The 62,785-nt window shown below is 51.2% G+C and overlaps 2 protein-coding genes across 2 annotated transcripts; both read left to right on the forward strand.

Annotated features, from left to right (window-relative positions):
• Positions 1-28,992: 28,992 nt before the first annotated feature.
• On the forward strand, positions 28,993-49,632 carry LOC126913721 (IgGFc-binding protein-like). Its single transcript, XM_050716809.1, has 19 exons — positions 28,993-29,044; positions 31,130-32,350; positions 32,930-33,273; positions 33,674-34,244; positions 34,672-35,273; positions 35,741-36,305; positions 36,946-37,535; positions 37,996-38,563; positions 39,043-39,242; positions 40,028-40,169; positions 40,712-41,043; positions 41,482-42,055; positions 42,642-43,240; positions 43,656-44,220; positions 44,685-45,286; positions 45,749-46,262; positions 47,176-47,378; positions 47,949-48,323; positions 49,327-49,632. Exons 1-19 carry the CDS (start codon positions 28,993-28,995, stop codon positions 49,630-49,632), a joined length of 8,925 nt encoding a protein of 2,974 aa, XP_050572766.1.
• Positions 49,633-54,497: 4,865 nt separating this feature from the next.
• On the forward strand, positions 54,498-60,685 carry LOC118261411 (sushi, nidogen and EGF-like domain-containing protein 1). Its single transcript, XM_035572241.1, has 5 exons — positions 54,498-54,543; positions 55,191-55,336; positions 56,138-56,425; positions 57,171-57,308; positions 60,410-60,685. Exons 1-5 carry the CDS (start codon positions 54,498-54,500, stop codon positions 60,683-60,685), a joined length of 894 nt encoding a protein of 297 aa, XP_035428134.1.
• The last annotated feature ends 2,100 nt before the right edge of the window (positions 60,686-62,785 follow it).

Consider the following 62,785-nt stretch of genomic DNA (forward strand, 5'->3'; position numbering starts at 1 on the left):
AACCCAACCCCAAGGCCAAGGTCAACCCCAAACCCAATTTCAAGGCCAATCCCAACCTTTCAAGTCTCTCACCCCTCTCCTCCCACCCCGCAGCACCCCATCATGCTCCCAGCACCCCCCAAAACCCCTGAAGGCCCATGTTGGGGCCACAAGGCCTACCCCAATGCCATCCCCAAGGCCAAGGCCAAGGCCAAGGCCTACCCCAACAACAAGGCCAGCCCCAACACCAAGGCCAAGGCCAACCTCAACCCTCCAAGTCCCCCACCCTGCTCCCCACACCCCTCAGCACTCCATAATGCTCTCATCACCCCCCCAAAACCTCCTGAAGGCCCCGTGTTGGGGCCGCCCTCTCCATGGCCTTCCTTCGGAAGTCCTGGCTGAAGGTGAAGTTGTACCCATAGACGATGACCCGCGCCAAGCACGTGAAGGAGACCAGCCCCTGAGCCCCATCCTGCACCAACACCTGGAAGCCCACCAGCTTCCTGCTTACCTCGCACGTCCCAGTGAATTCGTAGAAGCAACTGCTCCCAAAATCACAGCAGTTCCCATCGAAGGTGACATAATGTAGGTCCCCACCATGCAGGTGCCATTGCAGAGGACCAAGCCCTGGGTGTCCTGGCAGGGTGCTGAGCAGTTTTGTGGGGTGCACGGTGCAAGCAGGCAGAGCTGCAGGCATTGTAGTGGCTGCTTTCCAGGCATGGCAGTGCTGTGGGTAGGAGGGGAGAGGTGAGTGCTGAGATGGTGTGTTGTAAACCCCAAATCCCTGTGAAATGTGTGCGTTGCAAATCCCAAATCCCCGTGCAAACCCCAAATCCGTGTGCATTTCAAGCCCCAAATCCCAGTGCAACTTGTGCATGCAACACTGAATTTGCACCACAAGGAGTGTGCAACACTGAATTTGCACCCTGAGGAGCATGCAACACTACCATTGCATCCTCAGCAGCATGCAACACCAAACTGATTCCGGGTGGGCAATAGGAGCTGTAATATTTCTTGATGGGTGCAACCGGCAGCAAGAAGAGCTTGGGGTTGGTGTAAAGGTAGGAGATGGCCACAGTGGCACTTGCAATGATGGTTTGCAGTGGTCGGACAGCGATGGGAAGCATGGAGACAGCTCACAGCATCGCCCAGGTGCTAAAAGAGGACGCAAGAGGTCACTGCAAAAATGCAGTGCAAAAGGAAATGCAAAAGGGAAGCAAGAGGAGGGGTGCAAGAGGAGATGCAAAAAGGAAGCAAGACAAGAGGTGCAAAAGGAGGCATGGAAGAAGCGAGTGCAAAAGGAGATGCAAAAAGGGCTGCAAAAATGCAATGCAAAAGGCAATGTAAAAATGCAATGCACAAGGCGATGCAAAAAGGGAGTGCAAGAAAGGTACAAATGGGATTATTAAAGGCAGTGCAAAAGTGGGTACAAAAATGTGACGCAAACAGAGGGTGCAAGGAGGGGGAGCAAAAGAAAATGCAAAAAATGTGATGCAAGAGGAGGGTGTGAAAAAGGTGATGCAAACGGTGGTGCAAAAGGTGATGCAAGAAGTGGGAGCAAAAATGCAATGCAAAAGGGGGGGGGTGCGGCCAAGTGCAAGAGCGTGCATTAGTGTTCCTTAGCATGGCCTCCCGCAGGCCCGAGGCCGGGCAGTAGATGGCAGCAGCGACACGAGAGTGTGAGCGAGGGGCCCGGGTGTCCCACAGCCACCCCACGGGGACGCCAGCACCCGAGTCCCCGCCCCCAGCACTCACCTCCCAGTAAGACCAGTGCAACGCCCTCATGGGCGTCCCCACCATGGCTGGGAAATAAGGGAGGGGTCAGGGGGGTCCCAGACACTTGGGTCCCCTTGCATGGAGCAATGTCCCCAAATTCGTGGGTCCCTGGAGGGTCTGGGGTCCCCCAAAACCCTTGAGACCCCCTTGGTCACCTTCGTGGAGAGGTGTCCCCAAATTCATGGGTCCCTGGAGGGTTTGGGGTCCCCCAAAACCTTTGGGACCCCCTTGGTCATCTTCATAGAGAGGAGTCCCAAAATTTATGGGTCTTTTTTAGGGTTTGGGCCCAACCTCTCCAGCTTCAGCAGCCTGCAAACCTCCGTCATTTTTTTTTTAAAAAGGCATTTTCTAGGGGAAAAAACAAACAAACAAACAAAAAAACCCCACATTTTTAAATCCCTAATGTTTATCCCTAAGGCAATGATTTCCCCTCCCCACCCCTATCCCCCAATAATTCTCCCCAAAACACCACAGCCCCTCGTGTTTTTATCACACACCGCCATCCCATCATGCCCCACAGATTTGCAACACTGAGAGGTTTTTTTGCAAGATTTTCTCCCTCTCTTTTTTTTTTTTTAATCCGCAATGAGTTAAATTATTTCTCTTTCCGCCCCCCCCCCCTTTTTTTTTTTTTTTGGGGGGGGGGGGTTGCGTTTGCACCAGGTTTAATCCTTGCATTTTTTGCATTTCCTTCTGGCCCAAATAGTTTCTCCTCATTTTCTGCATTTGCACCACGTTAAAGCCTTGCACTGTCCACATTTATGTCAATACTAAATTACTTCTCCTGTTGCTAAATTAATGTACTTTTTGCATTTGCACCTGAGGCACACCATTTCTTTTTCTTTTTGCATTTGCATCGGGTTAAATCATTGCCCTTTCTGCATTCACACCCAGATTATTTCTCCCCGTTTTTGTATTTACACTGGGTTAAATCATTACAGTCTGTGCGTTTGCACCTGAGCTGGACTATTTCTCGCCCTTTTATCACTTGGTACTGTTTGCATTTGCACCCAGGCTAAATTATCTCTCCACCTGTTTGCATTTGCATCAGGTTCTTTTGCTCTTTCTGCATTTGCACCAGGCTGAAGCATTGCTCTGCTTGCATTCGCACCTGACCTGAATTATTTCTCCCTCTTTTTTGCATCTGCATCAAGTTAAATCTTTGCAATTTTTGCATTTGCACCTGACACAAATTGTTTCTGCCCCTTTTTCAGTTTGCTTCAGGTTAGATTACTGCTCTTTTTGCATTTGCTCCCTGTATGGGATTATATCTACTTATTTATTTATTTATTTTTCCTCCGCTTTCTGACCTGCTGCATTACCCTCTCTCCCCACCTCTGCTTTTCTTCCACCTCCACAATCTCACAGAGACGAATTTTAAACAAAACGCTCTGAAACCTCTTGGATCCGGATTCCTTTTTGGGGTGAAAATAAATAAATAAATTTGCTTTTCGCAGGCGGGATTGTGAAATCACTGGTTTACACAGCGGTTACGAGGGGATTAACCCCCAAGGGAAGCGTGTTGCTCCTTGCTAAAGATCCGTTTTGTTTTGCAGAGCAATAATCCGGGTGTTGCACAAGGGAAAGAAAAAAAGCCCCTTGGTGTTTGCATGCTTCCCTCCCCTTTGCCTGAAAACTGCAACCAAAATCTGGTTGGAGTTGGGAGTTTTGTGAAGGGGGTTGCAAAAACAAAACAAAACAAAACAAAATGCAAAGAAACGACAAAAAATAACGTGTGCACTGGGTTCCTTGCTGCTCCTTGCTTGTGAGCACAGAGCGGAGGGCTTGGACAAACACGGCTCAGGTTGCAAAAGCAGCTGGGCGTCCTGCCAGCTCCTCTCCGGTTTCTGGGAAATTTGGGTCTCCTGCTGCCAAAGCCGCCTTCGCCTCCCGCTTGCGTCTTTGCTTTTGCAATGGGATAGCTGAGACAGGGCCCCAGGGGAGGGGGGACACACCTGATATTTCTGCTCCCTGGAGGTAAATAAAGAGCAGTGACGGCCTTGCACAATGGGGGCTGGGAGGGTGCAAAGCATGGTGGCCTGGCAGGCTTTTGATTTCAGTGTCTGTGGCTTTGGGGTTGCCAAGTGCATCATTTTGCATTGCAGTGCCCCTTGTTTTGCATTGCAGTGCCCCTTGCTTTGGGTTGCAATGCCCCTTGCTTTGGGTTGCAAAGTCTCTTGCTGGGGGTTGCAATGCCCCTTACTGGTGGTTGCAGTGCCCCTTGCTTTGGGTTGCAATGCCCCTTGCTTTGGGTTGCAATGCCCCTTGCTTTGGGTTGCAAAGTCTCTTGCTGGGGGTTGCAATGCCCCTTACTGGTGGTTGCAATGCCCCTTGCTTTGGGTTGCAATGCCCCTTGCTTTGGGTTGCAAAGTCTCTTGCTGGGGGTTGCAATGCCCCTTACTGGTGGTTGCAGTGCCCCTTGCTTTGGGTTGCAAAGTCTCTTGCTGGGGGTTGCAATGCCCCTTACTGGTGGTTGCAGTGCCCCTCGCTGAGGGTTGCAATGCCCCTCGCTGAGGGTTGCAATGCCCCTCGCTGAGGGTTGCAATGCCCGTTGCTTTGGATTTCAATGTGTCTTGCTCTGGTTTGCAATCAGCTTTGCTGTGGGGTTGCAATGCATTTTTTGTAGGGTCACTGTACGTTGTTTTGAACCACAACGTGCTTTGCACTGATTGCCATGTGCCCCTTGTTCTGGGGGTTGCACCCTGTTTTGACATTGCATGACCCGGCTTGGAAAGGGTTGATCACATGGGGTCACCTCCATTTATTTATTTTTGTTTTGAGGGGAAAAAAATGCTTTTTTTTCACTGCTGGGTTTTAATTCCCAGGTGAACGCCCTTCGCTAGAATTGACATCCTCCAGTTTATCAACAATACAAGAGAAAACATTTTTCCAGGGAAATTGTCGAGCTCCGACTCCACACAAATATTTGGGCTCAAAAGTAGTAGATTAAGTCCTGTGCCTGGGGAGGACATCCAAAACCAGGCAGTGATTAATCACCTTCAATTTATCACAGGTTTTGCATGATATCTGGTAAATTTGATGTTCTGGGGAAGATCATCACTTGCTAAATTTTTCAAGGGCAGGTTGTGAATGGCCAAAATTGGGTGATTTATGACGGTCTGGGGATGTTTTTAGAATCTCTTTGGGTTTGCTAGAATTCCTCCTTTTGTAATAAATTTTGAGACATTGTTAGAATTGCTTTGGGATTTGATTTAATTGGTTGGGGATGCATTATAAATGCTTTGAGCTAATTTAGAGATACTTGACTTTTTTTTCTTTTTAATAACTTTAGGGTTTGTTACAAATAGTTTGGGGTTTGTTATCATGCTTTGGGATGGTTTTATAATTAATTGCTTGGGAATTTTTTGTCATTAACCGCTTTAGGATAATTCCCCCTCTCTCCAGTTATGAGGGATTGCACAAAACTAGTTATTGTTGTGGGATTCTTGCTTGAAGTGAAAAGCTCCAGAAGTCTAGCAGCTGCTGATGGCAATAATTTCCTGCTGAGCTGATGAAAATAAAGATTTTGGTGGACTTGAAGTGACCTTGCATGGATTTCATAGGAAACAATTTATTTCTCTTTTTTTATCTTTTCAAAATACTGATAGTCAAGTCAAGTATTACATAAAAAAGAACCTCCCAGGGAGAAGATTCATGTCTGTACATGTCTGCTGTCAATTTGAGCAAGCTGCACGCTACAACGAGCCCAATAATTCACTTATTTAGCAGCAAATTCTCTTTAAAAAAAAAAAAATCTTTCTTTGCTTTAATTTTAATTTATCATTAATTTATCATTTCATTTTAATTTATTATTCCTTCTTTGATTTAATTTCTCAGTCTGTTGTGTCTCTAAACACAAGAGCTGAGCTTGTGTTTTTGTCGTTTCCACAATAATTTGGCTGTGCTCTCGAGTGGAAATGTGTCAGGTAGTTTCACGATGGGAAATGAGTTGGATTGATTTCACAGCAGGAAACATGATAGGTTATTTTATGGGGGGAAGCACGTTGTGTTCTTTCAAAATGGAAAATAAATCTGGTTGTTTCCCTTTGAGAGTTACGCCAGGTTATTTCCCTTTGAGAATTATGTTGGGTTGTTTCAACATGGAAAATAAACATGGTTGTTTCCCTTTGGGAAATATGTCGGGTTATTTCCCTTTGAGAAATATGTTGGGTTGTTTCTCTTTGAGAATTACAGTGGTAATTTTTCTTTGAGAATTATGTTGGTTTATTTTTCTTTGAGAATAACATTGGGTTATTTCCCTTTGAGAATTATGCTGGGTTGTTCCAACATGGAAAATAAATCTGGATATTTCCCTTTGAGAAATACGTTGGGTTGTTTCACCGTGAGGAAAACTTTGAGGTGTTTCCCCACTAACAATGGAAGCAGAGAAGACAATTCCCATTTTTCCCCTCACCCCAGGAATTGCAGAGCAAAATAAATGAATAAATAAATAAATAAACACCAAAACCCACCCCAAACAATGAGAAAAAAAAAAAAAAGAAAAACATTGTAAAAATGGTTTATTTTTAACCCAACAGCAGGCAGCATTATACTGAAAACAGTCAACAGGAACAGTGCATTTCTAGGGAAAAATGGCAGGGATTTGGGTCTGCCACCCTCCATTTTGTGCTCATTGTGGATTGGGGTATTTATTGTGCTTTCCTTCAGGCCGCTCCGGTGTGGATAGGTTATCTCGGCATTGGGCTCTACCTGAAGTATATCAGGTCTTTAAAACACCCTTTTTTTTCTCACCAATTTGAGGCCAGATCAAGCTTTTGCCCTTTTTTTGTGTGTGTATTTGAGGCCGAGTGACTTCCTACCGTAGACGTCCGTCATAGCTCAGTGCTGGTTTTCCCTCTGCGCTTGCAGAAACTCAACCCGAGACGTCGCTTGGTGCCTCTATATGCATGAAAACCTCTGCAGGACTATTTACAAGAAGTGCATGAGCTGGTGTGCGTGAAAATTGTCCTCTTGCCTCTGCCCCCTCGTGGTTTCGTCTACTGCACGGGGTAGACAGGGGCTTCCACTTCCATCCGCACGATGTTGGAGGCGCGGCTGGAAGAGACGAAACATGGGCAGTCATCAGGGTCCCCCTTGGAAGAGGAACCACTAGACCTTCCTCTTCCTCATTGCATCACCACCAGGAGGGAGAAAAGTTGCATCTTCACCTTCCCAAAAGGTGAGTTTTGCTCAATGCAACCTTGTTTTTACAGGGCTAATCCCATCCCAATGCAACCATATTTTTGTGGGGCTAATCCCATCCCAAACCAGGGGATTGGGGAAAAAGCTTCCAAGCGCGGCTACCACCTTCAAGTATTGTTGCCTTCATCCTCCACGTCATGGATGTTGCCCCAAAAAATTGCAGTTCCCTCCCCGTTCACCACCCCCTTGATGCAACCTTGTCTGATGTCCTGCAGGAGCATCCTCGTAGCCCGCAGCGGAGGGAGAGCAGGGGTTAAAACGTTGTGTGAGGACATGTTGGGGTGTCATGCGTTGGTGTGGAGGTGCTGTGCAGGACAAGCAGCGTGGTGGGAGGGCTGGGGAAGGCGGTGGAGTGAGGGCAAGCTAGTGGGCGCACAAGGGCAAGGCATGCGGGCAAGCAAGCGGGAGGTGGAGATGGAACAGCCCTTGGAGGCATCTTCATTGCCCTTCACCAATGACTTCAGGATTGCCCTGGCAAAAGGGCTCTATGTTGGGCAAGACTGCTCATTAACTGGAAAAATCACCCTATATTCAACAAGTTTCCTTTGTATTTTGCAAAATCAATCTGTATTTGTCAAGATCGTAGTATATTTAAGAAGATTGCTCTGTTTGCTAAGCTCGCTCTATATTGGGCAAAACTGCACTATACTTGAAAAAATTGCTCTATATTTAGTGAAAACACTTTATATTCAGCAAGATTGATTACCCTATTTTCCACTGAATTGCTGTACATTTGTCAAATGACAATACTCAGAAAGATTGATCTGTATTTGGCAAGATGGCCCTATATTCAAAAAATCACAGTGTATTCAGCAAGATCACTCTGTATTTGGCAGGATCGCTCTGGCTAAATCGTTCTGTGTTTAGCAAAATCACCCTATTTTTAGCAAGTTTGTTCTTTATTCACTGAAATCGCTATTCAGCCAAATCGCCCCGTATTTGTCTCTTTCCTCTTTGCTTCTCACGGGGAGAAAATGTTGGGCTGAGGAGCATAGTGTAGCAAAAGACATCCCATGAGATGCTGGAGTACCACTTTTCAGCTTCATCTTTGCAGTTTTTTCCTTTTACAAATAAATCTTTACTGATCATCATGATTATGGCCGAAAAAGCATTTCATCCAGGATGTCCTACATCAAAGCTAACGGACTGGGAGTTTACTCTTTGTACGCATGCCTCTAACACCAGTCCATGCCGAGGCACCAGAAAACCCCGATAATTCAAGGAATTCATTAGGGAGTGTCGATCACACTAAGCCTCATCCAATCATGGGGCCGAAGGGGCGTTTGTAGCATGAGACGTGACAGCAAAGGAGCAGAGTCACTTACCAGAATAATTTCCTTGGGTTTGTGTGTCAGTCGCTGTGGATGAAACCAAAGAAGATGGAGAAGTCCTTTCCAGATGCCTCCTTGCCCAACCCTTTGATGCCCCATGGAGGTTGTTCCCTACCCTCTTGCTTGCCCAGGCTTAAAAAATACCAACCCACATTTTGGAAGGGGTCTTTGGGGGTTACTCACCATCCCGCAAAATCCTTGGCTTTCCAGGCATCAATGACATCCGCGATGTTCCTCACGGTGCGGCCGTCGGGCAGCTTCAGGTCATCGCTGGCGTCCCCGTTGAAGTTGCCGCAGGGGGCACAGAGACGGTTGACCAAGGCGGCCCTTGCGGTCAACGTCACCTCCCCGCTGGGGCTGAAGAGCACGTCCAACCCTGATGTGTGGGAGATGGTGATGTTCCCTGCTGCTGTGCTCAAGGAAATGGCTTCAGACACCTCTGCCGGCAGGTGGGTGAAGAGACCGTTCACCTGCAGGGATGAAAAATGCCAGAAATGGATTAGAAATGCCCAACAACCCCATAAAGTGATGCAGCACAAGTCAATGATCTTGGTGTTGAAGGCTCCGTGGACAATAGGACCACATATTGCACCAGAGCAATAATCCCTTTAAAACTTCATGAAGGAGATGAAGTCATTTAGTCATTTAGTCATTGAGTCATTTAGTCATTTAGTCATGCTTAAGACTCTTGGGCAATATTTTGTCCCTAAACTGCAGTTGGTAAATGTCTTTCTTTAGGCAAGACTACCCAGCTCGACATAAATGTCTCAATGTCTATCCCAAAAGGAGACCTTCAACCTCATCCTGAAGTGGTAATTTAAAATGGGCCAAAAATCTCAGGTTTTGCACCCAGAAGATAAACTAAATTTAGTGATCATCTTGAATTTAGGACTGAAAGGAAGAGCAGGTAAACCCCGCCCAAATTCTGCCTCTTAATTTAATTTACCATCTTCTTTGGCTGCAAGGATTGTCCATGGCCCGCTCCAGCTTACCCACACCTCCATGTTGTTGTTCACGGTGATGAAAGCGTCGCGGAAGAAGACAAAGATAGCCACGGCAGCCGGGATGCCGTCATCCCGACACTCGCTGACCTCCACCACTACCTTGAACCAGTTGGGCGACTGCTCATCGCAGAGGGCGGCGATTTTGTAGGTTCCGCTGAAGGGAAGCCTCCCTCCAGTACCGTCGAACGTGGTCAAGGAGGCCCCCGGGGAGATCCTGCACCAGCCTTCCTGCTTGATGCACCTCTGCACCCCTTCCCGCGTGGCACAGACCTTGTCTGGGGGACACCGGATGGCCTCGCAGATGAGTCCCCGGGATGGGTGGCAGTTGCATCTCGTGGAGCAGTTGTTGGAGACGACGGTCTCGCCCGCCTCGAAAGGAAAGGCTCAGAGGTTAGTCCACATGGATGCCACCTCCAAACTACCCCCCAAACCTCCCCGCTTCAAAGAAGGGAGATGTCCCACAAAGAGGCAGAAAAACCGTGAGATCAATTTGGTGAAATTTGTGCAACTCAACAAATTAATCACCCTCCAGTCCAGTGGAGCAAAATAGGCACTTTAAGATGGTATTAACTGCATGATTTTGGACATGTGTCCCTAAAATGAAGTGGCCACCCACTACATTGAAGACTGAATCCCAAAGCAAGTTGTGTTGACTAGATGGGACAACCACCTTCCTCAAAGATTGAGCCCCCACATCCTTTGTATCATCTAGATGGGACAACCCACCTCATTAAAGACTGAGACCCCAAACCAGTTGCATCATCTAGTTGGGACAACCCATCTCATCAAAGATTGAGTCTGCAAACCTGTTGCATTGACACCGTGGGACAATCTACCCCACCGATGATCAAACCCCCAAACCAGTCACGTCAAGTAGATGGGACAACCCACCCCACAATCCTTCCTCAACCTGATTTCCACTAAAAGCACCAAGCCTCAAGGGCCAACCTCACCTTAAAATACCGTCCCTGGTGCACGCAGCCACATTGCTCCAAGGACACGCAGGCTTCTCCGTCGAAGAGGTACCCGTCATCACACTGGCATCCCTCGAAGCATGTCCAGCTGCATGGGGCCGGCACGGAGAGGCTGGCGCAGGTGAAGTCGCAGGTACGGGTGCAAAGCTCATAGTGGCTGTGGGGTGGGCAGGAGAGGGCTGGGAAAAAAGGAAAATACCATTATTGCCTCAAAAAAGTCACTGTTTTTGCTTGAACCAATGGGGGGTGGAAGACCCATGCACAACTGATGGTCTTGGGCATCTCTGGCAGCTCCAAAACATGCTGAAGCCATCAAACCCTGCTTTTAGCTCCCAAATTAAAGCATCTGCATGCCACTAATCACCTCTGAAGCAAATTAGAGGGACTCCTGTTTCAAAATCTTTTGACATAAATATCGAAGTTTTGGAGGTAGTGAGCAGAAATTTCTTTCAGGGTGTTTTGGGTGGAAAACACGCAACTGAAGCCCTCAAATGAGCTTTTTGGGTGAGGTTTGAAAGCATTTCTAGGCTGTCTCATGGATTTGGGGTGGCTTTAAGCAAAAAGCAGCATTGCATGATTTTATGCAGGTCATTCATACATCATCTTGGTCCGGATGGCAAAGGTTTGCCTCAAAAGCAGGGACACAATCACAAAATTGGAGGGTTTTGATGCGGGGAAATGTGGCTCAGAGGGAAAAATAGGGCTTGAAGTGTTTCCATGCGGATAATTTGGAGCACTTACGGCAAAAAGTCACTGTTCTCCATCCTCCAATCTCAGCCCCGGCAGCTTGGCAAGCAGCAGTGTAGGCTTGGAGGCTGTGGCACAGGGCATCCCGGGCACCATCAGCAGCACAGACATCATGGAGGCAGTGGTGGAAATACTCCACCGGGCTCACCCGGTGGTGGCACGTCCCGAAAGGTCCCATTGGGTCCCGAATGAGCCCGCAGGAGTCACTGGCTCCGTAGGGAGCAGTGGCGGAGGCATCGCATATGGGGCAAGCATTGCCATTGCAACCGTCGGTGCATGCTCCGTCTTCTTCCGGCATCTTCCAGGAGGTGACAAATTCCTCGGTGCTCTTCGCCAAGGACCCACCAGGCAGCTGGAAGTCGTCACCGGGGTCCCCGTTGAAGTTGCCACCCAACCCGCAGACGCGGCCCCGGTAGGCGTCGGGGATGGTGATGAGGAGGTAGGTGGCCGCGTTGTAGAGGAGCCGGAGGCCAGCGGCAGTCTGGAGGACAATGTTGTTCCCTTCTTGGCCAATCCGTAGCTTCTTGTCCTCTGTCACCAGCGGCAGCGTGAAGTGCTCCCCGTCCACCTGAGATATGGACAGAGCACAAGGGGCAGGTTTGCATTTGCATGCCCACCAGGTGATTTTGCACACAAATGTGCACCAGAGGATTTTGTATGCATGCAAGCATGCACCTACAAGTTTCTTCCTGCACACGTGCACCATTTTTGGCATGATTTTGCATGCACAAGGGGCTTTTGCATGCCCTTGTGCACCCTGTGCATGAAACAGACTTTGTGTGCACACATGCTCCACAGTGTTTTGGTGTGATTCTGCATGCACATGTGCAGCACTGGATTTTTCATGCATGCATTTAGCAGGGGATTTGGTGTGCATGCATGCACCAGGGTTTTTTTTTTCCATGTGCATGTGCACCAGGGGATATTGCACACACATGTGCACCAAGGGATGGGGACATCCCAGCTTCCCAAGGAGGGGTTTAGCATGCACATGTGCACCGGGGGGTTGGATAAACACATGTGCACTGGCAGACAGGGACATCCCAACTTCCCAGCCAGGGGATTTTGCCTTTACATGTGCACCAGGGCATTTTGCATGCACCAAGATTTTGCACAGACGTGTGCACCAAGAGCTGGGGACATCCTGACACCAGTGGGGAGATTTTGCATGCAGGAAGACTTTGCATGCATGAAGCGATTTTTGCACTCATACACAGAGTGATTTTTGCATGCATGCATGCATGCACCAAGAGGTTTTTGTATGGATCCATGGATGCACTGAGTGGGAGGGTGCATTCATGCATGCACTGAGGGGTTTATTTGCATTCATGCATGTGCTGAGGGTTTTTTTGCATGCATACAAGAATGCACTGAGGGTTTTTTGCATGCATGGATGCACCAAGGGGATTTTGGTGTACATGCATGGATGCACCAAGGTGTTGTTTGTTTTTTTTTCTTTTACATGCATGGATTCATTAAGATGTGTTGTTGCATGCCTGCATGCACCGAGGCACATAGCCCTTCCAACTTACCGTCACCTCCCACTTCCGACCCCTCTCCATGCTGACCGTATACCCGTGGATGGAGACAGCCACTTTCTTCGTCAGGGCCACGTTGCCCCGTCCGCTGACGTCGTGCTCCAGCAGCACCGAGAAGTTGGCCAGTCGCTGATCCGGCTTGCAGACCCGTGCCAGGACGTAGTTGCAGGACCCCTGGAGGTCAAAAGCTCTCCCGTCGAACGTCACGTAATGCGGGTCGCCCGACACTACCAGCCGCCCGTAGCCAGCGGGGTGGCACCCCAGCACCCCTTCCTCCACTCGGCACTCCTCGTGGGCACCGCAGGCGGCTTCCTTGCACTCCACCACCCCGTTGGCTTTGCAGATGCACCTCTCCCGGCACGAGGCGTAGAAATCCTCGCCCTTCTTGTAATAGCGGCCCCGGTGCTCGCAGCCACACTCGCTCGCCGGCACACACTCAGCGCCGCTGAGGACGAAGCCTTCATCGCAGAAGCAGCCTTCGGTGCACGGAGCTGATGCGCAGCCCTCGGGGCTGGCTCGGCCCCGGCACGTGGTCGGGCAGCCATTCCCACACAGCTCATAGTGGGAATGGCGAGGGCAGACAGGGGCTGCAAAAGGAAAGGGAGAAAATTCAAAGCCCCGCTCAGATTTGCAGCCAAAAATGTCAGGGAGAGGATTTCTCTCATTGCACTGAGGCTTGAGGAGCAAATCCAAGCAAGTCTTTGGTGGTGGAGCATCATTACAGCTCCGGAGAGCAATGCAAGCTTATTTTGCATTTCTCTTCCATGCATTGTGTAAGAATTTGGAGGGAAATTGGGATTTATTTTTCATTTTCCTTCCTTGCATGGAAGAACATGGAGGGCAGTATGGATTTATTTTGCAGCAATGCATGAAGGAAGATGAGTTTTGCTTTGGCAATGAGTTTGAAGGACTTTTCCCACATCTGTGATTGCATCTTAACTCATCATCTGGCCTTGGAGACATGGAGGGAGATGATACAGTAGTTGCACTGGAAGATGTTGAGAGTGGGGCAAACAAACCCAATTTTAGAGGCATTTTGTGTTCCCTTTGGCTCTAAGCAAAGCCAAGAGCACGCAGTTGGGCTTGAACTCTTATTTTCTGGCCAAACAGGGCGAGAAACCTCCCTTCATCCCCACTCACCACAGAAGGACGGCGTCCTCCACTGCTCCACGCCAACGCCGTTGCTCTGGCACTCCGTCATGTAGGCAGCGATGGCTTTGCACAAGATGTCCCGGCGTCCTTTGTACTGACAAGCATCAAAGGCACAATCCTCCAGGAAAGTCCCAGGGTTGACGGCCCGGTGACAATTTCGGAAGGGTCCCCCAGCCCTGGCGATCACCCCACAATAGTCATCACCACGGTAGAGTCGTTTCTGCTCTTCGTTGCACACCGGGCAATCCCCCACGCAACCAGCTGAGCAACCAGGGACATCTCCAACCTTCCAGCTGTCGGCCAACTGGATTTCATCCTTGGCACGTTTGCCATCACGAGCGATGAAGTCATCATCGGAGTTGCCGTTGGCGTTGCCGCAGAGGCCGCAGACGGCGCCAGCGTAGGCATCGGGGAGGATGACACGCGCATAGCTGTACCAGTCGAAGCTCACCCGCAAGCCAAATTTAGTGCGGATAAAACCATGGACACCGCTGTGGTAGAGCTCAAACTGGTCCTTCTGGGTGAATGGGAGCTCCACGAAGGCACCGTTGAGCTGGGGAAGGAGGTAAAGAGGGTTATGGTGGTGTTGGGTTCATGTAACGCGCTCAAGATTGGGGTGCTTTTGCAAAACATTTTGCATGGGGAGGATTCCTGGGGCTTTTCTGCAAAAACGGGGTGGATTTCTGGCCAAGTGCAAATCAGCCAAGATCTGAGAGTTCTTGCAAAGCACTTTGCAGAAGAAGGATTGCTGGCAAAGGCAGTGTGGGGGGATTTTTGCAAACCCTTTGCACGGGGAGGGTTTTGTGGCCAAATGCAAATCACTCAAGATTTGGGTGCTTCCACACAATGTTTTGCAAGAGGGAGGATTTTCAGGCAAAGGCAAATTGATCCGGATTTGGGTGTTTCTTCAAACTTGGGATCTGTGGGGCTTTTGTTAATTTATTTGTTCGTGAAACTTTTTGCATGAGGAAGATTTCCTGGAAGATACAAATATGTCAAATATGGGATGTTTGGGGCAAACACCTTGTGTGGGAAGTATAATCAGACAGGTGCAAGTCACTCAAGATTTGCATAAAAAGCATTGCAAGGGGAAGAATTCCCAGGCAAGGACAAATTGCTCACGATGTGGGTGTTTCTTCAAAACCCTTTGAAGAGGGAGGACTTGCAGGGAAAGGGCTCTCTCTTACACTGAAAACGCGATTACTCAGAAAAATAAAGGAATGGTCACAGCACAACCTTTTGTGCAACACTTCAGCAAAAAACAAGGCGGGAATTGAACCTTTCCCAAACTGATTATGTCAGTTTGCAGGTACCAGGGTAGAGAGGAATTTTTAACTCAGAAAGCCACATGGGACCAGAAAAAAGGAAGCCAAAGACGTCAACCAAAGTAGATGCTTTTGAATGTGGAAGTATTTGTCTTATTATTCATGGATATTTGTTACTTCCTCAACTCACCAGAGCAAAACCAGCCCATTTCCAGCACATCAAAACCAAGCTGTGTGGGTTGTGTTTTGTTTTGTTTTGTTTTTCTTTTCCTATTTTTTTAGAAGAACTCTAAGTTTTAAAAATAAAGTGTTGAAATCCAAACTAGCTGCTCAGGGCTCCCTCTGGAGACAGCAGACAGAAATTGACGCTTCCATTGAAGCGTGAATGAATTGAAAAAGAGAATTTGAGGGACAATGTAGTTAATAAGTAGTTTGGATGCAGGTTGCAAGAGGTCCTTGGTGGCCACCTACCTTGACTTTGCGTGGATGCTCCTGGCTCATGCTGATGGTGTTGCCGTAGACCTCCAGCATGACGGTTTTGGTGAAGGACACGGCTTTGCTGCCCCTGTTGTTGTTCTCCACCTTGACAGTGAAGGGGACCAGTGCGGGGTCCTGGGAGCAGAGGGCAGCAAACTGGTAGATGCACGTCCCTTGGAAGTCATATTTCAACCCATCAAAGGTGGTGTAGTGAGGATCTCCTGTCCCGATGCAGGTGAAGTACTTGTTTGCCTGGCAGCTGGGGACGCCGTCAACCATGGTGCATTTCTCATGGGCCTTGCACCCAGACTTCTTGCAAGCCACCTTACCCCCTGCCTCGCATCGACACCGGCTCTGGCAGCTCCCATCCTCCCAAAACTCTTCCTGGACCTTGTAGGAGCGGTTGTTGTAGGAGCAACCACAGGACTCTGCCAGGACGCACGCGTCATCGTGGAGGACGAAGCCCTCATCACACTGGCAGCTCGCCGTGCATGGTTTGCTGCAGGACGTGGGGGCTTTGGGGTGGGTGCAGGTGGCAGGACACGCTGTCCCACAGGTCTCGAAGTGGCTGTTTTTGGGGCATCTCTGAGCTGTGGGGATGATATTTGAGAAGATCTTAAAAAAGGATGAGATGAGCAGTTTCCTGAGACAGAGGGACATTGGGCTCCTGCACTGGAAGCTGTCTCAGTTGATGCCTACAAGCAATTTGGGGTCCCCAAGATACCCCATGAGGACAGCTCTTGAAAAAAACATTATTCTGCATGTTATGGACATCTGAAGTCAGATAAGACAGATTTTGGGGTGGTTTGGCATGAAAAGACCAACACAACCCTTCCCCAGTGCTGGAAATGTTGGCCAAGTTGATGCCTACAAGCATCAACTTAGTGACTTGGGCAGCAATTCCCAGGCACCCAGCACCAGAACCATGCATAGATCCCCCTTTTTTCTCCCCAAAAATGCTTTGGAACCCCCCCATCCAAGCTCACCACAGCCCTCCGTGTCCTGCAGTGTCCCTTGACCTCCACAATCATCCTGGCAGGAGGGATCTCGCCAGCTCTCAGCCCAATCCTCCACGCTGGCAGCCTGAGTGCCATCGGCGAGTTTCATTTCATCCTCTGCATCCTCGTTGAAGTTCCCGCAGAGCCCACAGGTAGCCCCAAAATAGCTGCTGGGTACTGCCACCATTACGGCCCAGTCTTCGTCATAGGTCACCTGCATCCCAAAATCTGTTTGCAGGATGACCCTGCCCTCGTTTTGGGAGATTTGGATTTTCCCATCCTTCAGGGTGGCTGGTAGTCTGGTGAGTTGGTCGTTGACCTTGGAGGGAAGGGGAAGAAGAAGGACTAAATCTCAGTGCACAGTTTATCTTCCAAGAGTTTACCACCCCCAAAATCATATAAGAAAGAGAATTTTCTTTCCAGACGAAGCAATTGTCAGCCTAAACCAGAAATTTTGCCTCTTGCCCTCCAGATACTCAACAGGTTTTAGTGGCTAAAGGTAAAAACTGAAGTGTGTCATGGGAGAACCATCTCCTTTGATTTATGAGCTTAAAATCTGGTTTATCTGACCAGCTCTGTATTCCCAAACTTTATGGGTAGGAGAAACCTCATCTAATCTTGAAAAATAGATATATATCCCACCTAGGCTGCCTTTCTGGGGTAGATTCCCGTGGTTGGTGGATCACCTGGATAAAACTGACTTCACCCTGGAGTAGATGCCCACACTTGGAGGCGTGGATTACATCTTAAAATTGCCCTTGTCTTGATTTGTAATGCAAAATTGCCCAGCTGTGTTTTTGGTGGTTCTCCTCATTTTTTTTTTTGTTTTCAGCTTCACCCACCACACTTCTACTTCCCACAAAAGGCTTTGTCCGGAATAACGCTGCCACGGCCCAGAAAAACCCACCTGGATTTTGCCACCTTCTCCCTTGTGGACGGAGATGTTGTAGCCGTACACGAAGACATTGGTCAGCCACTCCTTGAAATTGCCTTCGCTCTTCTTCTCCTCCACAACGAAAGGCACCAGGGTGGGATCGTTGCCGCAATATTTGGCGACGGTGTAGGTGCAGCCCCCCTGGATGTCCACAGTCATCCCGTCGAAGGTGTGGTATTGCAGGGATTGCGACCCCATGCAGGTTCCCATGTAGTCATGCACGCACACAGCCTCCCCCTTCTCCATTTTGCACGTCTCCTTTGTGCGGCATTTCATGGCCCTGCAAGGATCTAGAAGAAATTGCACACAATTAATCATGGGACCAACTTTTACTGATATATATATGTGGCCTCAGGAGCCACACAAATGTCACTGTCACCGTAGATGGTCAACCAGATTACATTCTATTAAAGCAGGAATTCATCCCGGCTAGGTTTGACCACCCAAAACTTAGACTTGAACATCTGGGGTGATTGCTCAAGGCTCCTTTTATAGGCAATATATTTACTCATAGAAGAAATATCCCCTCCCAAAATGATACAAAGACATGTTGGTTGAATTACCACTTTTCAGAGCTTCCTGTCTTTGTGCTACAAGAGAAAAGACAAGTTTCAGCTCAAAGAGCCAATTTTTAAATACTTTTCTCGACATGAGCTCAGCATCTATTAGCTACAGAGGTTCAAAGGAAACATTAGAAACACCCAACTCAGAGGAATAAATTCAGATGTGGTTTGGCCTTGTATTGCAACCACACTTTTGATACAGTGGAGGAAGGAAGTGAAAAGGGAGCAAGAAGAGGTGAAGGTGGCAAAAGGACACTCACCACTGTCACAAACAGCCACCAACCCATAGGATTTCTGTTCCCGGATCCCCATGCTGAGCAACCCAAAGGGGGACGTCTTGTGCTCCACCGTATGGACAGCAAATTGACCACCCAAGCTCTGCCTGACCCAGGAGTAGTCGGTGCCTGGGACAGGCTTCCATGCAACATTTCCCAGCGGCGTTTTGTTGAACATTATTCCAGCCTTCTCCGAGTTCTTGGCAATCAATACGGCGTAATTATTGTACCCTTCCAGAGCGAAGATGTTGTAGGAGTGGCAGTAGCTGGAGACATCGGGGATGGTCATAAAAAATGGGTCATAAGTGATAGAATCTTTATTACCCCCATCAGCAAAAAAAATGACCTGGATGCCGTTGTTGGCAGAGAGGTACAAAGAATTTGGGGCCTGAAGTCCGTAGAGTGTCGACCGGCCGGGCCGTAGCTCCCGAGAAGTTTTGCTCGCCCCGTGTTGAGACTCCACGCGCGTCACTTGGGAGGTGGAGACATAGACGATGTCGGACTGAGTGTCAAAAGGCAAGGGTGGGATGATGAAGGTGGTGCCCCAGCTGGAAACGGGTTGGAGCTGCTCCACCAAATGGTCGCACTGGGTAAATCTGGCCAGGCAAGTGTGGCCGGTGAAGACGGCCACGGGTTTCTGTGCCACGATACGAGTGCCGGACATATCAGCTGGGCTTTGGAGCTGGGCTGCTTGGAAGGGCTCCAATCTGATGGGGAGCACTGAGCCCCGGGGGTAAGACTGGCCTTGGTAGTTCACCGTGGCTTTGAGGTGCACGTCAACAGTGGTGGGCTCATCCCAGGCAGCCACCACAAACTCTCCGTAGCGGTCCGTGCCTACGTTGGGTGTCACAATTTGGTACTCCGTGCCCCAGCTGTGCACGGGGTACACCACAGTTGAGTCCGCCGAGGTTGGTTTCTCATTGATGGCCACCAAGGAGATGGCATTGTTGGCCCTCACCACCACAGTGTTGTCGAAGATTTTGCTCCCCACCATCTCAGCTTGGGGCGGGATCTTCACCAGGACAGTTTGCCCCGTGGTCACCTGCACTGTCATCCTCAAGCCTGGCTTCTTCATGGAGATGGTTACGGCTGTGAAGGGTGAATAACCCCTGATGAGCAGCTTGAAGTCACTGTTGAGGGTCTGCTGCAAACCATTCTGCATGAAGGCCACCACAAACTCTTTCCCCAGGTGATGAGGAGCTGATGCTGCGATGTTGAGCAGATAAAAAAGACCTAGAAAAGGAAATTTTGCCATTGGTGCCTTCATCACCCCCAAACTCAGATTTGGCAACCCAAGCTGGGGACAAAGAATCAAGCTGGGCTTGTGGTGGCACCTGATTTAATCTCGGTGGTTAAGAAATTAGAGGGACTATCAATGTGAAGGGATATAGTTTTGGATAAATATCAATTTTGAAGGACCAGTGATTAAAACAAATATCGATTTGAAGACAACAATTTGATGGACTTGATTTGATGGACGATCAATTTGAAGGGATATCAAGTGGGAGAACTGCCAATTTGAAGGTTTATCAATTGGAACAAATGTTGATTTAAAGGGATATGGGTTTAGAGGACTCTCATTTGGAAAAAAAAAATCTTTGTAGAAATAACAACTAATTCTTTGGGCAAAAAGTGAAATTTTTGGATGGGTTTCATGTTGGATGGAGGAATTGTGAAGAGTATTTGGGCTTTTTAAAGTATTCCTTTTCCTCTCAGAAAGGCCACAGGGGTGGAAATATGGATGGCCACACATGGAGATGATCTTGGCCAGGGTTGGGTTGCAATGAGAAGGAAAATTGCCCTGTTTTAAACCAGACCACCCCAAAACATGTCTTGGGTGGGGTCTTTGTCCCTTGGTTTCCCTTCTACATATTTTGGAGGGGTAATTCTGTCTCTTCTCAACTGTGGCACAGGATGAGGGTGCAAGATGTGTCACCTTGAATTGAAAAATCATATTTTGAGGTGATTTTGGAGGGGATTTTACAGGTTATGATGCATCCAAACCCACTTGAACTCACCCCATAACACGGCGGTCCAGCCTCGCAGCGGTACATCAGCTTTCCTCCGTCCTGGGCTGCCATCCATGGCACTTCAGCTGCAGAAGGTGAGAAATCATTGAAAATGAGCAAATTCTCTGAATTTTGTTATTGCCCTCATGTTTCTACACAGACCAAAAGTCTGGGCTTTATTGCACTTGTACTTGTCCCAAAATTCAACATTTTATTGCACGTCCATTCAAACATGTCCCAAACAAACAAAACAAACCAAAACAAAAAAAAATTGAGTTTTTCTTTTCACTTGCACACATCCCATAAGTCTCCAAGTTTGTTGCATTCACACCTGTCCCTCAAATCTCCTTTTTTATCACACCCACACCTACACCTGTCCCCAGAATCTGCTTTTTTTTTGGCATTTATATGTGCCTCCCTCATCCAAGATCCCCCCATTGCTTCACATGGACCTGGTTCCCCCCAGATTTTTACAAAATTCAAGCCCTCCTCTGAGCATATTTGCTTTTTCTCCCTTTTTTCTCTTTCCTTTTTCCCTTTTTCATCTTCTTCTCCCCTTTTTCCTTTCCCCCCTTTTTTCCCTTTTCTATCTCTTTTTTCCCTTTTCCCCCTTTTTTCATTTTTCCACCTTTTCCCCCTTTCCCCCTTTTTTCTCCTTTTCCCCTCCTTTTCTCCCATTTCTTCCTCTTTCCTCTTTTTCTTCCTTTCCTTTTTTCCCACAAAATCGTCCTGGAAACAATTGAATTCAATTGCAGCCAGGATCAAACCCAAGGGTGGTAGCAGGGAGTGGGGATATCTGGGGAATTTCCAGCCAAATTTTCACACCTGGGGCTTTTTACAGCAAATATATATATATTCATATATTTAACTATATTGCAGGAGAGCCTTACCTGCCTCTGATTTTTATCCAGCCCCAAAGCGTTCCTTTCTGTCCTCAAATCCTTTCTTGAAGTGAATGATGAGAGTAACCCCAGGGCAGCTCCTCCCTTTATTACTTTTTGCAGAAAAGGGGAAAATATAAGACAAATGCAGACGACGCTGGGGGACCGACCCACCCAGTGCTTTGACATCATTTTTGGCGAGAAAAGAGGTGAAAACAGGAAAGAATGCATGGTTTTGATTAAGGCCAGGCTGATTCTGATTCACTAAGAAGGTCTTGGTTAAAAAAAAAAAAAAAAAAAAGGAGTATTCTTTCTGGTGAAATTGCCTCATAATTGGAACGCAAAGGGTTTTGCAGCACTGGGATGGGGCTAAAATGCAAAAAGAAAGTTCAATCATTGCAAAAACAGGTCAAAAAAAAAAGCTGAAATTAAAAAAGAAAAGGGAGAGAGGTGGGAATTTTTGCAAAAAGGGCTCGTTTTTCTTTTTGCAAGGCATTTGGGGGAGGATGACAAATTAGGGACTCAGGTGTTTTTTGAGGGTGTTTTGTGCACGTTTGCGTGTGTTGTGTGCACACTTAGGGTGTCGCGTGCTTGTGTGTCACGTTGCATGCATGGGTTGTGTTGCATGTTGTGTGCAAACGTGTTTTGCACATCCATGTGCTATGCACGCATCTAGCATGTGCATGTGTTGTGCATTCACAAACGTGTTCACAAATGTGTGTTGTGCACATCAATGTTGTGTGCACACCTAGCGTGTGTTGAGTTTTGTGTTGCGTGTTGCATTGCATGTTCACATTCCCACAACCACCTTTTCTTTAGGGCAAAAAAAAAAAAAAACCACTGTCATTCTGGTGATTTTTTTCCTGTAAAATTAGGATTTTTCCCCTAAATTAGTCATTTGGGCTCTTGGCAGACTTCATGTCCCTGCATGAAAATGCCAAGAAATGGGGAAAATTTGAGGATTATAAAAAAGCATAATGAAATCAGAGCATTTGGAAAAATTGTCTGTGTGTTTAGAGGGTTTTATTTTTGCACCCATTGTTGCTGCTCAGAGATGCCAAATTTGGGGCTTTTCTTTTTCTTTTCTTTTCTTTTCTTTTCTTTTCTTTTCTTTTCTTTTCTTTTCTTTTCTTTTCTTTTCTTTTCTTTTCTTTTCTTTTCTACTTTTTTTTTTTTCCAAATCCACTTGAATTTTCTTTTTTTGCAGGCAGGGAGCGCTGGAGATCATAAATATTCCCTTGATGCTCCCAGAGGGCTAAAATCCTAAATTCGTGCAGAATGGGAGGGTGAGGCTAGAGGGTGGGGGGAATACGTGCATATAATACAAGAAATCATAAATTCATGCACATGGAGTGCAAAAATCATAGATTTGTACACACAAAGTCAAAAAATAAACATTAAATTGTGCACATAGCCAAAAAACCATAAATCTGTTCACAAAAAAAATCATAAATTTGTTAACAAAGGGCAAAAAATACCCATAGATGTGCATATACAGACAAAAAAAAACAAAACAAAACAAAAAAAAAAACACATAAATGCACACACACTGAGGCCAAAATTAATAAATAAATAAATTCATGTACACAGTGAAAAAAAAAAACTAAATGCGTGCACACAAAGAGCATAAATTCATACACACAAATTCCCCAAATCCCTAAAAGAACACAGACACGTGAGAAATGGAGACAACACAGGAGCCACGATGTCTCGACTGCAATTTTATTGCTCTGGCAGAGGCTGTTGCATGGGTTTGACAGGGGGAAAATGGGGACAGGACCAGTGGGGGACAGTCCTTCTGTCCCCGTTGCATTGGTTTATCTGCGGGAAGAAACCAAGATTCATGCAAGCTGGGGTATTGGGGAAGATAATACCAATTTCCAAATCCTTACTTTTGCAATTCTCTTTTTTTTTTTTCCCTAGATTCACACCTCAGAAAAAACCACCTGACTCACAGCCAGCAGTTGTTGGTGTCGGCGACCTTGGGCATCTCGGTGGGGACGCCCGTCACCTTGAAGTCATCCACCTGGAAGACCCAGCGCCCCGGGATATTGACGTTGGAGGTCTTGGTGATGTTTATGACGGCATCAGTGCGGGAGCCGGGGATGTTGTAGTAGTTGGTTTCATCTCCACTGTTGAATCCAGCCTAGAAATAGGACGGAAAGGAGGATTTGGGGCTTAAACACCAGCCCCACAGGGAATTAACCGTATGGGACAACCTTCTACTGTTGGTGCTCTTGACCCCAACCTTCTACTGCTGGTGTTGGTGACCTCAAAATACGTTACGGGCCAACATCCCATCTCGGGTTTTGTCCTCCCCAGAAAGTTATGGAGCTGCCCTCTACTTTTGGCAAACCTGGTGTTGGCCCACCAAAAACGGTGCAGGTCAACCTCCTACCTCTGGTGAACCTGATGTCCTCCCCAAGAATATTATGGGCTATCCACCTGGCGAACCTGGTGGTGTTCATAAATGACGTTACAGGCCAACCTCCTCCCCTCTTCCTTAATTCCCTTCATCCCATTTCCCTCTGCCTTTGATTCAGCCCCACGTACATGGGCTGGGGTCCCTCCAAGGCCTGTTTCGGCGTCACCACCGCTCGCCACCCCTGTGGTCCACTGGATGTCCTTATAGTTGAGGATGATGAAGGATGTCTCGGTGTTGGTGGTCAGGGCGGCTTGGAAGGTGTTCCCCTGAGAAAGAAGGGAGCAAATTACACCATCGGAAGAGGGACAAGAGGGTATGGATGGGACCCTGACGTGTAAATGAGTGCAGACTCCTTGCCTAGACCCATGCAAAGAGGCCATCTTGGTCAAGCCATGGTTATCCAAGCTGTTTTTTTCACATCTACCTCCAGAGAAATACTTTTGGTGCTCTACCAGAACCTCTTTCTCTGCACGGGGTGCCCAAAGGGATGGTGTGGTGGAAAAGCTGACATTCCGCCCAGGAAAAAAAATGTAGATTAATCAGGGAGTAAAGGTTTGGATGTGACACCTGCATGTCAGCACTTTGGGATGGTTGGGGAGCTCTGTGGGGTTTTGTGTGGATGTCCAGGGTTGGCAGGTAGAACAGAGGCACTGGGGGACATGTGTTCACCTCATATGGCACGAAGGCAAATGAGTGGGTGGCAAAGGCCAATGGATGGGTTATAAGGCCAACAGGTGGTTCATGAAGGCCAACAAATGGGTTGTGGAGGCCAATAAAATCATTGTAGGGCAAACAAATGGGTCATGAGGTCCAATGAGTGGGTCATAAAGCCAATGCATGAGCTGTGAAGGCCAAGAAATGGGTCATACAGACAACGAAAGAGTCATAGGGCCAACAAGGGGGGTCTGAAGGCCAATGAATGGACCAACAAATAGGTTGGAAAGGCCAGTGAGTGCACTTTCAGGCCAATGAGTGGATTTTAAGGCTAATGAGTGGATTTTAAGGCCAATGAGTGGATCTTTAGGCCAATATAAGGTCCATGGGGCCAACAAATGGGACATGAAGGCCAACATATGAAGCATGAAGGCCAGCACACAGGTCATAAGACCAATGAATGGGTTGCAAAGGCCAATGGTTTGGGCTTGTCTTTGGTTTAGGATGTCTTTGATCCTGATGACCAGTCTGAAGGCCTAATTCATTCTCCTTCCACAACACTTCTGCCCGTGTCCACGTGTTTCTCTGTATGGAGCTAGGTAGAATAAATTAATTGTTGCATGTGGGACCTCATTTGGCCTTAGCCGTGCACCTTACCTTGTTGGAGGTGGAGCCGTAATAGGCCACGTGGTCCCAGGTGGCCACAAAAGCCCACGTGGCAGTGAAGGGGATGTTGGGGAAATACTGGTTGATCTGCTTGGTGATGAGCCCCAGCAGCGTCGGGTCCGTGGTCTCACGGTAGAAGACGTCCCCTCCCAGCACATTGTCCACATCCCCCCAGTACGGTGCCACAAAGGAACGCCCGTCGGCCAGGGGGAAGGGATCGGGGGTGTATTGGTTGACCCGGCTTCCGAAGGAAATCACACCGTTGTTGTTCACCTGCAAAAGAAACTGGATTAACGCTGGTGGGGCAGCAACGGGAGCCTGCATTGGAGCCCTGATATGGGGTCAACTCCTTGATGTGCTTGCAGGCTTCTTGAGATGGATGCAGGATCTGGATATGCTCTCACCAGCAACTTTTATATCTCTAGGACCATACTGGAGGTAGTTAGGTCACTATTGCCTCTACAGCTCTATCAAAACCAAGGGGAAGATGGGATGTAGCACAAGTCAACTTGGCCATACCCAAGGGTGTAGGGCTCCTCCAAGACCCACTAACCCTATGAGGATGCTTTGATGCACCAGAAAAACTCATATTAAGTCTTCCGTGGGTCACTCCCATGGAAGGGTTGACTTCAGGGTGGGCCCATGACAAAATGGATTGAAAAGGGGAGCGAAAAAAATGAGGGAAAGATGGAAAATGGAGAGACATGCAAGGAGGACACACAATTTTGGCTCACGTACATAAAGGGCTTGGTACTTTTTGCCATAGAAGGTGAAGGGCACGGAGAGGGACAGCTTCTTCGATGAACCGTCATCAAGTTTGGGGGTTTTCTGGTCTTTCTGGTCCGAACCATAGGGGTAGAACAGGGATTCTGCAGGAAGGCAGGGGTAGAGGTATTTCAGGACCAACCCCCTGTCCACCTTTTCCACCCCCACCCCAGCCCCTCCCAGCCTCATGCATTTTGGGGTGAAGCCCACCAGGTTTGGGATTCCTGAAAAAAAAAATTGCATTTCCATATATCCATGAGGAAGCCCCACTTCCTTCCACCTTCCCAAACCAAAGCAGAAACAGCCCCATTTTGGGTGGGAATATCATCTATTAATGTAAATCCCACAGCCCAAAAACCCACCTTCTTGCACTGGTTGGACATTCACCACAGCTTCTGGAAAGGAGAGGGGGAAAATATTAACCACCACGTTTCCATCTAAGAGCATCCCTGGAAGAAATCCCATCTCCTTTTTTCCCCACATACCCAACAGCAGGAGCAGGAAAGTGAAGGAGGACTTCATCCTGGCCCCTGCAAAATTGTAAAAATTCTGTAAATTTTTAATTATAATGATTAAGCAGCCTGATGATGCTCTGTAGGTGAAAGGTTTCTCATTAAAATAACAGCCGGGCTTTTTTCATAGCAATTTTGACCCACAACATGATGAGTTATTTTGGTTGGTTCTCAAAGCATTGCCTGGCCAAGAAGGTTTTTATTTTTATTGTTGAGGCAGTTGAGAAAAAGCAGATTTCACCCGCGCATTTCAACCATATAATTACCCCTTTTTGCCCCAATCTGGGGACTGAACCCATGGGAATCACTCCATGGAGCAAAACTAGCCATAAATTGGTGGGATTTTGGTGAAAATACACACACATATTAAATAATAATAATAATAATAATAAATAGTTGTTTTCTTGGATGGATGGAAAAAGAGAAACTGAGGCAGGGCAGAGGATGTATGATGTCATTAGGATGATTTGATGAGCATTTTGCAAAACAAGCAGAACAGTCCATTTTTGCACCAAAACTGGTGCTTTCTCAGGAGCATTTTGGACTGCTCGACTTATGCAATTTTAAGCAATTTGGAGAGAATTTAAGGGGGAGAAAAAATAATTCTCTTACCTCGATATCTCGTTGTGTCCCAATTTCACAGAGGAAAGGCAAGAAGGGCAGAAAAGAGGCACTGACACGAGCGTGGCCACCAAGAAATGAGTTTTCCAGCAGATCCTGACCCTTCTTTTAACACGCAGCCCTCACGGCCTCCCTCTGCCATAAAAAAAAGCAAAAACACAGTGGAATCTGCCAAATTTCTGCCCATCAAGGCAGCGTGGGGCTGCAATCCCCTGGGATCTCAGGGGAAGATTTCGGGACCTGGGAGACAGTTGGCTCCTCCTGATGTTTTTCTGGATCCTACGTGAGGTTTTGGCAAGGAGGTGGAGCAGATGTGGGGAGGGGTGGTCGTTCCTGAGGATTCCCAGATGGGATTTTTCCAACGAAAGACAGAAAAAACACCATTTCAAAGGGTGCTGGGCTGCAGCTGGGGATGTTGTGCACTCAGCGGGATTTATTGGCCCGAAGGCATTTGCAATAGCCAAAAAACAACTAAATAATGTTAATGGGGTTGGCTGCAGGTCATACAATCAATGTAATGTTCTCCAGGGGTCTTGCACCCATTGCAATGTCCCATGTGGATCCTGCACCCATTGCAAGGTTCCCCATGGATCCTGCACCCGTTGCAAGGTTCCCCGTGGATCCTGCACCCATTGCAAGGTCCTCTGCAGATTCTGCATCTGCTGCAGGGTTCCCCATGGATCCTGCACCCTTTGCAAGGTCACCTGCAGATCTGCACCCTTTGCAAAACCACCCTGAGGATCCTGCACCCATCACAAGGTTCCCCTGCAAACTTTTTTTGCAAGGAAAGCATTGCAGGGCGAGGGAAACCAGCTGCATATCTTCACATCCTGGCTCACCATGTGCCCCAGATATTCTCGTTTTCAGGAAACCCAGGGCTGTTTTGCAACTTGACCTCCTTGAGCCACATGGGAACTCGGCAGCTCCTGCCCTATCCCCCCCCACAAGATTTTCTTGAATCAGCCAAAATTTGTCTTTTTCAGAGCCAATTCCTTCACCCCCCTGGTCCCAAGTGAGTTCTGCAAGGAGATTCTCAGGAAACTACAGATTGGTCCCATCTGATTATAAAAAGGGAGGACTTGGGACCAACCCTGCACTTTTTTCCCCTCCATCCTCACATTTCCATGGGCTCCGGGGAGAGCAAAGAGCTGCGCTGAGCCTATCAGTAAGTGGCTCCATTTTTAAGTGACTTTCTGCTCTTTTTCTTACATTTACGTTTCTCCTCATTCCCATCTTCATCTCCATCCCCATCCCCATTGTTATCTTCATCATCAACCCCATCCCCATTGTTTTCTTCTTCGTCATCCTCATTCTCATCCCCATCCTCATCCCCATACCAGTCTTCATCCCCATCCCCATCTTCATCTCCATCCCCAACCTCATCTTCATCCTCATCCCCATCCCCATCTTCATCCCTATCCCCAACCTCATCTCCATCCTCATCCCCAACCTCATCCTCATCTCCATCCCCATCTTCATCCCCATCCCCATCCCCAACCTCATCTTCATCTTCGTCTCCATCTCCATCTCCATCCTCATCTCCATCCCCATCTTCATCTCGATCATCCTCATCCTCATCTTCATCCCCATCCCCATCCCCATCCCCATCCCCATCCCCATCCCCATCCCCATCCCCATCCCCATCCTGGGTTCTACTGGGAGCCCCTAACACATCCCACATGAGCAAAATAAAGTGTTGGTGATACCTTCACCCAACCAGCAGAGGTCCCAGCTGGGTTAAATCAACCACAGATTAATTAAAAAGGGATATTTTTTCCCCAACCCAAGCCCAGCCAGAGCACCCAGTCCCTGTTCGTGTATCAGTTGGGTGCTAAACCCAGCGGACGTTGGGTGTTGGAGAGGAACCCGCACCTCTGAGAGCATCTGGAGGTGGGCAGGGGGCTTGCCCCTGCACTTTGACCCCTTTTAATCCCAAATTTCAGTGATTTGGGGGTGGATTCATCCATAGGAGGCTTGGTGGAAGGTAATCAGGTGGGAGGAGTGGATGGAAACAAGGGGAAGGACGAGGTTTTGGAGATGGCATCAAGAGGGTCTTCAGGAGTTGGGTTGGATATGGTGGCAATTGGGTGAGGGTGGGGTTCATCCCCCTAAAAAATTAAAAAACAACATCACTTTGGGGTAGTTTTGATGGGACATCGAGGTCCCCACCAGGCTCCTGATCAACCCTAAGCTCAATTTTTTGCATTTTTTTTCACTTTTTCTTGGCATTTTTTTTATCCAGCGATGGCGATGGGCAGGATGTGGTGGCTCCCAGCCTGGCTGTCCCTGATGTGTGGTGAGTGATGATATGACCTTGTTCATCCAAAAAATGTCATTTTTCTGGGGATGGGGCTTGTTTTGGGGGGAAATCGGTGCATTTCTGTGGTAAGAAATCCTTATTCCCCCTTTTTTTGGGAAAAAAAAAACACTGTTTGTTGGTGTTTTTTCTTTTTTTCTTCAGCAAAACTCTTTATTTTGTGTCTTCATCAGCAAAAATCCCTTATCACCTATTTATTCATTTTTTAAAAAACAAAACTACCCTTATTATCTGCTCCTTTTTTCCAAGAATAATCTTTACTCCCTATTTTTTAGGAAAAAAAAAGTCCTTATCACCTGTCTTTCTCTTTTTTTTTCCAAAAAACCCTTATCACCTGTTTTTTTCCACAATAAATAAATAAATAAATAAGCTGTCATCACCTGTGATTTTTTTTTTTAAACTAAGAGCCCTTATAATATGTTTTTTACTAGGAAAAAAAACCTTAACATCCTATTTTTCACTAAACAGCATGATCATATTTTGGGTAAAAAGCCCTTGTTTCCCTAATTTTTATTTTTTTAAGAAATAAGTTTTATTCCCTGTTTTGTGTTTCAGTTGTTGGAAAACACCTATTATTATCGATTTAGTGGTTTGGATTTTGTTTATTTGTTTGTGTGTTTTTCAGAAAAAAAAAGTCTTTGTTACCTGTTTGTCTTCATAAGGAAAAAAAAATCTAATACCTGATTATTTTTTTTAAGGAGAAAAATGCCCTATAAACTCTTTTTTTTTTTTTTTTAACCACAACACCTTATAACCTGCTTTTTTTTTTTTTTCAGAGCATTCCCCTATCACTTGTCCCATTTTTCAGAATGAAAGAAGTTTTTTTTACTATTTGAATTCTTTTTTGTTTAGAAAAATGCCCTAAATTCCTTTCTCCCACCCAACAGCCCTTTTTACTTCTTTGGTTTGCATTAAAAAATAAAAAATCAATAAAAAACTTATTCCCTGGGATTTCTCTTTCTTGGTTTAAAAATGTCCTGTTTACCTCTTTATTCTATTAAAAAAAAGTGTTTTTTCCTCCTTTTCTTTTCCAGAAAAAAAAAATATATAAAATATATATATATATATTACTATTTATTTGGAGGGGGAAAGGTCAGGAAAAAAAACGTGTTACTTTTCACCTAAAAGCCCCTTAAAGCCTGTTTGATTTTCATCAAAAACCATTTTTTTTTTTTTCTCAGCTAAAAGGTCTTTTTGCTGTAAAAAGATCCTTTTCACCTATTTGGGGGGGGAAATAGCTATTACTAACTGTGTTAATAGGAATTTCTATGGCAAGTTTATGCTGACAATTTTTATTTTTGTTTTTCTTGTGCTTCCCCCTTGACTTTTCTGCTGCAATCACTGTATTCAGACAGACCTTATCCTCCTTGCCCTGAACTTTTTACTTCAGTTCTCTTGAGCAAAATGCTGCTATTCTTCATATTTTGGTTCTCAGGACTTTGCGCTATAATTTATGTGGAAAAACCCATTTACTGCATGTTTTAAAAACTATGAGGAAAAATAAAGACAAAAATAAACCTCAAAGCTTTCTACTGCAATTTCTGCATCAAAAGCGTTTGGTTTTTTAGTTTTTCTGAACTTCCTAACTGTATATTTCTGCAACAACAACAACAAAAAACTTAATTTCCTACTTCCCAACTTTTGGAAATTTCATTTGCCCCAAATTTCAGAAATTTCAGTTGCAATTTCTGCAACAACAACAAAAACATTTATTTCCTATTTTTCATTTTTCAGAACTTTCTCCTGCAAGATTCTACTGGGGGAAAAATACTTTTTTTTTTTTCCCCCAGAAATTTCTATTGCAATTTCTGAGGCTGAAAAGCCTTCTTTAGTATTTTTCAGAACCTTCTACCTCAATTTCTGCAGCTGAAAAGACTTCTTTTCCTGGTTTTGGGTGTTTGGGTTCTTTTTGTTGTTTTCTTGGTTGTCTTTTTTTTTTTTCAGAGTTCCTACTGCAAGTTTCTGCAACAACAAAAAAAAAGGTTTAATTCAGGATTTTTTCTGCATAATTCTCTACTATAATTTCTGCAGCCAAACCCACCCTTTTCCCCCGTTTTTTTCCAGGCCTTTCAACCGCAACTTTTCGTGGCAAGGAATTCTTTGTCGCCTTTCCGCAGAACAACCAGGAAGCCACCCGCCCCGACATCAAGCTCCTCTTCACCGCCTACTTCGACTCCACCCAAGTGACGGTGACAACGAACGATGACACCTTCAGCAACACCGTCACCCTCAGGAAAGACCAGACGGTTTCCTTCCACGTCCCCAGTACCCTAGAGCTCGTCAGGAGCCGGATTTCACAAAAAAGCATCTTGATCAAGTCCACCAAGGACATCTCCGTGGTCTTCACCAGCTCCAAGCCCTACAGCATTGGTGCCACCGCTGTTTTGCCCGTCGAAAAGCTGGGCACTGAGTACTACGTGGTGACGCCAGATGACAGCTCAAAAGAGGGCTTGAAAGAATTCGTGGTGGTGGCTGGGAAGACCACGACCTTCGTCTCCATCACCTTCAAGGGCAGTGTTTATTTCAGGGGGACGACTTACTCCACCGGCTCATTTCTCCGCGTCTCCTTGGACCCGTACCAGAGCTTGCAGCTGCAAAGCGACGACGATCTGTCGGGCACCAAGATCACGTCAGACAACGTCGTGGCCGTCCTCAGCGGACACACCTGTGTGAAGATACGCACAGACTGTGACTACGTGGTGGAGCAGCTCCTGCCAGTCACTGCGTGGGGGAACACCTACATCGTCCCCCCCAACCCGCTGCAGAAGGTCTATGATTATGTCTATGTTGTGGCGGCTGAGAGAACCTCCATTTCCTACCACTTGGATCATTCAGCTTCCAGAAAGGACATCTTGGCCGGCGAGGTCTACAAATTTGAGACGAGTCAAAATTCACCATTCTACGTGAGCTCTTCAGCTGCAATTCAGGTGGTTTTCTTCTTCACCGGTGCCAGAAAAGGCTCACTGAGGCAAGACCCTTTCCTACTCAACATCCCACCCATCGTCAGCTATTGCCCGTCCTACTGGGTCAACAGCCTGAATGACTACAAGAACTACGCGCTCATCATCGCCAGGAACACGGACACACACTACATCACCGTCAACCAGCAGACATTGAAGAGCTCGTGGCAAGAAGTTCCCGGCTCGGACTTCTCCTGGACCATGCTCAGCATCAGCAAGACATCTGAGATCCAGAGCGCCGAGCACCACCCTGCAACCTTTGGGCTACTGGTCTTTGGCTTCCGCAGTTACAGAGGCTTTGGCTTCACTGGCCTTTGTGCCGTGTGTAAGTAGGGCTCAACACGTGGTTATGTGGCCGTGAGATGGTGGCTTCTTGCTCTGTGGAACCACAGAGTGGTTGAGGTTGACCTCTGGAGGCCAACTGGTCCAACCCATGCTCAAGCAGGTCACCCAAAATCGCGTCCAGCTGGCTGTTGAAGATCCTCCAAGGAGGAGACTCCACCACCTTACTGGGTCAGAGCCAGTGCTCCATGACCTGCACAATGATGTTCTTCCTGATATTCACCTGGAACCCGTTGTGTTCCTGTGCCTGGGGGATGCTCTGTCCCATCATCCAGGTGTAATGATTCATATCTTCATTAATATGATTAATATCTTCATATTAATATGAAGATATTCATATTATTCATAAATATAATATTCATATTATTCGTATATATCTTCATATGAATATGAAGATATTAAACAGGAGTGGACCTGGTATTAACCCTTGGGGTATTCCACTAATTACTGGCCTCCAACCTACTGACCCTTCCGTGCTTTGTTCCTGCCGTTGTACCTTGCAGACCACTGGCTTTTCTCATGGATGCTTCTGCTTTTCCTTATCATCTATTTTCTTTCTCAGCAACTTATTCCACGCTTTCCTGTGCCGACATCGTCTGCAATGAGCAGGAGAGGTGCAAGATGGTGGAAGGAGTGCCCACGTGCATCCAGGAAACATTCTCAACCTGCTGGGCCACCGGCGATCCCCACTACCTTACCTTTGACGGGAAAACCTTTGATTTCATGGGAACGTGCACCTACACCATGACCAAGAGCTGCGATGAAGACCCGGACCTGCCTGTCTTCAGCGTCGAGGCCAAAAATGAGCACAGGGGTAACCCAAAAGTCTCCTACGTCGGTGTCGTGATCGTCCACGTCTACAACATTACCATTACTGTGGTCAGGTCCGAGGACGGGTTTGTGAGGGTACGTATGGAAAAAATTAAGAAATTCAAAGAAATATCTTGGTGTTTCACTAGAATAACATATTTCCTGTGTGTGAATAGGTGATGCTACCATGCGGGCATTTCTTGCGTGGCAGGAAAATTGCCTTTGCCGCCTTGGCCCCAGGGTGGGTGGAACCAATGTCATTTTCACATCTTTTGAAGGAAAAGGTGTTGCCTTGATCCCACCTGGGTTTTGTTGTCCTTGGCTGATCATCAAATTTCTGCACAAGGAGAGGAGAAAATTGGGGATGGTGAAGTGGAGGGGAAATGCTCTTTTTTCATATTTTTTGCTGAATTTGAGGCTCACAACTTGCAAGAAAACACCTCAAAATTCAACATATCTCATTTCTCACCTTGCATCTGATTTATTTCCCTTCCAGGTGAACAACCACTACTCCCGCCTCCCCATCTCCCTCGCCCAAGGGAAGCTCCAGCTGCAGCAGAAGGGCAGGTCCGTCCTGATTAAAACCGACTTCCTGCTGAAGGTCCTGTATGACTGGGATGACCACTTGGTGGTGAAGATCCCCAGCGTGCTGGCCAACAAAGTGTGCGGGATGTGTGGCAACAGCAACGGCAACCCCCAAGACGATGTTCTCCTGCCCACCGGGGAAGCAGCGCAGAACACCGTGGATCTGGGCCAGGGCTGGAAGGTGTTTGATGAGAGCAGCCTCTGCTTCGACAGCTGCATCGGCGACTGCAAGCAGTGCCCACGGGATGAGGCGAAGAAGTACAAGGTGGAGGGATTGTGCGCGTTGCTCAGCCAAAGCCCGGGGCCCTTCCAGCGCTGCCACGCTGCCATCAACCCCAAGAACTACCTGAACAACTGCGTCTACGACCTCTGTGTCAACGACGGGCTCCATACCATGCTGTGCCAAGCCCTGAAAGCCTATGCAGATGACTGCCGGGAAGAGGGAATCATTGTTGATGACTGGAGGACGCCAGCGCATTGTCGTGAGTAGCTCCTGGTTGGCAGAAAATCCTCCCTTTGGGCGAGCAAGGTGCCATGGTGCTGATTAGGGTGGGCGGAATTAAGGTGAGATGGGGTGGGAATGGGCAGAGAATGGGTATGAAAGGGAAATTGCACCAGTGGGGATGGTTGACCCTCTGAAGTGGCTCACTTTGAATTAGGCTGCACAAAATTGTGCCTGAAAAAGCTGTGAGTTCCATGAAAAGAGGGCTAGAAAAAGTTATTAAGGCAAGTCCCCATAGAGGCTCCCAGAAGACCATGCAGAAAGCCCATAAAGTCCACGGGGGCTCCAGGAAGCCCACGGGAGGCTACCAAAAGTCCATGTAGATACTCTTAGCATTCTGCTTCACTTCCTTACTGCCAAGGAGCAACTCCCCCCATTGCAACCGTGGTGTCCTGTCCCTTCAACAGCTCTGTCCTGCCCGGAGAACAGCAACTACAGGTCTTGCGGCAGCGCCTGCCCTGCTACCTGCAACAATGCTGCAATGCCGGCCGACTGTGGTGCCTCAACCTGCGTGGAGACCTGCGAGTGCCAGGAGGGCTTCGTGTTGGATGCTGGCAAGTGCATCCCCCAGGCCGAGTGTGGCTGCATCTTCGAGGGCCGCCTGCACGGCCTCGGCGAGGAGTTTTGGGGTGACAGCACCTGCACGAAACGTTGCGTTTGCGACGCGGCCACGCGGACGGCCGTATGCCACAAGGCCAGCTGCCATGCCCAGGAAGAGTGCCGGGTGGAGCAGGGCATCCAGGATTGCTACCCCACGAGCTATGGGAACTGCACGGCGTATGGCACCACTCACTACAAGGACTTTGATGGCGGGAGGTTCATCTTCCAGGGCACGTGCGTCTACCAGTTCACCGGGTTGTGCAAGAAGAGCCAAGACCTGGTGGATTTCCAGGTGCTGGTGCAGAACGGCCACCAGGACGGCCAACTTCTGTCCTCCATCGCTCTCGTGAAGATCAAAGTCTATGGGAAAAGCATTGTGATCAGCCAGAAGGACCCCAACAAAATCACTGTGAGTTTAACAAACTTTATCCTATTTCTACATTCACTTCCTGCTCCTCATCCCAGCCTCCTTTTCCCATTTTTACTCTTCCACCTTCATGCCTCATTTTTTCCCCCCATATTGGATAATGCTGAATATTCTTCTCCAACCATGCTGCTGATATCCAGAGCTACCATGTCTGCTTGCCCTGCATTAATCAAGATTTAATTGCCTAAATATTAGGCCTTCATTGAAAGGTCTTCACCTGAATCAGGAGGTCAGTATGCGATAAGCCAAGGCACTGTTTATCTCAGAGATGGTGGGCATCTCTGTTTGGGGCAGATGATTAAATCTGAAAAGTCTTCTAAATTACTTGAGTGCTTTAGATGGAGACCAAATTGCAGGCATCTGAGGTGGCATGAAAACACAATTTGTCTTTACAGATGGATATAGATTTTTTTAAATTTTTTATTTATTTTTTTTGCTTTTGCCCCCAGGTCAACAACCAATTGGCCAACTTACCATACCACCACAAGAGGAAGATCTCGATCTACAGAGGTGGGCAGGATGCGGTGGTGGAGACCGACTTCGGCCTCACTGTCACCTACGACTGGCAGAGCCAAATCACCGTGGTGGTGCCTGGCACTTATGCGGATGCCCTGTGTGGCCTCTGCGGGAACTACAACGGGGACACGAGTGACGACATGATGATGAAGAACGGTCAAACGACACTAAATCCCAATGACCTCGGGCAGAGCTGGAAGGTGACTGATGTCCCAGGTTGCATGGAGCTGTCGCAGGAGCGATGCCCCACCCTGACAGAGGCCATGAGGCAGCAGGAGGTCGCAGAGAAGGGTTGTGGGCTCATCTCGAAAGTGGACGGGCCCTTCACAGCCTGCCATGCTCTGGTGGACCCCTTCAAATATGTCCAAAACTGCGTGCACGATTTTTGCCTCTTCCCAGACCAGGAAGCTGTGGTGTGCCAGCAGATCAGCCACTACGCCGCCACCTGTCAAGCTGCCGGCGTCACCATTGGGAGTTGGAGGACGGACGATTTCTGCAGTAAGCTGTGACAATTGGAGGGTTGTTTTGTTTTTTTTTTTGCTTCACAAAGGGTTGTGAGCATCAAAGGGAGCCCCAGTCCTGGGAAAAAACCTATATGGGGATGAACCAGAGGTCTCACTTGGTGTTTTATCCCACCCAAAGTCTAGCTTGGACCCATTGTCACTGTCTACAGCCAATGCACACCCTCATCCAGCTATGGTGGGCAAATGATTTGGTCCCAATAAGCACCAATTCTTGGCTAAAATGAGAGTCGAGGCTAATTGCCTGGGTTGCTTAGAGGTCAAATCTCTATAAAATGCACCAAAAATCTCTGTATTAAGGGAGAGGGACTGGTGTCGAAACTCAATTAGGAACCTAACGTGGTAGCAATTGTGTTGCTTGAGGGAATAATGGGGGAAAAAATGGACGGTTCAGGGGTTTAAAACACCACCTGAAAGGGTTGAGACCTCCCTTATGGACATCTCTTCCCTCATGTCCACAGCAAGCAAGAGATGAGATTTAACCATTGCAATTGGGTGAAAAAAGTCTGCTTCTGGCAAACCTTATCTCTGGGCCCAACTCTCTCCAGTTAGAGGAAACCTCTTGGATCTGGCCCGTAATTTCCTTGCTCCTAACGATCCCCCTTGTCTTGTGGCAGGTATTTCGTGTCCTGCAAACAGCCACTACGAGCTCTGCTCCCAGATCTGTAGCCAGATCTGCAGCAGCATTTACACCTCGGTGAAGTGCTCCAAGCACTGCAAGGAGGACTGCGTGTGCAACGAAGGCTTCGTGCTCAGTGGCGATGAGTGCGTCCCCATGGCCCAGTGCGGATGCCTCTACCAGGACTTCTACTACAAGCTGGGGGAGACTTTCCACCCCACCAAGCAGGAGAAATGCCAGTGCCAGGACAATGGCTCTGTGCTCTGCGAAGAAGTTCCTGACACCGATGAGACCAAATGCAAAGTTGTCGACGGTGTCACCCAGTGCCAATCTGCCGCCCTTGGGACCTGCGTGGTCACCGGTGACCGCAGCTATGTGTCCTTCGATGGGTTAGCCTTTGAAATCCCTGGCACCTGCTCCTACATCCTCACCGAGACTTGTGCTGGCGACGACAGCGTCAAGTCCTTTGTTGTGAAAATCGAGAAGGATGCCCGGCAGAAAAGGAAGGTCTCCACCATCCAAGCGTTGTCCGTTGAAGTCTACGGGCTCACATTGACCATGGCACAAGGCAAGACAGGAACAGTCATGGTAAGGAGGTAGTTGGTGGCCCAACATGGGTGCAAACATGCTGGTGACAAAGTCTACAGCCTAACATTGACTTTGGCATCAAGATAGAGGGGACACCCTGGTATAGTTGTGCTTCGTGCTCAGCCTCTTCTTGGTTGCAAGCTGGTGTCAAAGTCTACAGGCTGGTGTTGACTTTGCCATGAAGCAAGAACTGAATGGTCCAAGTAAGGCCATATTTTGGGGTACACCAATTTTGGGTGCGAACACAAGAGATTGAAACATTTTTCCTTGATGGAGAGAAGAACTTACATTTATGTCCAACAGAAAGCCATTTTCATCCCCACTTCCCCTTCCAGTTGCAAACTGGGAGCCATAAATTCATAAAAACATTGGTTGGAAGGTGCCTCCCCCAATGTTTTTTGCTCCTACCCCCGTGTCCTCCTCCCTGAGGCTCACCATGGGATTTCTCTCTCTGTCCCAGGTGGACTCAATATTCTACAACCTCCCGGCCATCCTGAGCGAGGGACGGGTCCAGGTGCACCAACATGGGATGGGCGTCCTTCTTCAGACCGACTTTGGCCTCATTGTACACTACGACCTCCTCCACCATGTGGTGGTCACAGCTCCCCAGAGCTACAAGGGCCACCTCTGTGGGCTCTGTGGCAACAACAACGGGCAACAAGATGATGATCATCTCCTCCCCGATGGCCACAACGCCCCCGATGTGACTGCCTTTGGCTCTGCCTGGAAAACACCTGAGGTGGCTTGCAGTGACGACTGCTCCAAAGATGACTGCCCGGTCTGCACAAAGGAGAAGGAGGAGGTCTTCCAGAAACCCAACTACTGTGGCATCCTCGTGGTCCCTGAGGGCCCCTTTTCCTCCTGCTACAATACCATCAGCCCAGCCCCGTATTACCAAGCCTGCATCCGTGACCTCTGCCTCACTGAAGGCAACACCAACGTCCTCTGCCAGAGCATCCAGAGCTACGTATCCACCTGCCAAGGTGCTGGCGTCACCATCGAGGCATGGAGGAAACCTTCCTTCTGCCGTAAGTGGGGGTCACAGGTGGGAAACTTCCTCCATGGTCCAGAATTCATGCCCTGTTGGGATGAACTGAAAAATAAATTCAGAGGGACAGCATCTTGGCCAAGTGTCTTGAGAGCTGAAGCACCATCAAAGCACGGGGTGATGCAAATGGTGGTGTTGGGGTGGAATGATGATAGTGGCATGAAAATACTGGGAAAAAACAATGTGATGGGGCGTGTTTTGAATGGTGCTTTGAGTAAGTGGGAATAGACTTTGCAATGCCAATAAGATGATTTTTAATTGGTATTGAGGGTGAAAGGAAAAAGCCAACACAAGCATCAATGGGGTGGATTTTGGTTCCCCTTGGGAACAAATAGGAAAAGCCAACACAAGCATCAAAGGGGTGGATTTTCACGAATGTTGGGGCTCCACCGTCTCCCTCGGGTGCAATTGTGGGCTGCCCAACCTTCAGTTTGGGGACAATCATCCTTTTCCTTCCAGCCTTGAGTTGCCCGGCCAACAGCAGCTACTCCCTGTGTGCCAACCTCTGCAGCAACAGCTGCGTGGGGCTCGTGGATGCCTCCAAATGCCCCAAAAAATGCACCGAAGGCTGCCGCTGCAACGAAGGGTACACCTTTGACGGGAACGCCTGTGTCCCCAAGGACAAATGTGGATGTTTTGTGGACGGGATATATTACAAGGTAGTCATGTCTTGAGGCTGGGGGACTTTGGGTTTTCTTAATCAATTTTATTTGGGTTTTATTCTTCCCACTTGTGTAGCAACCTAGAGCAAGCAAGGACCTTCAAAGGCAATGCGTGCATGACACAAAGAACCTTCCACAAAGAAAAACACAATCTTCCATCTGCCAAGTAATTCTGCTCTTTGTTATGAAGAAAACTGAGGAATTTTCACGTCTTTTCATCACTTGGCATAAAAGTGCTAGCATAGCTGTGGATGCCTACAGATAGATGCAATGTTTTCCACAGCTGAAGGTGCTAAGTAATACATTTTTCCTTTAGGGAAGGTGAAAGAAGGCAGATAGCTTCTTGCTTTTTTGTCCCAAACTCCTTCCTGGCAACAAAAGCCAGACATCCTTCAGCAATTTTGCCTTCTGCAAGCTGCATATTTGCTCCGGTAGATCTCAATGCAGTTTTCCCCCTTTTTGAGCACATTAAGACCAAAAAAGAGCACACTTCCGTGTCTCAGATGACCTGATTTTTCTCTCTGCAGGAGAACGTGGAAGAAACATTAAGTTCTTGCACTTTCCACATTTTTCTAAATATCTTAATCACCCAAAATCAGCTCCTTTTGGAGCAAAAATAAATGGATAAATAGAACGGAGGTTTTTTTCCAAGACGGAGGCAATTTTTCTAATAATGGGTGGATTAAGGATCTGGTCCCTGGGTTTTATTTCCACATTTTTATGCATTTACACCTAATGGTTTGTGCTTCTCATCACAACATTTGCAACCTCTCGCCCTGCAGCCCCATGAGTCGGTCGTGAAGGAGAACTGCCAGTCGCGTTGCACGTGCATCCCTGGGAAGGGTTTGACCTGTGAGAGCCACGGATGCAGTGATGATGAAACCTGTGAAATTCGGGACGGGGTCTTGGGTTGCATCAACCAAAGTAAGGAAAAACGGAGTTGTATGAGCTGAGGGGAAAGGGATCTCTGAGCCAGAGAAGATCCTGGGGCTGGCTGGGATGTGTGGATGAAGGTGCAGGCTGAGGTGGGAACCCTACAGCAAGGGGAGATGGAGGACACAGATCCCATCTCAACACTGAGATGGTCAGGAAAGTGGTGGGAAGATTCTGGAGAAATAAAGGGCTTCAAGCCACCTCTTTGCTTTGGGTCCACCCAAATGTCCAATTCTAACCATGCTGGCACCTTCTTGAAGGGCAGGAGGGATCTTGGGTAAGGATGAACCCAATCGTGATGCTTTTCCTCATGAAATGGGGGGAGAGACAGCTGAAAAGGGGGGATTTGGGCTCAGGGGTGGATTATTGTGCTCTGATTTGCATCTCAGAGCTGCTGAGCCCCTCTTAAAGCCCAAGGGGGAGCAGAGGACGCTTGGTGGACCTCAAGGCCAGTGAAGACGCTTGGTCTGCGTGATGACATGGGATGTGCTCCTCACCAGAACATCCCCCATGGACATTTCTTCTCCTTCCAGACCCCTGCAAAGCCCTTCAGTGCCGGCCCAAGGAGACGTGCAAATTCGAGGATGGCCAGGCCAAGTGTGTCCCATCCCTGGTGGCCACCTGCTGGGGTTGGGGTGACCCCCACTACCACACCTTCGATGGGCACGATTTTGACTTCCAAGGCACCTGCACCTACACCATGGCTGAATCCTGTGGGAATGACTCCAAGTTGGTGCCCTTCAAGGTGGAGGCCAAGAACAACATCCGAGGCGGGGTGAAATCTGTCTCCTACATCAACTTGGCCAACATTGAGGTCTATGGCCAACAAATCTCCATCCATCAGAAGGAAGTGGGCAAAATTAGGGTGAGTTGGCTTAAAACAGGCAGGATTGGCCTTTCTCCATCTCCTTTCACACCTATCTCATCCCCACCTCTTTTCCCACCCATCTCTTCTTCCATCACGGCTAACATCTCCATGCATTCCATCAAGGCCACCGTCATTTTTGGCTGAATCTGTCAAGCCAAAATGTGAAGTTTTGAAATGTTGGGGTACAAGGGGAATGCGCTGCCTCACATGGGGCAATGTGGGGTGGTTTTCTGCCCCCTGGGAAGCCAAAAGGTGTGCAAGAAACCTCAAAGCACATGGGACACCTCCAGGAGGTTTGCAATAGCAGCTGGTGTGTGTAAATTGGGTAAGGCAAAGCCCAACAAAAGTAATTGCAAGTGGATGCAAAATAATTGCACGCCCCAGGAGCATGCAGATCCTTGCACCACGCTCACATGTAATGCTCCCCATCCCTAGGTGAACGGGGTGCTGACCCTGCTCCCGGTGAGCCTGGAGGACGGCAGGCTGGAGCTCTACCAGAGCGGGCTCACTGCTGTGCTGGAGACCAATTTTGGCCTCCGGGTGACATACGACTGGAACTGGTACCTGGTCGTCGAGCTCCCCAGCAGCTACTACAAGCACACCTGCGGCCTCTGTGGCAACTTCAACCTCAAGCCGGAGGACGACATCCCCCAGCAGAGCAGTGACCTCACCGCCTCCATCGTGGATTGGGCCAAGGGCTGGAAAGTCCCCGACGACGACCCGTTTTGCTGGGATTTCTGTGAAGGCGACTGCCCCGTGTGCGAGGAGGAGAAGAAGGAGCTGTATAGTGGCAACCAGTATTGTGGCCTGATCAAAAAAAGCTTCCAGGGACCCTTCAAGGCTTGCCACGATGTTGTCAAACCCAGAGATTTCTTCCGCAACTGCCTCTATGACGTGTGCATGAGCGATGGGGCAAAAAGCATCCTCTGCAAGGCACTGGAAGCTTATGCATCCACCTGCAAAAAGCAAGGGGCCGTGGTGCACGACTGGAGGACACCATCAGGCTGCTGTGAGCAATGGGCTTCCTCCTTGCCAATGTGGTTTTGCAAAATAGGGGGAATATCTGGCATGGGATGATGCATGCAAAGTGCTTGACGAGTTTGCGGGGGGGGGGGGGGGGGGGAATTATTTAGCTCTGGGGTGGTGTGTGCAAAATAATTGGTGCATTTGCAAAAGTTAGCCATCCAGGGAGGGTTGCATGCGAAGCATGCTCACACAGCAATATCAATCCTCAGGAGACCGCGTGCAAAGTAGTCAAGGTGCTTGCATGCTGCGTGCAGCATCCCTGAATGGGTATTGCACCATGCAAATGCAGTGAGCATTTTGCAATATCCTCAGGACACTGCATGCAAACTGCTCGTTGCATTTGCATGGAGCAATATCCTTCTGCAGGTTGCTGCATGCAGAGTGCTGCATGCATTTACATGGTGCAGTATCTGCAGGATGTTGCATGCAAAATGCTTGGTGCATTCGCAAGGTGCAATGTTCATCCTTGGGACGTTGCATGCAAAATGGTGCGCATAACACTTTGCAATGCATGCAACCCCGCTGCATTCCCACCCACTCCTCAGCTAATTGCCCCCTTCCTCCTGCAGCATTACCCTGCCCGGAAAACAGCCACTACGAAGCTTGTGGCAACGCCTGCCCGGCCACCTGCACCAACCGGGACGCACCCGCCTCTTGCACCCAGCCCTGCGTGGAGACCTGTGCTTGCAACCAGGGCTACGTCCTCAGCGGTGGCCAGTGCGTGGCAGTGGCCGACTGCGGTTGCACCCGCGACGGTCGCTACTACCAACCCGGCGAGGAGTTTTGGGACGACGAGACCTGCCATTCCCAGTGCAGGTGCGACCCAGGTTTGGGCATGGTGGTGTGCAAGGAGGCCAGCTGCAAGGCGGGCGAGCAGTGCACCGTGGTGAAGGGCGTGCGGCGGTGCGTGGCCAAGGGTCGCTCCGTCTGCGTGGCCACCGGGGACCCCCATTACACCACCTTCGACGGGCGCCGCTACGACTTCATGGGCACCTGTGTCTACCAGTTCGCTGCCCTCTGCTCCGAAGACCCCACCCTTGTCCCCTTCATGGTCACGGTGGAGAATAACAACCGGGGCAGCCGTGTGGTCTCTTACACCAAGGAGGTCATCTTGAAGGTCTACAACATGACCCTCAGCCTCAGCCAAGCAGACCCCCAGAAGCTCAAGGTAGGGGGGGGGAAGGCATCCAGTTGTAGCAAGGCATCTGGTTGGGTTGCAAGCTCCTTGCATGGCATCCAGGCAGTTTGCAGGCTCCTTGCGTGGGTTGCAAGGTCATAGAAATCCAACTAGACATCATACAAGCCTGTTGCATGGCATCCAGTTGGGTTGCAAGCTCATTGTATGGCATGTGGGTGAGTTGCGAGGGCGTCGGGAGGCATCCAGTTGGGTGCTGAGGGCGTCGGGAGGCATCCAGTTGGGTGCCGAGGGCGTTGGGAGACAACTGGCCATGGTTGCACAGTGTCCAATTGAATTGCAATGTCATCGTGAGACATCCAGGTGGATCTCAAGCTCGTTGCATGACATCTGGGTGGGCTGCACGCCCATCGCATGGCGTCCTGCTGCCCCTCCGCTCCCCTTCCAGGTCAACGGGATCCTGGTGGATCTGCCCTTCACCCACGGCAACCAGCTCCGCGCCTACATCAGCGGCGTCCACGGCTTCATCAAGACCGACTTCGATGTCATTGTCACCTTTGACTGGCACAGCTACGCCAGGGTCATCCTCCCCAGCACCTACTCGCGGTCCGTCTGCGGCCTCTGTGGCAACGCCGATGGAAACCCCGAGGACGACTTCGCTTTGCCCGACGGCAGCTCGGCCAGCGACGAAATCCAATTTGCCGACTCCTGGAAGGTGGCCGATGTCCCCGGATGCTCTGCCGGTTGCACCAAGGATTGCCAAGTTTGCACCGAAGCGGAGAAGCGCGCCTACCGCGGCGACAAGCACTGCGGGGTCCTGGTGAAGAAGCAAGGACCATTCGCCGCCTGTCACAGCACCATCGACCCGGCCCCCTACTTTGACGATTGCCTCTTTGACACTTGTTTCTACAAGGGGCACCAGGAAGCCATCTGCAGTGCCGTCAGTGCCTACGTCACCGCCTGCCAGAGCCAGGGGATTCGCGTCGAGCAGTGGCGCACGGCCGCCTTCTGCAGTACGTGGGGCTCGGTGCGGGGAGAGCCACTGGGGTTGCATTGGGGGGTTGCAAGGAGGCTTTTGGGGTGTGCATGCATGGAGGGGTTTGGGTTTGCATGGAGCAATTGGGGTGTGCATGCACGGAGGCGGTTGGGTTTGCATGCACAAAGGGATTTGGGGTCTACATGAAAAGCCTGGGGTTTGCATGCATGATTTGGGCTCACGTTTCTGCAGGATTTGGGAATTGCAGGAAGAAATTTGGGCTCACAATTCTGCAGGGTTTTAGAATTGCAGGAAGGGATTTGGGCTTGCATTTCTGGAGTGTTTGGGAATTGCAAGAAGGGATTTGGGCTCACACTTCTGGAGGGTTTTGGAATTGCAGGAAGGGATTTGGGATCGCATTTCTGCAGGGATTTGGAATTGCATGGAGGGATTTGGGCACAGACAGACGTAGGACCCTGCACCCATCTCGCCCCCCTGCAGGCCCCGTCTGCCCCCCGAACCAGCACTACGAGCTCTGCGGCTTGGCCTGCCCGGCCACGTGCCACGGCCAGGTGGAGGTTGAAGGCTGCGACGAATCGGCCCTGTGCACCGAGGGCTGCTTCTGCGACGCCGGCTTCCTGCAGAGTGGCGACCGCTGCGTCCCCCTGGCCCTCTGCGGCTGCTTGCACAACGGCCGCTACTACCAGCGGGGCGAGGAGTTTTTCTCCTGCCCGCGGTGCAGCGAGCGTTGCACCTGCAAAGAGAACGGGGAGGTTGAGTGCAAAGAGGCGAGCTGCGGCGAGGGAGAAACGTGCATGGTGCAGGACGGCGTGCAGGGCTGCTACCCCAGCACCTGCGGGCGCTGCGAGGTGCTGGGCGCCGCTTCTTTCCGCACCTTCGACGGGCACATGCTGCGTTTTGCTGGCTCCTGCACCTACACGCTGGCAGCGGCCGAAGCTGCCGGCCCCGAGGTGGAGCTGGTGCCCTTCATAGTGCGGGTGCAGAAGGACCACAGAGGGCCGGAGCCGCTCACCCAGCAGCTGCTGATCACCGTGCACGGCATCACCATCACCATGAGCCGGGGGAAGCAGTGGGAGGTGAAGGTGAGGGGCCAGGGTTGGTGCAAGGGGTCCTCGGTGTGCACGTGGCATGCGTGCACCCGAGGGTGCTGGTTTGGCTCCTGCACCCTGTCCTGATCGTGCATGCACCCAAAGGTGCTGCTTGGAGGTGGAGAACTCGTGCATCCTGTCCCCACTGTGCGTGCACCCGAGGATGCAGCTTGGGCTTGCAGTGCTCTTGCAGCCCTTTTCTGGGTGCAACCCCATTTCAGGCTGCAGAGCATCCACACCCCATTTTAAATGCAAACTCCCTTTTAAATGCAAACCTATTTTAAATGCAAACCCTATTTTACCTGCAACCCCATTTCAGGTTGCAGAAGACACAACCCCCACTTTATCTGCACCCCACCTTTACCTGCAACCCCATTTCAAGTTGCAGAACCCCCAAACCCCTTCATTCCTCGGGGTGCCCACCCTGACACCCCCTTTTCCCCCCCCCCCCCGCAGGTGGACGGCGAGCGGCACCTCCTGCCCCTGACACTGGTGGGGGGCGCGGTGACGGTGACGCAGGAGGGCGCCCACCAGGTGCTGCGGGCGCATGGGGGCCTCAAGCTGCTCTACGACAGCATCTCCTACGTGCTGCTCACCCTCCCCGCTTCCTACCAGCACCACACCGGTGGCCTCTGCGGCAACTTCGACGGCGACGCTGCCAACGACGCCGCCAGCCCGGAGCAGCTGGGGAACAGCTGGGGCATCCCCGTCAGGGGTTGCACGCACGGCTCGCAGCTGGAGCCCTGTCCCCAAAGCAAACCCGAGCTCTGCGGGTTGCTGGAGGACAAGACAGGGCCTTTCGGGGGGTGCCACAAGGTGGTGGCGCCCTGGGAGCACGCGGCGAGCTGCGCGCAGGAAGGGTGCGGCAAGGCGGAAGGCGCGGAGCTGTGCAGGATCTTGCAGGCCTATGCTGCCGCCTGCCAGGCCGCCGGCGGGGAGCTGCAGGAGTGGAGGGAAGCAGCCAAGTGCCGTGAGTGGGCGGAGGGGAGGCTGCAGGAGGCGGTTCTGCAAGGGGGGAGCCGTTGCATGCAGCAACAGTTTAGTTCCGTGGTTTGCACGTGATTGCATGCACTTTTTCTGCAGAGTTTGCGCGCAGTTGCATGTACCAGTTTTGCAGAGTTTGCACATGGCTGCATGCAGTGGTACTTGCATTTCTGAGTGCCAGCAGTTGCATGCACCAGCAGTTTAGTTCCATGGTTTGCACGCAGCTGTGTGCAACAGTTCTGCAGAGTTTGTGCACAGTTGTTTGCAGACGTGCTTGCATTTTTCTAAGAATGTGAGCAGCTGCATGCAGCAGCAGTTTAGTTCCCTGTTTTGCACATGGTTACATGCACCAGTTCTGCAGAGTTTGCAAGAATGAAATCACTTGCATGCAGCAGTTTAGTACTGCAGAGTTTGCAAGCAGTTGCATGCAGCAGTGACTGCATTTTTGCAAGAGTGGAAGCCGTTGCAGGGGTTCCTGTTTGCATGCAGCAATGTCAAATGTCTGCAGGTGAGAAAGTGTTTGCATGCAGCAATGTAAATTTACTTTTGCTGGTTTTTGCATGGGGAAAGCGGTCACATGCAATTTTAAATCCCTACGAGCGGTTGAGCAGTTGCATGCAGCAGTTCTTTAGGCCTGCAAACTTTTGCAAGGGGGAGGGGGAAGTGGTTGCATCAACATTTGTTGGTATTTAGAAAAATTTGCAAAGAGAAAACGTCTTGCATGGAATTTGGGGGAAGCTTTTGCTAGGGAGAAGCAGTCCACATGCAGCCCCATCTTTTGGACACTATTCTTGCAGCAACTTTTGCAACACACTTGGGTATTTTTGTGAGGAGAGAAGGAGAAAATAAGCGAGAAATAGCAAACTTGGTGCTTTTCTTTCTGTTTTTCCGTCCACCAGCGCTCTCCTGCCCTCCCGACAGCCACTACGAGCTCTGTGCCCGCACTTGTGACCAGACGTGCGCCAGCCTCTCCACCGGCAGCAGCTGCACCACCAACAAGTGCTTCGAGGGCTGCCAGTGCGATGAGGGTTTCGTCTTCAACGGGGGCGAGTGCGTCCCCATGGAGTCCTGCGGGTGCATGCACCGCGGCCGCTTCTTTGAGGTGGGTGCTGCTGGGTGCTTGCACAGGTGGCTTTGCACCATTACACGTGCTGAGGGTGTTTGCATCCTTGCAAAGTGACTGTTGCAGAATTGCATACCCAATGGGTGCTTGCATTTTGCAGGGGCAGCTTTGCACCATTGCACACGCTGTGGGTGTTTGCATCCTTTGCAAGGCAGAACCCTATTACATGCTGTGTTTCTTTCATTTTCTCTGCAACCTTTGGAAGACAGAACCCTGTTGCATGCAGCTTTTTTCCCTTTTTCCCTTTTTGCACCCTTTGCAAGGGAAAAAAATTGCTTGCATGCACCTTTCTCCTATTTTTGCACTCTTTGCAAGGTAGAGCCCCATTGCATACTGCATTTCTTTCCCTTTCTTTGCAACCTTTGCAAGGCAGAACCCTGTTGCATGCAGCTTTTTTCCCTTTTTGCAACCTTTGCAAGAGGAAAAACTGCTTGCATGCATCTTTCTCCCACTTTTACACCCTTAGCAAGGCAGAACCCCGCTGCACGCTGCATTTTTAATCCCCCCAAAGGATTCTACCACCCTAACCACCCCTCTCCCACCCCGCAGATCGCCGAGACCATCCTCTCCGCCGACTGCAGCGAGAGCTGCACGTGCCGGGCGGCGGGCGGCATGCTGTGCCAGCCAGCCGGCTGCCCCTTTGGCCAAGTCTGTGGCATGCGCAACGGCATCCGTGGGTGTGTGGAGCAGCCTGGCCGCTGCACCCTGGTCCCTGCCACCCGCTTCGCCTCCTTTGATGGTGCCACCGGTGCAACCATGGCCACTGGCAACTACGTGGTGACCTCTCTTTGCAACCCCGGCCATCCCCACTGGTTCCGGCTCTTGGCTGATGTCAGGGAGGATGAGGACCGGCCGGTCGTGGTGGCCCTCCACTTCTTCGGTGGCTCGTCTTTCGTCACCATCAAGAGGGACAAGAAGATTTGGGTAGGTTGAATCCACCCCAAAAATCCCCCGGTGTCAGCCCGGCGCTTCGTTGGAACCAAATTTGGTGGGTTTTCCATCAATATTTTGCAAGGGCCACCGGCTTTGTGCAAGGCTTCAGCCCACCATCATCAGGAGGTCTTCATCCTTCAGCTCATCCCTTCATTTTAACCCAAATTTCCTTCTTTCCACTCCTTTATCCCAGAAGAAACACCCATGGGTGCCATCCTTCATCCCACCATCATCACAAGATGGCCATGCATTGGTCTGTCCCTCCATTTTAACCAAAATAATCTTTTTTCATTGGTTTATTGCAAGAGAAGGACACCTATGTGTTGTGCTTCATCCCACCATCATCATGGGATTGCCATGCAGCAGTACTACCCTTCATTTTTACCAAAATCACCTTCTTTCCTCCAATTTATTCAAGAGGAAACACCCATGGGTGCCATCCTTCATCACAAGATGTCCATGCATTGGTTTGTCTCTCCATTTTAACCAAATCAATGTCTTTTTCCACCAATATTGCAAGAGAAGGACCGCCATGTGTTGCCCTTCATCCCACTACCAAGAGATGTCCACGCAGCTGCCCAACCCTTTATATGGACCAAAAATGCCTTTTTTTCCACCAATTTGGGGGGTCCTGGCCTCCATCCTGGCCAAAATCTCCAACCAGTTGACCACCTACGACGCCGACAACACCACACGACTCAACTAAAAGCCCTCAAATTGAGGGATTTCACCCTATTTTATGCTCCCCCACTATAATAGAGTGGAAGAACCAATTCCCCATCTATTTCTTCCCAAATTTGGAGGCCAACTGGTCGCCTACAAGGCCAAGAACACCACATAGCTTAACCAAAAACCCTCCAATTGAGGGATTTCACCCTATTTTAGGCTCCTCAAGAATGGTGGGGAAGGAAAACCAATTCCCCGTCTATTTCTCCCCCAAATTTGAGGCTAACTCATTGAGGTGTTGTGTTCTACCCGCTTCTCTCTCCTTCAGGTCAACGGGGTCCCGGCCTCCATCCCAGCTGAAATCTCCAACCAGCTGACCGTCTACGAGGCCGAGAACACCGTGTGGCTCTCCCAAAAATCCGTCGTCCTCATCGGCCTCAGCCCCGCCGGTGAGGTGACAGTGACGGTCCCCAAGGAGCTGACCAAGCTCCTCTGCGGCCTGTGTGGCAACTACGACGCCGATGCGGCCAACGACCTCCGGGGCCCTGACGGGGGTTTGGTGGGCAACATGGCGGCGGCGATGAAGGCCTGGAGAGCACCTGACTTCACCTATGTGAGCGTCCCTGAGCGGTGACAGCGCGGGGAGTCTTTTTTGGGGGTGATTCGGGGGGATATTTGTAGTGTTTTGCGGCCTGGTTGTGGCCTTGTAGGCAGCAGTGCCGCCATCTTGGAGAAGCGTCCATCAGTTGGTCAAAAACTTTCAGATTAACCAAAGTTGTCCTTTTTTCTACAAATTTTTTGTAGAAGGAAGTAGCAACATGAGTTGTCCTTCATCCCACCATCAGCCCAAGCCTTCAGACTAACCAAAATTGCCTTTTCTCCCCCAGTTTGCTGCAAGGGAAGTCCCCACAGCTGCCATCCTCCACACCGCTATCACCAAAAGATATCCATATGAAATTAAGCAAAATTGTCTTTTTTTTTTTTCCACCATTTTCATGCAAGGGAAGCACCCAGGTGGGCTGCCATCACCAAGAGGTGCCAACCCCTTCATTTTAACCAAAATTCTTTGGTTTTCCCCCAGTTTCACACAAGGCAGATCTCCATGGGTGTTGTCAGCAGCCCGCTGTTCATCAGCCCATCCCTTCAGATTTACCAAAATCACCTTTTTTCCACCAGTTTCACACAAAAAGAGGCAGTTGTCATTCATCTTACTAACAGTAGTAGGTCCTCACCCATCAGTTCATCCCTTCACATTAACCAAAAATCACCTTTTACTCCCCATAAATTTAACGCGAGGAAAACCCCCCCAGGGTGTAGGCCATATTAACCAAAATCCTCTTTTCTCCCCTCAGAATTCGGCCCCATGGGGCTTACAATGAATGGCTAAGTTCATCAGCACCAAAAGGGGGAAAAATGATGGGAAAGAGCCTAAAAGGAGGGGGAAAACAATAAAGAGGAGAAAAAAAGAGAAAAGGGGGTAAAAAAAAAATGAAAATGGGCAAAACAACTGAAAAAAGGGTTAATTAATGTGGATTTTTCTCTTTTTTTCATCCAGTGACGTAGAAAAAGAGAAATGTCACGCCTCGTCCCCAAGGCCACTACCGCTGCCCAGACAATACGTAACAAAAAGCTGGCTTTTAACCCCTTTTTTCTCCCCAAAACTACAGGGTTTTGTTTTGCAATAAAATGGCTGAAATTAAGGGAAAAAAAGTAAAAGTAAAAAAGCATCAGGCTCGGGGCAGGTGGGGTTGGGCGGAGGGGGGGGGGACCCGGATGCATGGGTCCCCTGCCAGCCCCACGGTGCCCCAGGCACCTCCTGTCCCCCCCCAAGGTGTCCCTGTCCCCCCCCCTCAGTCAATATTTCCCGTCATGGCCACGTCATTGTCACCTCCCGTCATTGTCACCTCCCTGCCCATGGCCCCGGGGCATCCCCTTGGGGGGGGGGGTGGCACCCGGACACGTGGATCCCCTTGGAGGGTGGTGGCACGTGGGTCCCCTGGGGGGTGACAATTTTGTCCCTTGGGGTGGTGGCACCTGCATCCTCCTGGGAGGGGGGTGGCACCTGGGTCCCCTGGGGGGGTGACAATTTGGTCCCCTGGGGGGGGGGGGTGACATGTGACCCAGACATGTGGATCCCCTGAGGGGGGGACGAGGGTGGCACCTGGGTCCCCTGGGGGGGGGGGGGGGTGGCACCTGGGTCCCTTGGGGGGTGGCCACGTGTCCCTGTCCCCCCCCATCCCGGATGTGTTCCCTCGTGCCAGGAGGGACACTGGGAACCGCCGCTGGCATCGCCCCGGGCCACCGCTGTCCCTCCCAGTATGTCCCAGTTGGCTCCGGTTCCCACCTCCCCACTCCAAAGGTGTCGTGGTTCCCAAACCCAGTTAACCCCAGGATGTCCTACCTACGTCCCAGTTATCCTCCAGTTTGTCCCAGTCCACTCCCAGTGGCCCCAGTTATCCCCCAGATTGTCCCAGTCCATTCCCAGTGTCCCCAGTTATCTCCCAGTTTGTCCCAGTCCACTCCCAGTGTTCTTCCCCCCCCAGTGACCCATCCTCTTTCATTATGTCCCAGTCCTTTCAGTACATTCCAGTGATCCTCAGTAGCCCCAGTATGTCCCAGTTTCACCCCCCCCCATGTCCCCAGTGCCTCCCAGTACATCCCAGTGTCCCCCAGCCCTCCCAATATGCCCCAGTTCAGCCCTCCAGTGTCACCCGCAGTGTCCTCAGTCCTCCCCAGTATATCCCAGTCCCCCATAGCACCCCCTTCAGTCCTCCCAGTCCCTCCCAGTTCCCCCCTCACCCAGTGTCCCCAATACACCCTAGTGTCCCCCCCCCCCTTTTGGCTCCCCCAGTCCCTCCCAGTACATCCCAGTGTCCCCAGTGGCCGTGGGAACGGAGGCGGAACTGCCTCGGGGCTCTGGGAGGTGCCCCCCTGTCCCCTCCCCCTTGTCCCCGTCCCTGTCCCCGTCCCAGGGGATAAAGCAGCTCCGGGCCACCCCCGTGGGCACCAGAGACACCATGGCACCCGGGTGAGTGGGGACATGGGGGAGGGGTGGGGAAAACAGGGGGGTTGGGGACAGGGACACCCATGGGGACACCTGTGAGGATGGGGACACCTATGGGGACACCCACGGGGACGGGGACACCCTTGGGGTTACCCATGGGGACAAGGACACCCTTGGGGACAGGGACACCCTTAGAGACAAGGACACCCGTGGGGATGGGGGTCACCTTGGGGATGGGGACACCCATGGGGATGGGGACACCCACTAGGATGGGGACACCCGTGGGGACGAGGACACCCTTGGGGACAGGGACACCCTTAGGGACAAGGACGACCGTGGGGATGGGGTCATCTTGGGGATGGGGACACCCATGGGGACGGGGACACCCACGAGGATGGGGACACCCGTGGGGACGAGGACACCCTTGGGGACAGGGACACCCTTAGGGACAAGGATGACCGTGTGGATGGGGTCATCTTGGGGATGGGGACACCCATGGGGACGGGGACACCCACGAGGATGGGGACACCCGTGGGGACGGGGACACCCGTGGGGACGAGGACACCCTTGGGGACAGGGACACCCTTAGGGACAAGGACGACCGTGGGGATGGGGTCACCTTGGGGATGGGGACAGGGACACCCACTAGGACGGGGACACCCGTGGGGACGAGGACACCCTTGGGGACAGGGACACCCTTAGGGACAAGGACGACCGTGGGGATGGGGTCATCTTGGGGATGGGGACACCCATGGGGACGGGGACACCCACGAGGATGGGCACACCCGTGGGGACGAGGACACCCTTGGGGACAGGGACACCCTTAGGGACAAGGATGACCGTGGGGATGGGGTCATCTTGGGGATGGGGACACCCATGGGGACGGGGACACCCACGAGGATGGGGACACCCGTGGGGACGGGGACACCCGTGGGGACGAGGACACCCTTGGGGACAGGGACACCCTTAGGGACAAGGACGACCGTGGGGATGGGGTCACCTTGGGGATGGGGACAGGGACACCCACTAGGACGGGGACACCCGTGGGGACGAGGACACCCTTGGGGACAGGGACACCCTTAGGGACAAGGACGACCGTGGGGATGGGGTCACCTTGGGGATGGGGACAGGGACACCCACTAGGACGGGGACACCCGTGGGGACGAGGACACCCTTGGGGACAGGGACACCCTTAGGGACAAGGACGACCGTGGGGATGGGGTCACCTTGGGGATGGGGACAGGGACACCCACGAGGATGGGGACACCCGTGGGGACGAGGACACCCTTGGGGACAGGGACACCCTTAGGGACAAGGACGACCGTGGGGATGGGGTCATCTTGGGGATGGGGACACCCATGGGGACGGGGACACCCACGAGGATGGGGACACCCGTGGGGACGGGGACACCCGTGGGGACGAGGACACCCTTGGGGACAGGGACGACCGTGGGGATGGGGTCATCTTGGGGATGGGGACACCCATGGGGACGGGGACACCCACGAGGATGGGGACACCCGTGGGGACGAGGACACCCTTGGGGACAGGGACACCCTTAGGGACAAGGACGACCGTGGGGATGGGGTCACCTTGGGGATGGGGACAGGGACACCCACTAGGACGGGGACACCCGTGGGGACGAGGACACCCGTGGGGACAGGGACACCCTTAGGGACAAGGACGACTGTGTGGATGGGGTCATCTTGGGGATGGGGACACCTATGGGGACGGGGACACCCGTGGGGACGAGGACACCCTTGGGGACAGGGACACCCTTAGGGACAAGGACGACCGTGGGGATGGGGTCACCTTGGGGATGGGGACAGGGACACCCACTAGGACGGGGACACCCGTGGGGACGAGGACACCCTTGGGGACAGGGACACCCTTAGGGACAAGGACGACCGTGTGGATGGGGTCATCTTGGGGATGGGGACACCCATGGGGACGGGGACACCCACGAGGACGGGGACACCCGTGGGGACGAGGACACCCTTGGGGACAGGGACACCCTTAGGGACAAGGACGACCGTGGGGATGGGGTCACCTTGGGGATGGGGACAGGGACACCCACTAGGACGGGGACACCCGTGGGGACGAGGACACCCTTGGGGACAGGGACACCCTTAGGGACAAGGACGACCGTGGGGATGGGGTCATCTTGGGGATGGGGACACCCATGGGGACAGGGACACCCGTGGGGACAGGGACACCCGTGGGGACGAGGACACCCTTGGGGACAGGGACACCCTTAGGGACAAGGACGACCGTGGGGATGGGGTCACCTTGGGGATGGGGACAGGGACACCCACTAGGACGTGGACACCCGTGGGGACGAGGACACCCTTGGGGACAGGGACACCCTTAGGGACAAGGACGACCGTGGGGATGGGGTCACCTTGGGGATGGGGACACCCATGGGGACGGGGACACCCGTGGGGACAGGGACACCCTGGGGTGACCCAGTGGAACCGCCCCCACACAGGTCCACACAGATGAAGGCTGCCCCCGTCCTCCTCCTCTTCCTCCTCGGCCACACGGGTGAGTGCGTGGGGACCCTGGGGACATGGGGGGCACCCTGAGGACATGAGGGGCACCCATGGGGTGAGGGGGGGGTCCCAGACCCACCTGGAGGGATACTGAGAGGTCCCAGAGTCATACTGGGAGGTCCCAGAGCCATAATGGGAGGTCTCAGAGACATACTGGGAGGTGCTGAGGTAACACTGGAGATCCCAGAGCCATACTGGGAGGTGCGAGGGTGACACTGGGGGTCCCAACCCCATACTGCAATGGTCCTTGGGTGGCACTGGGGGTCCCAAACCCATACTGGAGTGGTCTCAGGGTGACACTGGGGGTCCCAAACCCATACTGGGGGGTCCCAGGGTGACACTGGATGTCCCAAACCCATATTGGGATGGTCCCAGGGTGATCCTGGGGGTCCCAAACCCATACTGGGATGGTCCAGGGGTGGCACTGGCGGTCCCAAACCCATACTGGGATGGTCCTGGGGTGGCACTGGGGGTCCCAAACCCATACTGGGTGGGTCCCAGGGTGGCACTGGGGGTCCCAAACCCATACTGGGAGATCCCATGGTTACACTGGGTGTCCAAAATCCATACTGGGATGGTCCCAAGGTGACAATGGGGGTCCTGGGCCACCTCACGGACCACATTTTGGGGGTCCCCCAGGTGGGCGCCCCGTAAGCGAGCTGCTCTACCCCTTCGGGCCGGAGGAGGGGGACATGGCCACCCCCCGCGAGGACGACGGCATGAGCCCCGAGATCCTGCTGTGGGAGACCTTCTCCTTCTACGGGGAGCCCCACCGCTCCCTCTACGTGAGTCCTGGGCCCCAGGGCATTGTGGGAAGGCGGGTGGGGTGCTCGAGATGTCAGGGGTTGGGGACACCATGGGTGGGGACACCATTGGGGTCACCATGGGTGGGACACCGTGAGTTTGGGCCATCATGGCTGATGACATGAGTTGGAGACGCCATGGGTTGGGGACACCATGGTTGGGGACACAATGAGTTTGGGCCATCACGGTTGACAACACCATGGGTTGGTGCCACCATAGGTTAGGGACAGCATGGTTGGGACACCATGAGCTTGGGCCACCATGGTTGATGACACCGTGAGTTTGGGTCATCATGGTTGATGACATCATGAGTTGGAGCCACCATGGGTTGGGGACACCATGGTTAGGAACATCATGGGTTAGGGACACCACGAATTTGGGCCGTCATGGTTGATGACACCACGAGTTGGCACCATTATGGTTGATGACACCATGAGTTGGAGCCACTATGGGTAGGGGACACCACAGTTGGGTGCCACCATGGTTGGAAATACCATGGTTGGGGCCACCATGGTTGGGGCCACCATGATTGGGTGCCACCATGATTGGGTGCCACCATGGTTGGGGGGCCACCATGGTTGGGGCCACCACAGTTGGGGCCACCACAGCTGGGGCCATGTTGGTTGAGGGCCACCACAGTTGGAGATACCACAGTTGGTGGCCACCACAGTTGGACACACCACCACTGGTGGCCTCCACGGATAGAACCACCATGGCCAACGGCCACCATGGGTGGTGGCCACCCACCGTGGGTGCCACCAGGTGACGGTCGCCTCCCGCAGGTGAACAACAACGGGGTGGTTTCCTTCAGGACGGGGGTCTCCGAGTTCACCCCCAACCCCTTCCCGTTGCCCGGTCACCGTCCCTTCGTGGCCCCATACTGGGCTGATGTGGACACCAGACTGGGAGGGGACGTCTTCTACCGGCAAACCCGGTCACCGGAGCTGCTAGCCCGCCTGACCCGTGAGCTGGCCCCCGCCGTGTCCCCCCCCGAGCAAGTCCCCCAACCCACCTGGGCCTTCGTGGCCACCTGGGACCGCGTGTCCTTCTTCGGAGCCGCCTCTGACAAGGTGGGACCCGGGGGAGAAGGGGACACGGAGGGGACAAGGAGGGTGGGACGCGAGGGGAGGTGGGGATGGGGCGTGGGGATACGGGGGGACATCGGGATGGGGCATGGGGACATGGGGATGAGACATGGGGACGTGGGGGGACATGGGGATGGGGTGTGGGGACATCAGGATGGGGCACGGGAAGAGGAGGGGGCATCAGGATGGGGCATGGGGACATGGGGGTGGGGCATGGGGACACGAAGGGCCATGGGATGGGGCATGGGGACAGCAGGATGGGGCATGGGGACACAAAGAGGCATCAGGATGGGACATGGGGACATGGGGGGACATCAGGATGGGGCATGGGGACTTGGAGATGAGATACGGGGACATGGAGGGACATGGGGATGGGGCATGGGGACAGGAGGGGACGTGGATGGGACACGGGGACATCGGGACGGGGCATGGGGACATGGGGATGAGATATGGGGACATGGAGGGACATGGGGGTGGGGTGAGGGGACACGGGATGGACATGAGGCTGGATATGGGACATGGGGACATGGGGACAATGAGTGGGGACATGGCGACAACACGGGGCTGTGGGACCAAAGCGTGGCCCCGTCAAGGAGGACGCACATGTGGGGACACGGGGACAAAATGAGACATGGGGACAAGACGGAGACACGGAACCAGGGGCCACAGTGACATGGTGACACGGTGACACAGTGACATGTCCCCCCGCCGCCCCCCCACCCCCCCGTAGGTGAACACCTTCCAGGCCGTGCTGGCCACCGACGGCGTCACCTCCTTCATCATGCTCAACTACGGGGACATCCAGTGGACCACGGGCATCGCCAACCAGGGGGACCCCCACACCGGCCTGGGGGGCATCCCGGCCCAGGTGGGGACAGGGGACAATGGGGGGGACGGACACCGGGGTCACCCCAACCCGCTGGGACGAGGGCGGGGGGGTTGGGGTGGAGTTAAGGGGATTTGGGGAGAGTTAAGGGGATTTGGGGCAGAGTTAAGGGGATTTGGGGGGAGTTAATGGGAATTGGGAAGAGGAAAGGGGATTTTGGGGCAGAGTTAAGGGGATTTGGGAAGAGTTAAGGGGATTTGGGGGGAGTTAATGGGAATTGGGAAGAGGAAAGGGGATTTTGGGGGGAGTTAAGGGGATTTGGGGGGAGTTAAGGGGATTTGGGGGGAGTTAATGGGAATTGGGAAGAGGAAAGGGGATTTTGGGGCAGAGTTAAGGGGATTTGGGAAGAGTTAAGGGGATTTGGGGGGAGTTAATGGGAATTGGGAAGAGGAAAGGGGATTTTGGGGCAGAGTTAAGGGGATTTGGGAAGAGTTAAGGGGATTTGGGGGGAGTTAATGGGAATTGGGAAGAGGAAAGGGGATTTTGGGGCAGAGTTAAGGGGATTTGGGGGGAGTTAAGGGGATTTGGGGGAGTTAATGGGAATTGGGAAGAGGAAAGGGGATTTTGGGGCAGAGTTAAGGGGATTTGGGAAGAGTTAAGGGGATTTGGGGGGAGTTAATGGGAATTGGGAAGAGGAAAGGGGATTTTGGGGCAGAGTTAAGGGGGTTTGGGGGGAGTTAAGGGGATTTGGGGGGAGTTAATGGGAATTGGGAAGAGGAAAGGGGACTTTGGGGCAGAGTTAAGGGGATTTGGGCAGAGTTAAGGGGATTTGGGGGGAGTTAATGGGAATTGGGAAGAGGAAAGGGGATTTTGGGGCAGAGTTAAGGGGATTTGGGCAGAGTTAAGGGGATTTGGGGGGAGTTAATGGGAATTGGGAAGAGGAAAGGGGATTTTGGGGCAGAGTTAAGGGGATTTGGGAAGAGTTAAGGGGATTTGGGGGGAGTTAATGGGAATTGGGAAGAGGAAAGGGGATTTTGGGGCAGAGTTAAGGGGATTTGGTGGGAGTTAAGGGGATTTGGGGGGAGTTAATGGGAATTGGGAAGAGGAAAGGGGATTTTGGGGCAGAGTTAAGGGGGTTTGGGGGGAGTTAAGGGGATTTGGGGGGAGTTAATGGGAATTGGGAAGAGGAAAGGGGATTTTGGGGCAGAGTTAAGGGGGTTTGGGGGGAGTTAAGGGGATTTGGGGGGAGTTAATGGGAATTGGGAAGAGGAAAGGGGACTTTGGGGCAGAGTTAAGGGGATTTGGGCAGAGTTAAGGGGATTTGGGGGGAGTTAATGGGAATTGGGAAGAGGAAAGGGGATTTTGGGGCAGAGTTAAGGGGATTTGGGGGGAGTTAAGGGGATTTGGGGGGAGTTAATGGGAATTGGGAAGAGGAAAGGGGATTTTGGGGCAGAGTTAAGGGGATTTGGTGGGAGTTAAGGGGATTTGGGGGGAGTTAATGGGAATTGGGAAGAGGAAAGGGGATTTTGGGGCAGAGTTAAGGGGATTTGGTGGGAGTTAAGGGGATTTGGGGGGAGTTAATGGGAATTGGGAAGAGGAAAGGGGATTTTGGGGCAGAGTTAAGGGGATTTGGGCAGAGTTAAGGGGATTTGGGGGGAGTTAATGGGAATTGGGAAGAGGAAAGGGGATTTTGGGGCAGAGTTAAGGGGATTTGGGGGGAGTTAATGGGAATTGGGAAGAGGAAAGGGGACTTTGGGGCAGAGTTAAGGGGATTTGGGCAGAGTTAAGGGGATTTGGGGGGAGTTAATGGGAATTGGGAAGAGGAAAGGGGATTTTGGGGCAGAGTTAAGGGGATTTGGGCAGAGTTAAGGGGATTTGGGGGGAGTTAATGGGAATTGGGAAGAGGAAAGGGGATTTTGGGGCAGAGTTAAGGGGATTTGGCAAGAGTTAAGGGGATTTGGGGGGAGTTAAGGGGAATTGGGAAGAGGAAAGGGGATTTTGGGGCAGAGTTAAGGGGATTTGGGGGGAGTTAAGGGGATTTGGGGGGAGTTAATGGGAATTGGGAAGAGGAAAGGGGATTTTGGGGCAGAGTTAAGGGGATTTGGGAAGAGTTAAGGGGATTTGGGGGGAGTTAATGGGAATTGGGAAGAGGAAAGGGGATTTTGGGGCAGAGTTAAGGGGATTTGGGGGGAGTTAATGGGAATTGGGAAGAGGAAAGGGGACTTTGGGGCAGAGTTAAGGGGATTTGGGCAGAGTTAAGGGGATTTGGGGGGAGTTAATGGGAATTGGGAAGAGGAAAGGGGATTTTGGGGCAGAGTTAAGGGGATTTGGGCAGAGTTAAGGGGATTTGGGGGGAGTTAATGGGAATTGGGAAGAGGAAAGGGGATTTTGGGGCAGAGTTAAGGGGATTTGGCAAGAGTTAAGGGGATTTGGGGGGAGTTAAGGGGAATTGGGAAGAGGAAAGGGGATTTTGGGGCAGAGTTAAGGGGATTTGGGGGGAGTTAAGGGGATTTGGGGGGAGTTAATGGGAATTGGGAAGAGGAAAGGGGATTTTGGGGCAGAGTTAAGGGGATTTGCGCAGAGTTAAGGGGGTTTAGGGCAAAGTAAAGGGGATTTGGGAAGAGTTAAGGTGAATTTGGGAAGAGTTAAGGGGGTTTTGGGGTAGAATTAAGGGGATTTGGGGCAGACTAAAGGGGGTTTGGGCAGAGTTAAGGGGATTTTGGGGCAGAGTTAAGGGGATTTGGGGAGAGTTAAGGGGATTTTGGTGGAGTTCAAGGAATTTGAGCAGAGTTAAGGGGATTTGGGCAGAGTTAAGGGGATTTGGGGCGGAGTTAAGGGGATTTAGGAAGAGTTAAGATTTGAGAAGAGTTAAGGGGGGTTTGGGACACAATTAATAGGATTTGGTGCACAAATAAGGGGATTTGGGGCAGAGTTAAGGGGATTGGGGCAGAATCAATGGGACTTGGGGCAGAATTAATGGGATTTGGGACAAAATTAATAGGATTCGGGGCCCAACTGATAGGATTTAGGCCAGAATTAACCATCCTCAGCCCCATATGACCCTCATCCCACCCCCGGGTCCTCTGCTCACCCTCCCCGTCCCATGTCCCCGTCCCCCCCCACCACCCCGTCCCCGTCCCCAGGCCGGGTTCAACAGCGGGGACGACGTCCACTACTACAACATCCCGGGCTCGCGCTCGCCGGCGGTGCTCAACATCGGCCGCACCAGCAACGTGGGGGTCCCGGGGCGCTGGATTTTCCGCGTCGACGTCTTCACGGCCACCGAGGGCCCCCCTGTCCCCTCCGAGGTCCCCAGCACCCCCCCACCGCCACCCCCCGCCACCACCCCCCCGCCACCCCCGCCCACCACCACCCGCCGCCGCCGCACCACGGAGGAGGAGAGGGTGTACCTCTGCTAGGGGTGAGCGGGGGTCTTTGGGGTCGGGGGCGTCCGGGGGGCATTTGGGGACATTGGGGGTTGGGGACACCTGGGTCCTCTTGGGGGGCACCTGGGGACCTGGGGTGGGGGACAGCTGGGGACCTGGGTCCTCTTGGGGGGCATCTGGGGACCGGGGCACCTGGGGTTGGGGACATCTGGGTCGTCTTGGGGGGTACCTGGGGACCTGGGGTCTTTGGGGTCGGGAGTGTCTGGGGGGCATTTGGGGACACTAGGGGTTGGGGACACCTGGGTCCTCTTGGAGGGACACTTGGGGACCTGGGGAACTGGGGTTGGGGACATCTGGGTCCCCCTGGGGGGTACCTGGCTCCGGGGCTACCCACGTCCTCCAGAAATTTGGGGCCACCCTGACACCCCAATGTCCCCTGGGGCTTGGGGACACCCCGACACCCCGATGTCCCCCGGGATTTGGGGACACCCTGACACCCCGATATCCCTTAGGGCTTGGGGACACCCTGGCACCCCGATGTCCACCGGGTCTTGGGGACACCCCGACCCCCGATGTCCCCCAAGACTTGGCGCCACCCCAGTGTCCCTTAGGGCTTGGGGACACCCCGCTGTCCCCTGGGGACACCCCGACCCTCCCGCTGTCCCCTGGGGACACCGTGACACCCCGATGTCCCCACAGGAAGCCACCGGGGACGTGTCACCGCGGCAGCACCAATAAAGCCCCGCCGAGCACCCCCTGTGCCCGTGTGACTTTGGGGGGGGGGGGGTGACAAAAGGGAGGGGGAGGGGACGCGGGGCACACGCGTGTGACACCCGCGTGCCCTCGGGGGGGGAGGGGACAGCAGCGGGGGGGGGAGGTGACACCGCCCCCGGCGCCGGGTGGCACCGCCGGAGGGTGACGCGGTGACGGGCACGGGGCCAGGAGGAGGCGGCGAGGCCGCATGGAGCGGGTGTCTTGCTCTACAACGGGTTTACACCTTGCACTACAACTGGTTTGCACCTTGCACTACGACTGGTTTGCACCTTGCACTACAACTAGTTTATGTCTTGCACTACGACTGGTTTACGTCTTGCACTACAACTGTTTTATGTTTTGCACTACAACTAGTTTACATCTTGCACTACAAGTAGTTTACATCTTGCACTACAACTGGTTTATACCTTGCACTACAACTAGTTCGTCTTGCACTACAAGTAGTTTACATCTTGCACTACAACTAGTTTGTCTTGCACTACTAGTGAGTGTCTTGCACTACTAGTGAGTATCTTGCACTACAACTAGTTTACGTCTTGCACTACAACTAGTGTCTCGCGCTACAACTAGTTTATGTCTTGCACTACTAGTGAGTATCTTGCACTACAAGTAGTGTGTGTCTTGCACTGCAATTAGTTTACATCTTGCACTACTGGTGATTGTCTTGCACTACAATTAGTGTGCGTCTTGTACTGCAACTAGTATCTTCCACTACAACTAGTGTTTTTCACTACTAGTAGCGTGTATCTTGCACTACAACTAGTGAGTCTTGCACTACAACTAGTTTATGTCTTGCACTATAACTATTGTCTTGCACTACTAGTGTCTTGCACTGCTAGTGTCTTGCACTAGAAGTAGTGAAAGCACACCTTGCACTACAACTAGTTTACATCTTGCACTACAACTGGTGTGTGTGTCTTGCACTACAACTAGTGAGAGCACACCTTGTACTACAGCTAGTGAGCGTCTTGTACTACAACTAGTGAGTGCCTTGCACTACAACTAGTTTATGTCTTGCACTGTAACTAGTAAGCTCACACCTTGCACTACAACTAGTTTACATCTTGCACCACAACTAGTGAGAGCACACCTTGCACTACAACTAGTGAGTGCCTTGCACTACAACTAGTTTACATCTTGCACTACACTACACCTAGTTTACATCTTGTACTACAACTAATTTATGTCGGCACTACAACTAGTTTATATCTTGCCCTACAACTAGTGTCTTGCCCTACAACTAGTTTACACCTTGCACTACAACTAGTTTACATCTTGCACTACAACTGGCGTGTGCCTCATACTACGGCTACTTTACACCTTGCACTACAACTAGTTTATGTCTTGCACTACAACTAG

The sequence above is a fragment of the Cygnus atratus genome, unplaced genomic scaffold (genome assembly GCF_013377495.2).
Source record: "Cygnus atratus isolate AKBS03 ecotype Queensland, Australia unplaced genomic scaffold, CAtr_DNAZoo_HiC_assembly HiC_scaffold_40, whole genome shotgun sequence".
Taxonomy (NCBI): domain Eukaryota; kingdom Metazoa; phylum Chordata; class Aves; order Anseriformes; family Anatidae; genus Cygnus; species Cygnus atratus.

Bases quoted from the DNA above. Each gene is read 5' to 3' on its own strand.
- LOC126913721 (XM_050716809.1), top strand. From the start codon at position 28,993: ATGGCGATGGGCAGGATGTGGTGGCTCCCAGCCTGGCTGTCCCTGATG. The intron at 37,536-37,995 runs GTAAGGAGGTAG...TCTCTGTCCCAG, and splicing joins GCAAGACAGGAACAGTCATG to GTGGACTCAATATTCTACAA. The intron at 38,564-39,042 runs GTAAGTGGGGGT...TTTTCCTTCCAG, and splicing joins GAGGAAACCTTCCTTCTGCC to CCTTGAGTTGCCCGGCCAAC.
- LOC118261411 (XM_035572241.1), top strand. From the start codon at position 54,498: ATGAAGGCTGCCCCCGTCCTCCTCCTCTTCCTCCTCGGCCACACGG. The intron at 55,337-56,137 runs GTGAGTCCTGGG...CGCCTCCCGCAG, and splicing joins AGCCCCACCGCTCCCTCTAC to GTGAACAACAACGGGGTGGT. The intron at 57,309-60,409 runs GTGGGGACAGGG...CCCCGTCCCCAG, and splicing joins TGGGGGGCATCCCGGCCCAG to GCCGGGTTCAACAGCGGGGA.